Raw genomic sequence first — 72,089 nt, forward strand, 5'->3', positions numbered from 1 at the left:
AGTGAGTAGTAGAGAGTAGTTGAGAGCGAGTAGTAGAGAATGAGTAGTGGAGAGTGAGCAGTAGAGAGTAGTAGAGAGTGAGTAGCACAGAGTGAGTAGTACAGAGTGAGTAGTAGAGAGTAGTAGAGAGTGAGTAGTAGAGGGTAGTAGAGTGAGTAGTAGAGAGTAGTAGATTGAGTAGTAGAGAGTGAGTAGTAGAGAGAGAGAGTAGTAGAGAGTGAGTAGTAGAGTAGTAGAGAGTGAGTGGTAGAGAGTAGGAGAGAGTAGTAGAGTGATTAGTAGAGAATAGTAGAGAGTGAGTAGTAGAGGAAGTAGTAGAGAGTAGTAGAGTAGTAGAGAGTGAGTAGTAGAGAGTGAGTAGCAAAGAGAGTAGTAGAGAGTAGTAGAGAGTGAGTAGTAGAGAGTGAGTAGTAGAGAGCGACTAGTCGAGAGTGAGTAGTAGACAGTGAATAGTAGAGAGTGAGTAGTAGAGAGAGAGTAGTAGAGAGTGAGTAGTAGAGAGTAGTAGAGTGAGTAGTAGAGAGTGAGTAGTAGAGAGAAGTAGAGAGAGAGTAGTAGAGAGTGAGTAGTAGAGAGAGAGTAGTATAGTAGTAGAGAGTGTGTGGTAGAGAGCAGCAGAGAGTAGTAGAGTGAGTAGTAGAGAGTAGAAGAGAGTGAGTAGTAGAGAGTGAATAGTAGAGAGTAGTAGTAGAGAGTAGTAGAGAGAGAGAGTAGTAGAGAGTGTAGTAGAGAGTGAGTAGTAGAGAGTAGTAGCGAGTGAGTAGTAGAGAGTAGTAGAGAGTGAGTAGTAGAGTAGTAGAGAGTGAGTGGTAGAGAGTAGTAGAAAGTAATAGAGTGAGTAGTAGAGAGTGAGTAGTAGAGAGTGAATAGTAGAGAGTAGTAGAGAGTGAGTAGTAGAGAGAGTAGTATTAGACAGCGAGTAGTAGAGAGTAGTACAGCATGAGTAGTAGAGCGTGAGTAGTAGAGAGGGAGTAGTAGAGAGTAGTAGCGAGTGAGTAGTAGAGAGTGAGTAGTAGAGTAGTAGAGAGTAGTTGAGATTGAGTAGTAGAGAGTGAGTAGTAGAGAGTAGTAGAGTAGTAGAGAGTAGTTGAGAGTGAGTACTAGAGAGTGAGTATTAGAGAGAGTAGTAGAGAGTCAGTAGTAGAGTAGTAGAGAGTAGTCAGTCGGTTGCAGTCAGTGTCAGTCAGTGTCAGTCAGTCAGTGTCAGTCAGTCAGTCAGTGTCAGTCAATCAGTGTCAGTCAGGGTCAGTCAATCAGTGTCAGTCAGTCAGTGTCAGTCAATCAGTGTCAGTGTCAATCAGTGGCAGTCAGTGTCAGTCAGTCAGTCAGTGTCAGACAGTCAGTGTCAGTCAATCAGTGTCAGCCAATCGGTGTCAGTCAGTGTCAATCAGTCAGTGTCAGTCAGTCAGTGTCAGTCAGTCATTGTCAGCTAGAGCAGCTCTGCTGACCTGGTTCTCTGGCTCTGAAGCAGCTCTGCTGACCTGGTTCTCTCTCTCTAAAGCAGCTCTGCTGACCTGGTTTCTCTGGCTCTACAGCAGGTCTGCTGACCTGGTTCTCTGGCTCTAGAGCAGCTCCGCTGACCCAGTTCTATGGCTCTGAAGCAGTTCTGCTGACATGGTTCTCTGGCTCTAGAGTAGCTCTGCTGATCTGGTTCTCTCCCTCTAAAGCAGCTCTACTGGTCTGGTTTCTCTGGCTCTGCAGCAGCTCTGCAGGCCTATTTCTCTGGCTCTAGAGCAGCTCTGTTGACCTGGTTCTTAGGCTCTAGAGCAGCTCTACTGACTGGAGTTCTCTGGCTCTAAAGCAGCTCTGCTGACCTGGTTCTATGGCTCTAAAGCAGCTCTGCTGATTTGGTTCTCTGGCTCTAGAGTAGCTCTGCTGACCTGGTTCTCTGGCTCTAAAGCAGCTCTGCTAACCTGGTTCTCTGGCTCTAAAGCAGCTCTGCTGGCCTGGTTCTCTGGCTCTAAAGCAGCTCCGCTGACCTGGTTCTCTCCCTCTGAAGCAGCTCTGCTGACCTGGTTTCTCTGACTCTACAGCAGCTCTGCTGACCTGGTTCTCTGGCTCTAGAGCAGCTCTGCTGACCTAGTTCTTAGGCTCTAGAGCAGCTCTGCTGACCTGGTTTCTCTGGCTCTACAGCAGCTCTGCTGACCTAGTTCTCTGGCTCTAGAGTAGCTCCGCTGATCTGGTTCTCTCCCTCTAAAGCAGCTCTACTGGTCTGGTTTCTCTGGCTCTGCAGCAGCTCTGCAGGCCTATTTCTCTGGCTCTAGAGCAGCTCTGTTGACCTGGTTCTTAGGCTCTAGAGCAGCTCTACTGACTGGGGTTCTCTGGCTCTAAAGCAGCTCTGCTGACCTGGTTCTATGGCTCTAAAGCAGCTCTGCTGATTTGGTTCTCTGGCTCTAGAGTAGCTCTGCTGACCTGGTTCTCTGGCTCTAAAGCAGCTCTGCTAACCTGGTTCTCTGGCTCTAAAGCAGCTCTGCTGGCCTGGTTCTCTGGCTCTAAAGCAGCTCCGCTGACCTGGTTCTCTCCCTCTGAAGCAGCTCTGCTGACCTGGTTTCTCTGACTCTACAGCAGCTCTGCTGACCTGGTTCTCTGGCTCTAGAGCAGCTCTGCTGACCTAGTTCTTAGGCTCTAGAGCAGCTCTGCTGACCTGGTTCTCTGGCTCTACAGCAGCTCTGCTGACCTGGTTTTCTGCACTCACAATGCACGCACCCGACTTCACGAAAATATATTTAAAAATAATATAAGTACAAATATATTATTTTGATGAATATCTTACATAATCTCTTGCCTTAATATGTATATTAAAGACACATACATATCATTTTGGAACATAATTTTTTTTTGCGGGAGTCGCACACCCAGCACGCCCCAGCACGTATATGATGTCACGCGGGACCCGCAACCGCGCAAACATATTAAAATAAAAAATGAAAACAAGAAAATTAATCAATATTTCAGTTTTAATTAACAAAAAAAATTTTTGTGCAATTTTCAGAAAAATATATAATGTTATTTCATGAATAAAATATTTATAAATAAACAGTTAAAAAACTGTAGAAAATCAGTACAAAAAATAGATATAACTACTATCACACTTAAAAGTTAGCATTTAAAAAACCTTTCAAATTCACTGAAAAAAACATAGGTTTCAGAGACGTTATAGTTAGAAATTAGCATTTAAAAAACCTTAGAAATTCACAGAAAAAAACATAGGTTTCAGGGGTGTTATAGTTAGCTGCCCATTTCACTCATACAAAACCATAGAAATTCCTCCATTATAGTTAGTTCTGCTAACTATAACTCACGCGCCCGCTATGCACTGCTGATGATGTCACATATTGCATCATTCATGACATGCTCAGTGACATCACTGATGACCTTTCATCACTCACTGTAAAATACAGAGTACCATATTTGAAACCATTGACACACCACTACCAGTTACTACATACCCACTCACTGATTCCTAAGTCTACACACACAACTACCCATTCAACAACAGAATAATTTATACATGCAGTCACTCACTAATAGAACACTATCAAATGCACTTATACACATATAAAGACATTGACACATCAGCAGTCATCTTAGTCGGTTATGCAGTCATCCTACTCACTCATGAAAAAAATTAATCACACTTATATTTACTCACTTACACAATTATCCAACAACACCTCATTTATTCAAACACATAGTAACTCATCGTTAATATATTAAAAAAGCACCATTACAATTATACACTCATTTATATAGTTACTCTCACAATCACTGACTCTTACACATACTTATTTATATACACCAACTCTCACATACAATGCCTTTTATTTTTTTATTTTGTTGAAGATGTACAACTAAAACATATATTCGCTCACCAACACACAAATAAATACACTCAGTCACCCAAACAACTGTTTCCACATGCACTCTTAAACCCATACACCTAGTCAATCAACCCTTCACACATCTATGCATAGAGTTACACACACCCCATCCAACCACACACAAACTCAGTGTCCTATACAAATACTCACCCAACTAATCAATAACTAATATACACACTCATGTGGTTAGTGACCAACTGATGCAGCATGTTATACAACAGAAACAGTGCTGCACACATTCACATAGTTTAGTTACTAATCCATGTATTAAGTGAGACGCTTTTAATTACTCACTTAAAAAGTGTTGGAAGGCGGACCCCGAGGAGTCGGTGAGACCACCAAGGGGGGGCCCTCGCACTGCACGAAGTAGCCGAGCGCTGCCGAGAAGTCTCCTGAGAGATCCTTCTCCTATCACGTACTAGCACAGTAACACCACCACACCGGACTCAAGGAGGTTGTCTCAAGACAAGCAATTCTTTATCATCAATAAAAGGTTACGAGTTCAATATTTACATGAAGGGATCGAGGGATCCACCAAAAGTCTCAATGTCTCTTTAGAAGGGTAGGGGTAGCGGGACAGTCTTTGGCAGGAATGTGGTACGGGGGTACCTGGGGCCCAGTTCGTATCCTCAAGCTGGAGGACCTCCGATCTCGGAGGGGTCGAGCCGCGACGGCGTCAGCAGGGCTCTGGCGTACAGTTCGTGGAGAGCCGCGATTCAATCAGCAGGGCTCTCAAGATGGTTTCTGCTCAGCTCGAGCCGCGACGTCGTCAGCAGGGCTCCGAGGAAGGTCTCAGCGAGGTGGGGCCGCGACGGCGTCTGCAGGGCTCCGATGTTCCAGGTGGTTCAGGAAAGGTTCACAAGAGGGAGCCGCGACGCAGTCAGCAGGGCTCGTGATGGTTCCGACAAGAGTTCTTCTCCGTAGGGTCAGCCGCGATTCGATCAGCAGGGCTCTCGACTCCGGGATACAACTGCCGAGCTGTGGTGGGGTCGCCCCAGATATAGGTCTGGAGCCCTTTGATGTCCGGACCCTTGCGCCCGAGGGGGCGGAGTGGCCGGGTGGAGGTGGCCAGACGCCCAGCAGGAGAGGCGCCAGGCCCATGGGAGTTTGCAGGGCGATCACACCTCGAGAGGGGAGGACAGTTGGGGGTCCCAACGAGACCGTCCTCCGCCGGGGGCGATGAATGGTTCCTGCGGCACCCCCTGGCCAGTCCGTGGTGCCTCGATGTCGGGGCTTCGCTGGGGTCGAGGCCGGGTTGAGCGGGGTCGCGCCGGCTGGTGTACGGGGTGACGTAGATGCCAACAAGATGGCGGAGCCCTGAGGAGCATGCGACCACGTGCAGTTCCAGGTGAAGGGCCTTGGAGCAGTTCAGACGGGTGGCCCGTGAAGGCCGGGGCGGGGAACGGCCACAGTCCAGGGGGGTTAAGGACCACGCCACGAGGCCGGGTCCAACAGGCGTCCCCCCCAGCCGAAGGCATGGAGAGTCACCCATCTCCTTGGGGATTCTCCTCGTCAAGGCGGAAGAAGCGGGACAGGCCGTCGGCGTTGGCGTGGTCATTGCCGGGCCGGTGTTCGACGTCAAAGTCCATCCCTTGTAGCGAGATGGACCATCGCAGCAGTTTGGGGTTCTCGCCCCGCATTCGCATTAACCATTGCAAGGGCCGGTGGTCGGTCTGGACCCGGAAGTGGGCGCCAAAGAGGTAGGGCCGGAGCTTCTTGAGGGCCCACACCACAGCGAAGGCCTCGCGCTCAATAGTGCTCCAGCGTTGCTCCCGGGGCAGTAGTCGCCGGCTGATGAAGGCCACTGGTCGGTCGAGCCCCTTTTCGTCAGTTTGGGAGAGAACGGCCCCGATCCCATACTCGGAGGCGTCCGTCTGTACCACGAACTCCTTCTGGTATTCCGGGGCCTGCAGCACCGGAGCAGTACACATGGCTGTTTTGAGGGTGTCGAAGGCTGTTTGGCAGCGGGGTGTCCAGTGTACCTTCTTGGGCTGCTTTTTGGACGTTAACTCTGTGAGGGGGCCGACAATGCTCCCATCGTCCCGGATAAACCGTCGGTAGTATCCGGTGAGGCCCAGGAAGGCCCGGACAGCGGTCTGGGTAGTGGGGGGTTCCCAGGTCTGGATGGCATCTATCTTTGCTTGGAGGGGGGCCACCTGCCCGCTCCCCACTTGATGGCCCAGGTAGGTCACGGATCCGTGGCCGATTTGGCATTTGCTGGCCTTGATTGTGAGCCCGGCCCGCTGGAGGGCGGCCAGGACGGCCTTTAGGTGGAGGAGGTGCTCGGCCCAGTGGTTGCTGTACACGGCAATGTCATCTAAGTAGGCCGCGCTGAAGGCCTCAAGCCCGGCCAAAACTTTGTTCACCAGTCGCTGGAAGGTGGCCGGGGCGTTCTTCATTCCGAAGGGCATCACCCGAAAGTGGTAATGCCCATCCGGAGTCGAAAAGGCGGATCTTTCTTGGGCGCCGGGGGTGAGCTGGATTTGCCAGTACCCGGCGGTGAGGTCCAGCGTGCTCAGGTAGCGAGCGGCCCCTAGGCGGTCGATGAGTTCGTCGGCCCGGGGTATCGGGTGTGCGTCTGTCTTGGTTACTACATTCAGGGCTCGGTAGTCCACGCAGAATCGCAACTCCGGGGGGTGGCCGGGAGCTGCGGCCTTGGGCACCAGGACGACAGGGCTGGCCCACGGGCTGTCGGAAGGCTCGATGACCCCCAGGGCCAGCATCTTCTCTACTTCGGCCTGGATGCAGGCCCGCACTCGGTCAGGCACCCGGTAGGCTCTGTGTCGTATGGGGGGGTTCTCCCCGGTGTCGACGTCGTGGACGCACCAGTGGGTCACCCCCGGGGTGAGAGAGAAGAGGGCTGCGTAGTCCCGCAGTAATCGCTGGCAGTCGTTGCGCTGTTCCGGGGTCAGGGACGAGGCGAGTTGGACCCCTTCGATCGATCCATCGTGAAGGTCGGATTGCAAGAGGTCGGGCAGGGGCTCGGAGTCGTCCTCGCCCCCCTCGTCGGTCGCCAGCAGCAGGCTCAGTTCGGTCCGGGCGAAGTGGGGTTTTAGCCTGTTAGCATGTAGGACCCGGAGGGGGTTCCGGGGGGACTCCAGATCGACCAAGTAGGTGACGGGACTTTTCTTCTCCACCACCTTGAAGGGCCCGGTCCACTTGTCCTGGAGGGCGCCGGGTTCGACCGGGGCCATGACCCATACTTTCTGACCTGGCTCGAATTCTACAGTAGAAGTGTTGCGATCGTACCACCGCTTCATGTCCTCCTGGCTGGCCTCGAGGTTGGCTTCGGCGAGGGCTCGGAACTTGCGGGTCTGGTTTCGGAGGGTCAGGAGGTATCGGTAGACGTCAGGAGGGGCGCCTCGGGGCTTCATCTCCCAGCCCTCCTTGACCAGACTGAGCGGTCCGCGGACCGGGTGTCCATACAATAGTTCAAACGGGCTGAACCCCAGGGACTTCTGCGGGACCTCCCGATAGGCGAACAGGAGGCAGGGCAGCAGGACATCCCATTTCCTCCTGAGTGGTTCTTCCAGGCCCTGGATCATCCCTTTCAATGTTCGGTTGAACCGCTCAACCAGTCCGTTCCCCTGAGGGTGATATGGGGTCGTGAACTTGTATGTGACCCCGCACTGTTGCCACAGGGACCGCATGTACCTGGAGATAAAGTTCGTGCCGCGGTCGCTCACCACTTCGCTGGGGAATCCCACTCGGGAGAAGATCCCCATCAAGGCCCGGCCTACCACAGGGGCCGTTATGGTTCTGAGCGGGACCGCCTCCGGGTACCTGGTGGCGTGGTCCACGAGGACCAGGATGAAGCGGTGGCCCAGGGCGGTTTGGGGGTCCAGGGGTCCCACAATGTCGATTCCGACCCGTTCAAACGGGGTGCTGACGGCGGGAAAGGGCTGGAGGGGGGCCTTGACCCGACCCCCCGTCTTTCCGCTGGCTTGGCAGGTCTGGCAGGACCGGCAGTGGTTGTCCACATCTCTCCGCATCCGGGGCCAGTAGAAGTGGGTCACCAGACGACTGTACGTTTTGTCTTGCCCCAAGTGTCCGGCGAGGGGCACATCATGGGCCAGGTTGAGAAGAAACTCCCGGAAGCGGAGGGGGACCACCAACACGCGGCTGGCCCCGAGTTCTGCTACTTTCTGTTCGCTGTACAACAGGCCCTCGGCCCAGTAGATCCAGTGGGTGCCGGTCTGGTCACCGTTGGCTTGCGCGGTCGCCTGCTGCCGGACCCCTTCGAGAGAGGGACAGGACTGTTGCTCTTGCTGGAACTGCTCTCGGGTGGGGCCCCCTTCGTGTTGCCATTGCGTCAGCCCTGGTAGGGCGCTCGGAGAAGTCATCTCTTCGGGGGAGGATTCGCTGGACCCAGGGTCGGTGTCTGCCTCCTCCTCGCTGCTGGCGGGAGGGGGTGTGAGCCCCTCGGGTCGGGCGGTCCCGGAGGTCGAGGATGAGCGGGGGGCCTGGGCGGTCATGGACCGGGTGATGGCGCAGGCCCAATCAGCCAGTCCCAACATTCGGAGGTGCTCTCGTCGTTCTACTTGAGCCCAGGGGGAACTCTCCAAGTCGTTCCCCAGGAGGCAGTCGACCGGGGCGTCGTCGCGCACTGTCACCTTCAGCAGGCCCGTCACCCCTCCCCACTCGAAGGGGACCAGGGCCATCTGGCATAGGCTTTCACTGTTGTCGGCCGTCCGGACAGGGCACAGCACATTCGGTAGAATCTGTTCAGGGGTCACCAGGTGGCAGCGGACAGCGGTGATACTGGCGCCGGTGTCGCGAAGGGCTTCGGCCCGTTGTCCGTTGACCGTGACCTGCTGCCGGTAATTCTGGGTGTTGGTTGGGATGGGGGTGCAGGGTACCATCTCCCGGCTACCCAGGCAGACCAGGGACATGGCTGCCGGCTCCCACTCAGTGTTTTCTTGGTCGAGGGCCTCTTCTTCCTCTTCTCCTCCCCCCAAGGCGGCGGCTGTCAGCTGCCGGGGCGGGGGCCCGCCGGCCCCGTTTCTTCGGTTCAGAGGGCAGGCCGGGTCGCTGGCAAAGTGTCCGGTTTGTTGGCAGCCATAGCAGGTCACTGGTGGCCGTGGTCCGGGTCGGGCCGGGCCCACCCTTCGTGCTAGGCTCGGGGAGAGATGTGGCTGCGGTGGCCCTCGAGGGGGGCTCCTGGGGGCCCCAGCGGGAGGGTCTCGGTTCCTGTTCGGCCCTCCCCCCCCACCGCGCTGGCGTGGGGGTCCGTTGGGGTTCCTCTGGTACTCCCCCATTGAGCTCCGGGGGACCCGGGAGTTGACCCATCGATCGGCCTCGACGGCCAGTTTCCGCGGGTCGGTCATTTTGCTGTCGAGGAGGTGCTGTCTCAGCTCCACGAAGCAATTGTTGGAAAGATGTTCCCACACGATGAGGTCGACCAGCTGCCCGTAGGTGGTTACTTTGCTGCCTTTGATCCACCCTTCTAGGGCCCGACTAAAAAAGTCCACATATTCCACCCATGTGGTACCCGGGATTTTCTTGCAGTCTCGGAACCGCTGGCGGTACATCTCCGCTGTTAGCCCGTAGCGGGTGAGCAGGGCCTCCTTCATGTGATCGTAGGAGGTCATCACTTCCTCCGGTAGCTGGAGCAGCGTGTCCCGCCCTTCACTCAGGAATCGCCCCCACAGGCCTGCGCCCCAGTCTTTTCGGGGCACTCGATGGGAGGTCATGGCCACCTCATAGGCCTTGAACCATTGTTGGATATCGTCATTCTTGTAATACTCCTTGACGACCTCCTTCGGGATATGTACTTTGGCCTCGGCAGGCGGTAGAGTGTCTCTCGTACTGGGGGTGTTGGTCCCTCCGTTCTTGGCCTTGATCTCGAGCTCCTTGAGGCTGCGCTCGTGCTCAAGGGTGAGCTTCTTTTCCTCCAACTCCCGGTGTCGTCTCTTCTCCTCTATCTCTTCTTGAAGGCGTAGCTGCTCGAGGGCCAGTTTCTTTTCTGCCAGCTGGAGTTCGCCGTCCAGTCGCAGTCGGGCGAGCTCTAGCTCGTGGCTCCGGACCTTTTCCCGCTCTCGTATTTCTTCTTCGGAGAGGCCGGTTTCTAGGCTCTTTCGTCCTCTGGTTGCCGGGGTCAGTGCGGTTGCTGTGGTCTCCGTCAGGGGCAAGGGCCCTTCTTCCTGGGAGGGGCCTGCCCCGGCCTCCAGCCATGTCCTCAGAGCTTTCTGCATCTCTTCCTTGGTACCGAGGCTGGTGGTTGCAAGGCCTTTGTCTCTGCAGAACTGTTTTAATTCTTTGTGCGTATATTCTTCCAGCCGTTCGGGCTGGAACTCCATTGTCGCGTTGTTTTCCTGGCTGCTCATGATGCTATTCGTTTGGATGGGTAGCTAGTGGGTACTGGCTGGTACGTACTGCGTTCGGCTCGGATCCCGTCGCTGGCCACCAAATGTTGGAAGGCGGACCCCGAGGAGTCGGTGAGACCACCAAGGGGGGGCCCTCGCACTGCACGAAGTAGCCGAGCGCTGCCGAGAAGTCTCCTGAGAGATCCTTCTCCTATCACGTACTAGCACAGTAACACCACCACACCGGACTCAAGGAGGTTGTCTCAAGACAAGCAATTCTTTATCATCAATAAAAGGTTACGAGTTCAATATTTACATGAAGGGATCGAGGGATCCACCAAAAGTCTCAATGTCTCTTTAGAAGGGTAGGGGTAGTGGGACAGTCTTTGGCAGGAATGTGGTACGGGGGTACCTGGGGCCCAGTTCGTATCCTCAAGCTGGAGGACCTCCGATCTCGGAGGGGTCGCGCCGCGACGGCGTCAGCAGGGCTCTGGCGTACAGTTCGTGGAGAGCCGCGATTCAATCAGCAGGGCTCTCAAGATGGTTTCTGCTCAGCTCGAGCCGCGACGTCGTCAGCAGGGCTCCGAGGAAGGTCTCAGCGAGGTGGGGCCGCGACGGCGTCTGCAGGGCTCCGATGTTCCAGGTGGTTCAGGAAAGGTTCACAAGAGGGAGCCGCGACGCAGTCAGCAGGGCTCGTGATGGTTCCGACAAGAGTTCTTCTCCGTAGGGTCAGCCGCGATTCGATCAGCAGGGCTCTCGACTCCGGGATACAACTGCCGAGCTGTGGTGGGGTCGCCCCAGATATAGGTCTGGAGCCCTTTGATGTCCGGACCCTTGCGCCCGAGGGGGTGGAGTGGCCGGGTGGAGGTGGCCAGACGCCCAGCAGGAGAGGCGCCAGGCCCATGGGAGTTTGCAGGGCGATCACACCTCGAGAGGGGAGGACAGTTGGGGGTCCCAACGAGACCGTCCTCCGCCGGGGGCGATGAATGGTTCCTGCGGCACCCCCTGGCCAGTCCGTGGTGCCTCGATGTCGGGGCTTCGCTGGGGTCGAGGCCGGGTTGAGCGGGGTCGCGCCGGCTGGTGTACGGGGTGACGTAGATGCCAACAAGATGGCGGAGCCCTGAGGAGCATGCGACCACGTGCAGTTCCAGGTGAAGGGCCTTGGAGCAGTTCAGACGGGTGGCCCGTGAAGGCCGGGGCGGGGAACGGCCACAGTCCAGGGGGGTTAAGGACCACGCCACGAGGCCGGGTCCAACAAAAAGACAGTCAGACAGCTACTAAATCCTCCATCCAGACAGTTATATATCCATTCAATCTTCAATACAGATTGGTATATATACAATACATATTTAAATTTCAAACTAAACCACATTCAGTGGATGATGTCATCAGTGATGTCATTTGAGATGTCATCAGTGATGTCATCAGTGATGTCACTTACCATGTCACGAATGATGCAATATGTGACATCATCAGCAGTGCATTGCGGGCGCGTGAGTTATAGTTAGCAGAACTAACTATAACGGAGGAATTTCTATGGTTTTGTATGAGTGAAATGGGCAGTTAACTATAACACCCCTGAAACCTATGTTTTTTTCTGTGAATATATATATATTCACTTAAAAAACCATAGGTTTCACACATGTTATAGTTAGCTGGACATTTCACTCGTAAAAAAACAATGAAATTCCCCCGTTATAGGTACTGCAGGCAACTATAACTCACGCGACCGCAATCCTCTGCTGATGACGTCAGATAATACATCACTGTATTTAGACACTTATTTTCCCATGTCTTCTTCTATTAATCTTTAGCTATACATATATTACAAATATTTATTTTTCAGAAAGACACATATGTCATCAGTGATGTAATATCTGACGTCATCAGCAGAGGATTGCGGTCGCGTGAGTTATAGTTGCCTGCAGTAACTATAACGGGGGAATTTCATTGTTTTTTTACGAGTGAAATGTCCAGCTAACTATAACATGTGTGAAACCTATGGTTTTTTAAGTGAATTTGCAAGGTTTTTTAAATGCTAATTCGTAACTATAACGTGTGTGAAACCTATGGTTTTTTCAGTGAATTTGTACGTTTTTTGAAAAGCTAAGTTATGTATTTATTTTTTTTATTTTTTTCAGGTTTTACACCGTGCGCGCACCGTGCGCGCTCTGTGGGCACTCGGTGCGCTTTGCACACCGAGCGCCCACGGTTCGCAGTGTGCGCAGGGTGCGCGCACCTTGCGATTTAAAAAAAAATAAAAAATTGTTTTTTTCTCTCTTGGGGGTACTTCTGTGACCCCGTGACCAAGGCTAGGCGGTCAGGAACTGTCCACTCTGCCCCCTTTTCACGTTCTCCACCTTTGTTTTTCACCCCCTCAGACTGCGAGAGACAGAATGGCGGCCGACACTTCCTGGTTTCGACCGATTTTAATGTTGCAAAGAGGAACTAAGAATGTTTTAAATGTCTAAACATCATGTGCAGAATAGATACATCTGGTATTTGCATTCTGGGAGTAGTAGTACTTTAGTAACATTATTAAACAGGAAAAGTATAGTAAGAAAAAAAAGATGAGAAACATGGTGTCCTCCTGTATATGAATTAGAAAGAAGTAATACTTGTTAGGTATGTATTGGGAAGTGTTTGTCAATGTGGTTTTCAACTTATTTGACCGGTTTGCATATACTTCGATGCTGAAATATGTGTTTTGTGCTTGCACATAGCTATGTATACGGTCAGACTTTTGAGTTTACTCAAAAATGCAGAGAGGTATATATTTTAGGAAAGATGGATTGAAGTTGTACATCTATTAAGAAATCACATTTATGTTTACATGGTGATCTAGGTTCGGTAAGGCGGATAAAAATTTCCTGTCTATGGTGAGGGTAGTATTTTCCTTTAAACATGTTTTTAATAAATTGAGAAGGACTACTAGTGCATAATGTCTCAAGAGGTCTTGTGCAAGCTTCATTTTGAGTGTAACTTTTGTTTGACATATGCTGAATATATGTTTTCGATGCAGAAGACGTATTTGAGAAACGATGTAAGTATGCCATTCGCAAAAGGTTTTGTGCTTTGAAAAATTTCAAAATGTTGTTTTCCATTTTAGAAACTTTCTGATGCATGTGTACGATCAGTAACAAAGCAATGTATGTTTCTCGAGAGCCATGTATGCAATTATTTATCAAGTGTGATACCTAGATTTCACTCACACATAGATCAGAAAACAAGCATTATACAGTAAAACAGGTAGTTTGATACTGACAGAAGGAGATAACCAACGAGTCAGAGATATAGTGACAACTGTTATGTATCTAACAGCAATGAAGGCACTTTCTCAGTCAGTCAGGCAGTATTCAGGTACTCATGCAATCAACCAGCCACTACTCAGGAAGTCATCAAATCAGTGATTCACTATCCAAGGAGTTATTCAATTACCAAGACACTACACATGTACTCTTTCTATCAGGTAGGCATAAATTATGTTGTCATTGAACTATGCAGGCACTACCTACACATTCATCTAATCACCTAGGTACTAACTATTGACTTATGCAATTAACAAGACTGTAACTATGCAATCATTATAACATTTGCGCAGAACCTATGCAGCCATCTAAACACCCACTTACAATCCATTCAGTCATTGAAATACTGAGGCACACCATGCGCTGATGAAACACTCAGGATATACTCATGCACTCATGTATTTACCATTGTAGTAAACCTATCACCCATTCAGTACCTATGCAGTCATTTAATTACTGAGCCAATAGTGTTATACTAATACAGTCACCACAGCAGTATACTTACTTTCATCCAGTCTCTCAAACTTTAACAATGGAATCATACAGTTTATGTTAGCAGTAGCAGTAGTGGCAAAGACTTAGAGAATCATCATAGTAACAGCCATGTCTTAAGTTTTTTTCTGAAACTGCGTTAATTTTTCAGCAGTCTCAGTTCCCTGGTCATGGAGTTCCAATGCTTTGGGACCCGTTATGAGAAGGATCTTTCTCCCCATCGTAACTCCTTTATCCTCAACGTTGTCATGAGGTGGTCTGAAGAGGACCTGGGTGTCCTCTTAGGCATGTATGGGGAGATGAGGGTACTAAGCAGGGCTGGGCGCATGCCATTTATAGCTTTGTGAGCCAGGCAGAGGGATGCAAATTTGATCCTGGTTTGGACGGGCAGCCAGTGAAGATGTTTCAGAGAAGCTTTCATTGACTCCTGTCTAGGTATTTTTAGAGGTAACCTAGCTGCCAAATTTTGTGCAACCTTCAATCTGTTAACAACATATTTTGGGGAACCCAGGTACAGGGAGTTTCCGTAGTCAAGGCGTGAAACCACCAGGGCCTGGACCACGGTTCTCCTTGCCTGTTCTGGGATAAGTGCTATGATCTTACAAATCATTCGGAGTATACCAAAGCAGGTTGCTGCTAGTTTTTTTTTACTTGAGTTTCCATTGGTAGGTTGTGATCCAACCACATACCCAAATTCGTTATTGAAGGTTTGGGGACGGGAGGTGTACCCCAGTCTTCTGGCCAGCTACTCCTGGCCCAGTGTTGTTTCCTAGGCATCAGTTCTGGTTTATCACCATTCAGCTTTAGACTAAAGCTGACCATCCAGTTGGCTACTTTTTCCATGCATGGTACCAGTTAGGGTTGGTTCGAGTTAGGTTCCTCAGCCACTGAAACTAGGAGTTGTGTGTCGTCTGCATATGACACGATTGACAGCCCAAATTCCTGAATAATTTCCACTAAAGGGTGCATGTATATATTAAACAGTGTGGGGCTGAGCAGTGAGCCCTGCGGGACTCCACATGGAGCCGGCAGCATGTCTGATAGGTTGGTAGATTTCATTATCTGAAGGATCTATCGCTTAGAAAGGAAAAAAAGCCATTGAAGTGCTTTATTCTGGATACCAACCTCCCTCAGCCAATGTATCATGGTGGGGTGGTCCACGGTGACACTCAGACACTAGTCAAGCACTCATGTAATTAGCCAGGCACTACTGATGCACTTCTTCAATTCTCCAGGCACTACCCATGTAGTTAGTGAAGCATCCGGGCACTACCTGTTCAGTCAACCAAAAAGAAATGGGACAGCATCCAATTGCTGAAACACCATTCATCCACTCATGTGCTATGCATGGTCTTAAACAATCATGTATGCATTATCCATGCACTGCATAAATCACCTACATACTATGTTGCACTCATTTATTCATCCTAACAGTATCTATGCATGTATTGAATTATTGAAGAATTAGTCACGCACTTGGCAAATCATTCAGGCTGTACTCATGCACTAATCCAAATACCCAGATACTAGTGGTATACTCATGCAAACACGCAGGTAGTAAGTATGCAGATTTTGAATGACCCTTGGAGTTATGACATAGTCAGGGAATCATCTAGGCACTATTTGTATCCTCAGGTAATCACCAAGGCACTACCTATGCACTCATTCAATCATTCAGGGAGTATTGATGTATTCAACCACAAACCCATGTATTTACACGTTTTACTGAGGAATATGTAGTTTTTAGACAATATGTGTGATAGGTTTACTACAATGGTACCCTCTTCGTAATTACATGAGTGCATGAGTAGAGCCTGAGTGCTAGTGCACCCGTGTGCCTCAGTATTTCAATGACTGCATGGGCTGTAAGTGGGTGTTTAGATGGCTGCATAGGTTCTGGGCTAATGTTATAATGATTGCATAGTTACAGCATTGTAAATTTAGTCTTACATTTAATAAAGTGTAGAAGAAGGAGAGATGCAGTGAAACAGAAAGAACGAGTTGAGAGAGTAGTTGATAAGGCCTTTTCTTTGAAGAGGAAGCTTTTCATTTTGATTCTAAATAGAATGAGGACTCTTGACAAAATAGTGTTGTGCGTGAGGAGACAAAACCAGAAGAACAGATTAGTCAATAGAAGTAACTGTTGAACAGTTTTTAGTGGAGAATGGATACATACTTCTTGTACAGAGCCTTTCTTCAGTGAAGAAAACTATCTCTAGGATAACAAATTAGTTCATGCTATTGATTAAAGAGGACGATGTTATGAAATGAAGAATGGTAGTCCTATAGCAAAAGGGGTGATGGTGCCAAAAATGTAGAAGAAGTAATTGCAGAAGAGGAATAAGGAAGGCGTAGTTAGGGTACTGTATACAAATTAAATTTCAGTAGTGTTTCTAGTATTAGAAAGCAATCCATTGAAATATTAAGAAAATTCCTACGTATCTTTCCAAGGCGAAGTTTAAAACACAAAATAAGTTATACCACTCAACTATGCAACTTTATGTAGGAGGCTGATTTATGTTGAACTCCTGCTTTATGTTTAGGAGAAATGAATAGAATACTTTTGCATAGCAGTGTGGCATATGTAGAAAAGGTTAGTGGTGATGTGCAGTTTTGTTTCTTTGGTCCTGAGCAGGATGCTAGGGAAAACAAAGAGTTGTTAAGAGGAGTTGCAGAACAAGGCACATATATTACAGTTGATAGTTTTAAAAAAGAGATTACAAAATTTAACACAGTGCTGGCTAAAAAAACAGAGTATGTTTGTATATGTTGTCGGTGCACACTAGAAATTTTATACACAGACTTTTGACTTATATTTAAAAAATGAAAAAGTAAATTATGATAACTGGCAAAAGTTACCTGTGTATTTATTTCTAGAGGGATGGTTTGACTTGTTTATAAGGCAAGTTATATGTAAGTAGTGTTATAATAAATTAGAAGTTAATAAAATGAACAACACATAGAGATTAGATACCCATTTTGTAAGATAATAAAATGGCTGCTAATGTACAAAAACTATAAATGGCCCAAAACAAAAAATCAACATTTATTATTCTTTGCAGCATTGCGAAGGGACATTATGGACTGCTCTCCAGCAATCACTACAACTCCACAATCCATGCAGATTGATGCCATCGGGGAAAACTGTTGAGCCAAATCTTGAAGTTGAGCTTGGACTTTTGAATGGAATCTCTGCTTCGGTGTTGTTGTGCTGCTATTGAAGTTGAGGGTTCTTCAGCTTTGTGTTGCCTTCTTTCTGCTCACTATGAACTCCTCTTATAAAATGTGCAAAAAAAAATAAAAGGGTGAAAAAATGACCATGTATGATTCTTGGCAGCATTGCGAATAGCTGTAACACACTGCTCACCAGCTGTCATAACAACACTACAGTCCATGCAATATGTAGCCATTCTTGAACACACTGGAGCCATATCTGTTGTAGTAGTCTGTACCTTTAAAAGGACTTTGTGGCCTGGAATTGTTGCTGCTGTCACTTATCTAGATGGTCCTCTGGTTTCCTTCTGCTTGATCGGCAGTTGGAGACATTGAACGTTTTCCCACATTAGTCCAAAAAAAGTCTTCAGCCAAAATCTACCACCTGCTTACAATAAACGTCTGGAAAAGAAGATTCAAGAAGGAGGAGTGGGTGTATACATCCGATTCATTTTACTGAACAGTATATTATCCAATGATATGCCTTACTTTTCCCCTCATGTGATGTTTTCAGACTGTGAATTGCACTAGTTTGGCAACCGTTTTTAATTCGCCATGAGTTTGGGTAACATTGGGTAGTTTGATGGGTGTTTTGTAGTTATGTTCTATTTGTGAGTTCAGATGTTGAGTTATTTTTTTAAACTGTTCTCTTGTTTATTAATCTGTTGTTAAAATAAAGTTAGATCAATATGTTACTAAAGAGCTAGACTCAAACTTCGTGTAAAATATGTCTATATATCTGTTTTTCACTTTGTCATTTGGATTTGTGAGTACTGTTGTCATTGCGACCTCTGGTGTTGCTGTGAAGAAGGAAAATGCATTTTTGATTTAGTTATTTCGACAGATGAATACAAGGAGGAAGTTCAATTAGTATCTGTTAGAATTGGGAATCTCTAGTTGGCACAGGTATGCACTTGCGACAAGCAGGGACTCTCAATTCCAAGTCAGAGTAAGGGGATCACCCTTTCAAATAACCCCTGCTCACCCTTTAGGTAGTGTGGCGCAAGCAGTCAAGACTATTCTCAGAGCGTCATAGGTTAAGCATTTGTGAACACATACAGTAATACAATGACACACCACAAATGGACACCAGTCAAGGTTGTATCAAAAATAGGTTTCTTTTAGTCAATTATGCTTCTTTTCAGGCTCGGTACGGTTCGTACCTAGATGTGCGACTCATTGGCATTAAAAACAAGGAAAGTACGAGTCAAACAATCGTGGCGGACTCCGGGGTCCGTGACGTGCACGTGGTGGTGCGAACAGAACAAAGTACCTTAAGTTCGTGGGGTCCGCGACGGACAGTGCGGGACAAGTTGATGGGTCCGGGTCGTAAGTTCGGCAGCGTATTCAGATGCTGGTCGGGTCGCGGTGTTGGGATTCAGCGTTGATACGGGACCTTCAGGGATACGTGCGGGTGGCCCGGATCACCTTGCAGACTCCGTGGCGTTCGGCGTTCGAGCCGTACCTTTGGTGCGGATAGGCGGCGACACTTCTCTGTGCCGTACAGCGTACGGGGAGGATCGGTGCGATGCGGCGTCTCGGCTCTGAGTACAGCACGGGCAGTACGTTAGCAGCGTACGGACCGTACCTGCGGGACAGCGAAGCTTGTTTTCAGCGTACAGGGTTCGGAAGCCAGGGCTGTACGTCTCGAATCGGCGGGGAAGGTTAGGTGCGATGCAGGCCGGGAGGGATACGGCACGTACTAACGCTTTTGGATCAGCGTAGACGCACGGTGCCGGGCGGCAAAGACACAGCTTCGCGGCGGATGGGGTATTAGTTGTACTGGGGCCAAATCCAGCGGGAAACAAGCAAGAATTGTCCAGGCAGCTCAGTTTTGGAAGGCAGATGAGTCCAATGGTCCTGGGACTCAGTTCAGGGGGCAAGCTCTTCTTCCAAGCCCTTGGAGATAGTTGAAAACAAAGTGCAAAGTCTCTTTCAGTCTTTTCCTCTCCTTTCTCAGCAAGGCACCAACTGCAGGCCAATCCCCCAGGTCAGGGAAAGTTACTCCTCCTTCAGCTTCTTCCAGGTCCTTCTAGTCAGGCAGAGTTTCTTCGTGGTTCAATCAGGATCTGATTTCTTAGGAGCAGGGCTCCTACATTCATACCAAGTTTCTTTTGTCTTTACAGGCCAGGGGGGCCTTTGCATAATCCCAGTCCAGTTCTTTTCAGTGAGGAGCACTTTGTTGTTGGGACTCTGGCTTCTTCTTTCAGCAGGCAGGGCAGAGACATCAGACGCTCCCCAGGGGGCGGAGCCAGCATTGTGGTGGCAGAGCACTGCCCTATTTAGAGTCAAGGTGCACTCCTCCCACCCATCCTGGTGTAATCTCTCTATTCACCACCTGGTAGCCCCAGCCTGTCTCCTGGAACTTCCCAGCCCTGTCACTCAAGCTACACACAAAGAAGACAGCCCCTCCCAGCAGAGGTGGACTGAGATGGTTAGGCACGCAACGGCTAACTTTCTAAAAGTAGCATTTGCAAACCCAGGATATTAAAATAACCTTTGCTAAAAGATGTATTTTATTATTCTGAGTTCAGGCATACTAAACACAAATTTCTACCATGCTTCCTGAGCCTGCTAGGATTATAGAGTGTTATAATCTAGCAGCCCATTCTGGCCTATGGAGAGCAGGTAGCCTTACAATAGTGAAAAACTAAAATGGCTGTAATTCACTACTAGGACATGCCACACACTTCAGGGCATGTCCTACCTTATCCTTACAATGCACCCTGCCCTAGGGCCTACCATAGGGGTGACTAACATGAAGGTAAGGGAAGGTTTAGGGACTGGCAATTGGGGACACTTGCCCAGTCAGCATGACAGTACCAGACCTGACCAATGGCAGACCTTAGACACATTTTACCCAGCTGCTTCTGTGGGTGGCACAACCAGTGCTGCAAGCCCACTAGCAGCATTTGGATATACAAGCCCTTGGCACCCCTGGTGCACTCTACTAGAGACTGATAGTAAACCAAATAAGGCAAACATGGAAGTCAATTCACATAATACATTTTACCATAGGGAGAGCATATGCACCTTAGCACTGATCAGCAGTGGTAAGGTGCCCAGAGTCATAAAACAGCCAACACCAGGTCAGAAAAAATACAGGAGGAAGGCAAAAAGTTTAGGGATGACCCTGCAAAAAGGGCCTAGTCCAACAGTATCTTACTAAATAGCTACACTGAAACCTTCTGTAAAATATGTATATATATATATATGTGTTTTACACTTTGTTAAAAATGCCCGGTATTGACAGTCTGTCCTTGGTAATGGCACTCATAGAATCATACAAGCACTACCAGTGCAATCATCAGACTTCCTTTCTTCATCACTCTGCAAACGCGCCTCCTGGCATAGTACTAGTTGGTGGATGAAGTCTCCTTGGCTATTGAGGGTATTTGGGCGTCAAGTATCTCTCTTGTTACCTCCAGCAAGATCCACACAGTCAGATTGCTAAGAGGTCTTTGGAGGCCACACCCCCTTTCTGCACCACTCTGTAAACACATCTCCTGGCTTACTACTGGTTGGGGAATAAAATTGTCTTGGATGCTAAAAGAAACACAAGGAGATGATGGACGGAGCACTGAAACTTTTCAGACACTCACCACCAGTCACAGATCTGGGTTGAATCCATTATCATTTGTTAGCTCATTTCGCCACCTCAGTGCAGACCCAGCTTTATGTAAATCAGTCTTGACCCTGTGCCTCATGGGAACAGTCCAGCCTGAACTGCCAAGCCAGGTCTTCCCTGAACCGGAAAGGACCTTGGGGACCAAGAAGCCCTCCTGGTACTTTCTATAAGTCCTACTCAGCGTGATTTCTGAGAGCTGGTCCGAGGCCCAGCCCCCTTTCCACACCATTGCTACTTAACAAACCATGAAAAGTCACTGAAAAATTAAAAGGTTACAGGTAAGTTATAGTTAGGAATTAGCATTAAAACAACCTTAGAAATTCAATGAAAAAAACAAAGGTTACAAGGCTGTTGTAGTTAGGAAATAGGATTAAAAAACCTTAGATATTCACTGGAAAAAACAAAGGTTACAGGGACCCTATATTTAGGCTCATATTTCACTCACACAAAACCAGGGAAATTCAGCAGTTATAGTAAGCTGAGCTTACTATAACTTGTGCCCTCACAGTGCCCTGATTATGACCTCACATATTACATCACTCATGACATGGTCAGTGACATCACTGATGACATCTCAAATGACATAACTGATGACATCAGTGATGACATCATCTACAGAATCTCTGACGCAGCCAATCACACCCCATGTAACCTTTCATATACCCACTCCAACTTTCCCACTACTATTGTCGAAACGATTGGCACACAAATACCAGTACTTACATACCCAATAACTGATTGATAGGTCTACACACACATCCACTCACTCGCTCATACAGCCACTCATGCACCCACTTACTCACTGATACAGTCACTGACATATCTACTCATACACCCATACAGCCACTCACAAGCTGTCAGATACTCTTAGAGCTACTCACACACCCACAGAGCCCATCACACAGCTACCTACTCTCCTATACAGTTATACACACACTAACTCACATATTCATACAGATACTAACACATACTTACTCACCTATACAGTCACTGAAACAGGAGCACATACTCACCCATACAGCCACTCTCACAAATTCTCACTCACACATACAGTCGCCTATATACTCCAGCACTAACTTATACTGTCTTTCACATATGCAGTTACTCACCCATATACAACTGACACATCCATTCACTCACTGACACAGCCATACACAACTCACTCACCCATACAGCCCCTCTCAGACACACCCATACAGCCAGTAATTCACCCACTCACTCATCCCTGCAAGGAGTAACACACACCTTCACCCACCCACAGAGACACTCATACACCCACACAGGTACTCAGACAACCCATCAATAACCCATATAGGCACTCATGTACCTACTCACGAACCCATGCAGCTACTTACTCACCAACTGACAGACTGATACAGACAGTCACACAGATTAGTCAGTCTTCCATACATTCACTGAGACAGGCATAATCACTCCCTTCTACAGTCAGTCACGCATCCACGAAATCATCCATACAGGCTCTCATACATGCACAGATTCATCAATACACCTTGGTGTATATATATTTAACATTCATACACTTTTTAGAAACACTCACAGTCACCAGATGATGTCATCAGAGATGTCATTTGAGATACCATCAGTGACGACATGAGTGATCTCACTGACCATGTCATGAGTGATGTAATATGTGTGGTCATAAGCAGTGCATTGTGGGGAAGCAAGTTATAGTTAGATCAGCTAGCTTAGCTAGTTAGGGGAGAGGAGTTGGTCTAACAGCTAGGGTGGTCGACCTTGAATCTGGGGAACTGGGTTCGAGTCTCGGCAATGACGCTGAACATCCTGGGCCCGATTCACAGAACTAACTTAAGACAAAATCCTAAACTTACTACTTTTGGTATTCACAGAAGGCATTTAGTAGTAGTAAAGTTAGGATTTTGTCTTAAGTCTGTCTTAAGTCTGTCTTAAGTCTGTCCTAAGTTTGTCTTAAGTTTGTCTTAAGTCTGTCTTAAGTCTGTCCTAAGTTTGTCTTAAGTTTGTCTTAAGTCTGTCTTAAGTCTGTCTTAAGTCTGTCTTAAGTCTGTCCTAATTTTGTCTTAAGTTTGTCTTAAGTCTGTCTTAAGTCTGTCCTACTACTTTTGGTATTCACAGAAGGCATTTAGTAGTAGTAAAGTTAGGATTTTGTCTTAAGACAAACTTAGGACAGACTTAAGACAGACTTAAGACAAAATCCTAACTTTACTACTACTAAATGCCTTCTGTGAATACCAAAAGTAGTAAGTTTAGGATTTTGTCTTAAGTTAGTTCTATGAATCGGACCCCCTGTGATTCTGGGTAAATAACTTAATCTCCCCATGCCTAATAATAGAATTAATGTGTCCTCATGTAATGCAACTGGTGCTATGGAAAGTGCTCTGATACCTGATTCGGGTCAAGTTTGCGCTATATAAAACTCAGTAAAAAAATAAAAAATAACTATAAATGCTGAATTTCTCTGGTTTTGTACGAGTGTAATATCAGCCTAACTATAACAACCCTGTAACCTTTGTTTTTTTCAGTGAATATTAAAGGTTTGTTAAATCCTATGTCCTAACTATAACATAAACGCCAACCCTTCTTACAGTGGGAAAAAGATTGTGCCGAGCCCAAATCCGTTTTCAACATGGTTTATTCAATCTAATTCATATGGCAAACAAAGCCTGACGCGTTTCGGAACAGCCGTTCATTTCTCACGGCTTGGTTTGACATTTGTTTTTACCCATAACATATAGTGGGGAAAAGTGTAAACAATAAAAAAGGACTACAACGTTACCTTAAATTTGAAGCAAAAACTGCATCCATTTTAGAGTGGTATATTCATAAATGAAAACACGGTGTTATAGTAGAGTAAATGAACAAAATTTCAAATCAAGTGGAAATATCTATTAATAAATTCATCATTATCCACACTATATACATTTAGGACCCATCCACGTTGACGAACCCTAAAATATCGAGGTTATTAATATCTCAAATATGCAGATTTGACAGAAATAATAAAGCAATTTTGCCCCAGTGGGCCATGATAATTCACAATAACTCGATGTACCCCAGTGTATAGGCATGAGTGAGTCTCATATTGTCCAATCCAGCCCCAGTGGGCAAACTCTACATATCAACACCCATTGCTTAATCTTCACATTTGATACCCTCTATAGTCGCTCCTTTGCATTCCTTCATAACAAGGTATTAACTCCGTCTCCTGTAAAAATAAAAAAAAAGTGCACTGATCAGTGAAGATCTAATTAAATCTATAAAATACAAACATCCTTCCTAAGAGGCATACACCCGGAATTTCATAAAAAACAGCTCAGTAATGTTGGAAGTTTTTCAACATTTAACCTAAATGTACAGATAACTCTTCATCTTTGTTTATACCCTCAGGGTACTTGGTTTCATATTTTACAATCATTTTAGATTCTAGACGCCGCAGTTCACAAATCCTGTTTCCCCCCTCTCTCAGACACAGGAATTCTGTTTAGGGCACAGTATCTCAATAAACTAGCATTTTTGTTATGACAATTTTTAAAATGTTCGAGCAATGGGATATTGCCTATCCTCCTTGGAGCTTGCCCACGTATGCTCCAAGATGTGCCTTTTCACCTGATGAATGGTGCTGCCAATATATATCAGAGGGCAGGGGCAGATTAAGGCATATACACAGAAATCCGATTTACATCTTAGATGTTTTAAAATTGTAAATGGTTTCTGGGATTTTGATAACTTTATCTGCTAACAGTTAGTACTGTTTCGGCACGCCTTACATGATTTGCAAGTATAGAAACCTTGCGCTTTCATTTGTGAATTCGCAACTGTTCATAATGTGCTTTTATACAACATATCTTTTAGCGCAGTACATCTTCGAAATGTAATCTTGGGATTTTCGCCTACACATTTAGCTAAAGTTTCATCCATACCCAATACATCGCAGAATTTCTTTAGAAATGTTCTCACTTCTCCGGCTTGGTTGCTAAACTCTGATGGACATATATATATATATATATATATATATATATATATATATATATATATATATATATATATATGTATGTATTGTAACGAAAAAGTTCCAATGAAGCGCACGCCCAGCTATTGCCACAAAGTGCTGGTTTTTTAGTCAGAAAGGTAACGCATTTCGACAGCAACATTGTCTTGATCACACAATGACTAACCAAACTGAGTGCATTACATAGCCATGTGTAGACATAAACAAGAGATTCCAAATGGTGTACAAGAATCACATTCAAGCACCGGCGCCATCTTTTAACATCTTACAATGCAAAAAAATCAATGCAAATATTGGCCTGGAATATCACGGCAAAGACATATGAAAAATCCCAGTCATATAATTGCTGGTCGATCATAGGGCACTTAAATTGAAAAGTTTCAACACAGTTCAGCAGTATCATATACAGCGAAAAACTTTCATATGCTGGCAGAGGTATACATTGAAATATTTTCATATGCTGGAAAAGGTAAATATATACAGGCCCTAGTGGCAAAAACCCAGGTTATGTGCAGATGCCCAACAAGACAGTAGATGGCACTGCCTTATGCAGGTCAAAAGCATTCATTCTCCAAGTTGCAAAAGATCATGGAATACACATGGGAAAGCAAATTGAAAAATGGGGTGAGAAAGTGCAACGTAAAAGAAAACACCACCAACTCCCAATGTAATAAATTGTTGTTGAAAAACATAATATAAAAAAAACTTTAAAATAATATATCTTATCTCCAAGATGTGCATGCCCGAAGTCAGGGAAGAAAAGGGTAGGAAGCCCATGTAAAAGTGTCCGTCCGCTGACGGTGGGCCCCTTCCTTTCCTCCTGTGCAAAAAACAGAATAACTATACATTAAAATTATGTGGAACATTTCTATATAAAATCACAAATACACCTGCTAAAATACGGATATCTACTGGAAGAGGAGAAACAATGAGAATACACTATAACAGGTCATCCATCATGCAGGTGTGTACCAAGTTCCTCATCCAAGTTGTGCCCACCAGGTACTTGGTCTCGAGTTCAAGTATGCATTTGGACTCTCATTTGCAGTGCTTAAGTACCCTGTTCCCCCCCTAGGGCTGATATGTACTTGTTCCATGGCGAAATGGCTCAAGAGTGAACTGTTGGAAAGATGGTATTCTTGGAAATGCCTGGCAATGGGGTAATTTGGGTCCTTTTTAATGATGGCACACATGTGTACTAAGGCCCTCTTCTTAGCCATGGAGGTTGTACAGCCCACACACCTGTGTTTACAGGGGCATTCAAGTACATAGATGACAAAAGTGGAGCTGCATGTAAGGAGTTATTCTTTTGGTCTTATTCCTTCCTGGTATGTTAAATACTTTTTTCATGTAGCTAATGCTGCAGGCTTTACAATGGCCGCAGTGGAAAAAACCTTGTAAGTTGTGCTTAACTGGGGTAGGATTGATTGATATCTCACTATGGACAAGGATATCTCTCAGGCTACGACTGCTCCTGTATGTGACCCTGGCTCTATGATCAATGGTATGACCTATGATGGGATCACTGATAAGAATATCCCAGTGGCATGCCAAGATTCTATGTATTTGTTGTGAATTGCTGTTGGTTGTATTGTATGTCATATTTACCCTTTTTTCATTCATCTTATAGTTTTAGTATCATTAGTGGTTTCTCTGAGAGTTTCGGCTCCTTTGACCATGCTGGCCTTAGAAATGGCCTGTTTGAGAACAAACTCAGGGTAACCTTGAGCTCTGAATCTGGAAATCATTTTCTCTAGTTCAATGGTGTATGCATCAGAGGTGCTAGTTTATTTTTGCCCTCAGCAGTTCACCGTAGGGAATACTCCACTTAAGGTTGTCTGGGTGACTGCTGAGGGCATGAAGAAGACTGTTGCCAGCAGTTGTTTTGCGGAAGACGCTGGTTTGTAGAGTACCATTGTGTGCTTCAACTTTAACATCCAGAAACTCAATGCTGTCCCTACTCATATTGTAAGACAGTTTGATGTTATAATCATTGTCATTCAGTTTGTTAATGAATGTGATGGCTTCCTCCTCCATTCTGTTCCAGATTATAAGCAAATCGTCTATGTATTGTAGCCATAGGACCACCTTCGAGGAATCAGAACACATATCTGTACTGTTTTGAATCTCTTCCTCCCATAATCCAAGGGATAAGTTGGCAAAACTGGGAGCAAAACATGTACCCATAGCTGTTCCAAGCACCCGTGCCATTGAACATAAAGATGTTGTTGTGAACGCATAACCACATCATATCTAGCAGCATGTTAGTGTGTTCAAGATAACCTATGTGTTTATTCTTGAGAAAACGAAAGCAGGCTTCAATGCCTTGATTGTGTTCGATTATGGTGTACAAGGAGTTTACATCAAGGGTGACAAGAAGGAAACTTTCTTTCCAAGTGGTACCTTCCAGTTTGGAAAGAAAGTCCTTGGTATCCCTGACATGTTCTCTAAGGAAATGGTCAACATACTTGGACACATACTCCAATACACTGCCTTTAGAGGATACAATCGGTCTGCAAAAGGAATTAAAGGGTCTTTATGTATTTTCAGTAAAAGATACAAAATAGGTATTTTGGGGTAGTCTTTTTTCAGGAAGCAGAACTCTTCCCATGTGAGGATCCCTTTGTGTTCCCATTCAGTGAGCTTGTTCCAAGTCGTAAGTATGACAGTAATTTCAGAGAGAATCTATGATTGTTTAGCTGCCTGAGAGCTTCCATGATATACATTTCTCTACTCATAAGGACAATGTTCCCACCCTTGTTAGCTGGCCGAATGACAATGTTTGTGTCTTCTGCTAAAGATTTGATGATCTGTTTCTGTTTATGGGCAGATTGTGTGATAGCGAACCCTTAGTCCAATTGTAATGTTTAAATATGAGAAGTGCTTTCGTGACCACTGTTCATTGACTCAAATTCAAACATTGCCATTAAATCTGTCTTTCTGTTAAATTTGGTGTACATCTGTTTAGCGGTTTGGGCTGTAGCTGTGGCTAAAGTTCCTATAGAAAATTAATGAGAAAAATGCATTTTAGGATCCCACTTTTTCCCTTTTGCCCAAACTAGTTAAAAAATAGCACTTTTTTGGAAAGTTACGAGTAGATTCATCAAACAGTGCTAAAGTTATAAGCACACCATCCTGCTCCAGCAACGAAGAAGGCACACACTCAAGGATGTTAGAATAGGTTTTCTTTTCTTTATTATTACGGGTCTCCTTCGACCCCGCAGCTAAAGAGAGAAGAAAGGTTGGTAAGGCTGTAGACACAAAACTAAAACTACCAGTCTGTTTACCATGTTAAATGCTTTCCATCTCACAATTGAAACTGACAAAAGAGTAGTTTTGATGGCGTCTCGATATCGGTGAACAAGACTGGTGGCAGACGAAATGCGTTCAATGGTGGCCTGACACCAATAAATCTTTAAGCAACCACACAGAGCGTCGTCATCCTTTGCTGTAAAGGATTAGTGAAATAATTTTTGACCTTTCTTGTTGGGTCCAAAGAGATGACGCGCCCTTCGTTAACCCCTTCAGCGCGCCGCGGATTACCGCGCTGTGCTGAAGGTTCCGTGCGTGGGCGGGGCCATGACGGAGCGGTTCCGTCATGCGCACAGCACGACCGACGCGCATGACGGAACCGCTCCGTCATACGCATCGAAGGGGTTAAGGACTGTGGCGGCAAGCAACAAGATCACATGTGAAGGAATATAGATAGATAGATAGATAGATAGATAGATAGATAGATAGATAGATAGATAGATAGATAGATAGAGAGATAGATAGATAGATAGATAGATAGATAGATAGATAGATAGATAGATAGATAGATAGATAGATAGATAGATAGATAGATAGATAGATAGATAGATAGATAGATAGATAGATAGATAGATAGATAGATAACACACTCCAAAGCCCGTCTCTTGTAGGAACAGGTGCCGGCACACACAAGCTACACCAAACTTTCGCTTTATTCATTGGCAGTCAGAACGCATTTTGGTCACGCCAAATGGTGTTGCTCAGACAGACACACCACCATCATTGTTCTGATTTATACGTATTACATGGGATTAGTGTACTGACAGATATAAATAACATACTATATTCAACCAGAATTCATGTCACCATTAAAGTCCAAAATGCAAAATAAAACATTTTATAAATAGAAATTATGCAATACATCTTATTTTGTTGCCTCGTTCAGCCCTGTAGCAAATACATCTGCATACTGTTATTTCATCACAATGCCCAATTGCCACGTACTGACAAAAATCATTCAAAAAAGATTTAATCCCATTATTGCGTTTAACTGAATGTCAGAAGGGCAATATTTTATCAGCATGGAATGACATATGGGGTCCATTATTGACACAAGCAATGTATTTTCCTAGAGGGAATTTTATTCCTTTTCTATACTTGTCTTTTTACAGTGCTGTGTATGCTCATGATCTTATCACTTTAATGCCAATATGGGTTATACCTTGCTGGACATCAATTTGGGTGTACATAGAAACTAATTTGCACAGCTGTTTCTCTTCTCTGTAATGTCAGATGGGCTGAAATTGAAAGAAATTCAAGCCTTGATGTTGGTATTGGTGGTGGTATTGTTATTGGCAGTGTTATTGGTATGTGGGGAGGTGGTATTGGATTGGTGGTGGTGGTATTGGTGGTGGTGGTATTGGTGGTGTTGGTGGTATTGCTGGTGGTGGTATTGGTGTTGGTATTTGTGGTGGTATTGTTATTGGCAGTGTTATTGGTATATGGGGAGGTAGTATTGGATTGGTGGTGGTGGTATTGGTGGTAATGGTGGTAGAGGTTTTGGTGGTGGTGGAGGTGGTGGTATTGATGGTGGTACTAGTGGTGGTGGTGGTGGTATTGGTTTCGGTATTGATGATGGTGGTATTGGGGGTATTGGGGGGTGTGGGGGTATTGGTAGTGGTATTGGTGGCGGGATTGGTGGCTGGGTATTGGTGGTGGTGGTAGTGGTATTGGTGGTGGTGGTAGTGAGATTGATGGTGTGGTGGAGGAATTGGTGGTGGTGGAGGTGGTGTTATTGGTGGTGGTGGTATTGGTGTTGGTGGTGGTATTGGTGGTTGTGGTCTTGGTGGTGCTATTGGTGGTGGTATCTGTGTTGGTGGTTTGGTGGAGATATTGGTGGTGGTATTGGTGGTTATAGTGGTGGTGGTATTGGTCCTGGTGGTGGAATTGGTGGTGGTGGTATTGGTTGTTGTGGTGGTGGTGGTATTAGTGGTTATGGTGGCATTGGTGGTGGTGGTATTGGTGGTGGTGTTGGTGGAGGTGGTGGTATTGGTGGTGGTGGTATTGGTGGTGGTGGTGGTATTGGTGGTGGCGGTATTGGTGGTGTTGCTGGTATTGGTGGTGTTGCTGGTATTGGTGGTGGATGCATTGGTGGTGGTAGTGGTGGTGCTGATAGTATTGGTGGTGGTGCTGGTATTGGAGGTGGTCATATTGGTAGTTTTGTGGTGGTATTTGTGGTGGTGCTGGTATTGGTGTTGGTAGTGGCATTGGTATTAGTGCTGGTATTGGTGTTGATGGTGGTGGTTTTGGTGGTGGTATTACTGGCGGTGGTATTAGTTGTAGTGGTAGTATTGGGGAAGGTGGTATTGGTGGTGATGGTGGTATTGGTGGTGGTGGTATTAGTAGTGGTGGGAATAATGGTGGGTGTGGTTTTGGTGGTGCTGGTGGTATTGGTGCTGGTGGTATTGGTGGTGGTATTGGTTGTGGTGGTATCGGTGGTGGTGATATTTGTGGTGGTGGTATTGGTGGTGGTATTGTTATCGGCTGTGTTATTGGAATTTGGGGAGGTGTTATTGGATTGGTGGCAGTGGTATTGCTGGTGGTGGTTTAGGTGGTGATGGTGCTATTGGTGGTGGTATTGGTGGTGTTGGTATTGGTGGTGCTATTGGTAGTGGTGCTATTGGTGGTGGTGGTACTGATGGTGGTGGAGGTATTGGTGGTGGTGGTGGTGGTGGTATTGGTGGTGGTATTGGTGGTGGTGTTATTGGTAGTGCTATTGCTGGTGGTATTGCTGGTGGTGGTATTAGTGGGGGAGCTGGTATTGGTGGTGGTGGTATTGGTGGTGATGGTGGCATTGGTAGTGGTGGTATTGGTGGTGTTGGTATTGGTGGTGCTATTGGTAGTGGTGGTATTGGTATTGATGGTGCTGGTGGTATTGGTGGTGGTGGTAGTGGTGGTGGTATTGGTGGTGGTACTGTTATTGGCAGTGTTATTGGCATATGGGGAGGTGGTATTGGATTGGTGGTGGTGGTATTGCTGGTGGTCGTATTGGTGGTAGAGGGAGGTTTTGGTGGTGGTGGAGGTGGTGGTATTGATGGTGGTACTGGTGGTGGTATTGATGATGGTGGTATTGGTGGTTGTGGGGGTATTGGTGGTGGTATTGGTGGCGGGATTGGTGGCTGAGTATTGGTGGTCGTGGTGGTGGTATTGGTGGTCGTGGTGGTGGTATTGGTGGTGCTGTTAGTGGGATTTATGGTGTGATGCTGGTGGAGGTGGTGGTATTGGTGGTATTGGTGTTGGTGGTGGTATTGGTGGTTGTGGTATTGGTTGTGCTATTGGCGGTGGTATATGTGTTGGTGGTATGGTGGAGATATTGGTGGTGGTATTGGTGGTGGTGGTGGTATTAGTACTGGTGGTGGTATTGGTTGTTTTGGTGGTGGTGGTATTGGTGGTGGTATTGGTGGTTGTGGTGGCATTGGTGGTGGTGGTATTGGTCATGGTGTTGGTGGAGGTGGTGGTATTGGTTGTGGTGGTATTGGTGGTGGTGGTGGTATTGGTGGTGGCGGTATTGGTGGTGTTTCTGGTATTGGTGGTGTTGCTGGTACTGGTGGTGGATGTATTGGTGGTGGTAGTGGTGGTGCTGATAGTATTGGTGGTGGTACAGGTATTGGAGGTGGTCATATTGGTAGTTTTGTGGTGGTATTTGTGGTGGTGCTGGTGTTGGTGTTGGTGGTGGCATTGATATTAGTGGTGTTGGTGGTGATGGTGGTGGTATTGGTGGTTGTATTAGTGTCGGTGGTATTAGTTGTAGTGGTAGTATTGGGGGAGGTGGTATTGGTGGTGATGGTGGTATTTGTGGTGGTGGTATTGGTGGGAATAGTGGTGGGTGTGGTTTTGGTGGTGCTGGTGGTATTGGTGGTGGTGGTAGTATTAGTGGTAGTGGTGGTGGTGGTATTGGTGGTATTATTGGTGGTGGTGGGATTGTTGTTGGTGGTGGCATTGGTGTTAGAGGGTTTGGTGGTGGTGGATGTGGTGGTATTGCTGCTGGTGGTGGTTTTGGAGGTGGTGGTATTGGTGGTGATATTGGTGGCAGTATTGGTGGTGTGGTGGTATTGGTTGTGTGGTGGTGGTATTGGTGGTGGTGGTATTTGTGGTGGTACTGGTGGTGGTATTGGTGGTGTTGGTATTGGTGGTGGGTTATTGGTGGTGGTGGTATTGGTGGTGGTGGTATTGGTGGTATAGGTGGTGGTGGTGGAATTGGTGGTGGTGGTATTGGTGGTGGTTTTGGTATCGGTGGTGTTATTGGTAATGGGGTTGGTATTGGTATTGGTACTGGTCATGGTGGAATTGTCATTGGTGACTGTGGTGTTGGTTGTGGTGATGGTATTGGTGGTGGTATTGGCGGTGGTGGTATTAGTGGTGGAGATTGTATTAGTGTTGGAATTGGTGGCGGTATTGGTGATGGTATTGGTGGTGGTGGTATCGGTGGTCGTAGTATTGGTGGTATTGGTGGTGGTGGTATTGGTGGCTGTGGTGGTTGTGATATTGTGGTAGTGGTGTTCATGGTGGTGGTGGTATTGGTGGAAGAGATTTTGGTGGTGATGGAGGTGGTGGTATTGATGGTGGTACTGGTGGTGGTGGTGGTATTGGTGGCGGTATTGATGATGGTGGTTTTCGTGGCTGTGGTAGTGGTGGTATTGGTGGTGGTATTGGTGGCAGGATTGGTGGCTGGGTATTGGTGGTGGTGGTGGTATTGGTGGTGGAGGTAGTGGGATTGGTGGTGTGGTGGTGGTATTGGTGGTGGTGGAGGTGGTGGGATTGGTGGTGCTATTGGTGGTGGTATCTGTGGTGGTAGTATTGGTGGTGATATTGGTGGTGGTATTGGTGGTTGTGGTGGTGGTATTGGTACTGGTGGTGGAATTGGTGGTGGTGGTATTGGTTGTTTTGGTGGTGGTGGTATTGGTGGTAGTGTTATTGGTGGTGGTATTGGTGGCTGTGGTGGCATTGGTGGTGGTGGTGGTATTGGTGGTGGTGTTGGTGGAGGTGGGGGTATTGATGGTGGTGGTATTGGTGATTGTGGTGGTATTGGTGGTGTTGCTGGTATTGGTGGTGTTGCTGTTATTGGATGTATTGGTGGTGGTAGTGGTGGTGCTGGTATTGGAGGTCGTCATATTGGTAGTTTTGTGGTGGTATTTATGGTGGTGCTGGTATTGGTGTAGGTAGTGGCATTGGTTTTAGTGGTGCTATTGCTGGTGATGGTGGTGGTATTGGTGGTGGTATGAGTGGCAGTGGCATTAGTTTTAGTGGTAGTATTGGTGGAGGTGGTATTGGTGGTGGTGGTGGTATGGGTGGTTTTATTGGTGGTGTTGGTATTGATGGTGCTATTGGTAGTGGTGGCATTGGTGGTGGTAGTAGCAGTGGTGGTGGTATTTTTGGTATTAGTGGTGGTGGTATTGGTGGTGGAGGTTGTATTAGTGGTGGAATTGATGGTGGTATTGGTGAGGGTATTAGTGGGGATTGTGCTATTGGTAGTGGTGGTGATATTGGTGGTGATATTGGTGGTGGTGGTATAGGTGGTACTGGTGGTGGTGGTAATGGTGGTGGTGGTATTGGTGGTGGTGGTGGTATTAGTGGTAGTGTTATTGGTAGTGCTTTTGCTGGTGGTATTGCTGGTGGTGGTCTTAGTGGTGGAGGTTGAGGTGGTATTGGTAGTGGTGGTATTGGTGTTGATGGTGGTATTGGTGGTGGTATTGGTGGTGAAGGGGGTAGTGGTGGGTGTGGTATTGGTGGTGCTGGCGTTATTGGTGGTGGTGGTATTGGTGGTGGTGGTATTGGTGGTGGTGATATTTGTGGTGGTGGTATTGGTGGTGGTGGTATTGGTGGTATTGTTATTGGCGTTGTTATTGGTATTTGGGGTGGTGGTATTTGATTGGTGGTGGTGGTATTGGTGGTGGTGGTGGTGGGGGTATTGGTGGTGGTATTGGTGGTAGTGGTGGTATTGGTGGTTGTGGTGGTATTTGTACTGGTGGTACTGATGGTGGTGGTGGTATTGATTGTGGTGGCTGTATTGGTGGTGGTATTGGTGGTGGTATTGGTTGTGGTGGTATTGGTGGATATTGGGGGTGGTAGTGGTATTGATAGTGGTGGTTGTATTAGTGGTGGTGAAGGTGGTGGTATGGATGGTGGTGGTGGTATTGGTGGTAGTGGCGTTGGTGGTGGTGGTATTGGTGGTGGTATCCGTGGTGGTGGTGTTGGTGGTCGTATTGGTGGTGGTGATATTGGTGGTTGTGGTGGTATTGGTGGTGGTATTGGTGGGATTGTTGTTCGTGGTGGTATTGGTGTTAGAGGTCTTGATGGTGGTGGATGTGGTGGTATTGCTGGTGCTGGTTTAAGTTGTATTGGTGGTGATATTGGTGGTGGTATTGGTGGTGGTGGTGGTGGTATTGGTTTTGTGGTGGTGGTATTGGTGGTGGCTTTATTGGTGGTGGTGGTATTGGTGGTGGTATTGGTATTTGTGGTGGTGGCGATGTTGGTGGTGGTACTGGTGGTGGTGGTATTGTTGGTATTGTTGGTGGTGGTATTTGTGGTGGTATTGGTGGTATAGATGGTGGTGGTATTAGTGGTAGTGGTGGTGGTGGTATTGGTGGTATTATTGGTGGTGGTGGGATTGTTGTTGGTGGTGGCATTGGTGTTAGAGGGTTTGGTGGTGGTGGATGTGGTGGTATTGCTGCTGGTGGTGGTTTTGGAGGTGGTGGTATTGGTGGTGATATTGGTGGCAGTATTGGTGGTGTGGTGGTATTGGTTGTGTGGTGGTGGTATTGGTGGTGGTGGTATTTGTGGTGGTACTGGTGGTGGTATTGGTGGTGTTGGTATTGGTGGTGGGTTATTGGTGGTGGTGGTATTGGTGGTGGTGGTATTGGTGGTATAGGTGGTGGTGGTGGAATTGGTGGTGGTGGTATTGGTGGTGGTTTTGGTATCGGTGGTGTTATTGGTAATGGGGTTGGTATTGGTATTGGTACTGGTCATGGTGGAATTGTCATTGGTGACTGTGGTGTTGGTTGTGGTGATGGTATTGGTGGTGGTATTGGCGGTGGTGGTATTAGTGGTGGAGATTGTATTAGTGTTGGAATTGGTGGCGGTATTGGTGATGGTATTGGTGGTGGTGGTATCGGTGGTCGTAGTATTGGTGGTATTGGTGGTGGTGGTATTGGTGGCTGTGGTGGTTGTGATATTGTGGTAGTGGTGTTCATGGTGGTGGTGGTATTGGTGGAAGAGATTTTGGTGGTGATGGAGGTGGTGGTATTGATGGTGGTACTGGTGGTGGTGGTGGTATTGGTGGCGGTATTGATGATGGTGGTTTTCGTGGCTGTGGTAGTGGTGGTATTGGTGGTGGTATTGGTGGCAGGATTGGTGGCTGGGTATTGGTGGTGGTGGTGGTATTGGTGGTGGAGGTAGTGGGATTGGTGGTGTGGTGGTGGTATTGGTGGTGGTGGAGGTGGTGGGATTGGTGGTGCTATTGGTGGTGGTATCTGTGGTGGTAGTATTGGTGGTGATATTGGTGGTGGTATTGGTGGTTGTGGTGGTGGTATTGGTACTGGTGGTGGAATTGGTGGTGGTGGTATTGGTTGTTTTGGTGGTGGTGGTATTGGTGGTAGTGTTATTGGTGGTGGTATTGGTGGCTGTGGTGGCATTGGTGGTGGTGGTGGTATTGGTGGTGGTGTTGGTGGAGGTGGGGGTATTGATGGTGGTGGTATTGGTGATTGTGGTGGTATTGGTGGTGTTGCTGGTATTGGTGGTGTTGCTGTTATTGGATGTATTGGTGGTGGTAGTGGTGGTGCTGGTATTGGAGGTCGTCATATTGGTAGTTTTGTGGTGGTATTTATGGTGGTGCTGGTATTGGTGTAGGTAGTGGCATTGGTTTTAGTGGTGCTATTGCTGGTGATGGTGGTGGTATTGGTGGTGGTATGAGTGGCAGTGGCATTAGTTTTAGTGGTAGTATTGGTGGAGGTGGTATTGGTGGTGGTGGTGGTATGGGTGGTTTTATTGGTGGTGTTGGTATTGATGGTGCTATTGGTAGTGGTGGCATTGGTGGTGGTAGTAGCAGTGGTGGTGGTATTTTTGGTATTAGTGGTGGTGGTATTGGTGGTGGAGGTTGTATTAGTGGTGGAATTGATGGTGGTATTGGTGAGGGTATTAGTGGGGATTGTGCTATTGGTAGTGGTGGTGATATTGGTGGTGATATTGGTGGTGGTGGTATAGGTGGTACTGGTGGTGGTGGTAATGGTGGTGGTGGTATTGGTGGTGGTGGTGGTATTAGTGGTAGTGTTATTGGTAGTGCTTTTGCTGGTGGTATTGCTGGTGGTGGTCTTAGTGGTGGAGGTTGAGGTGGTATTGGTAGTGGTGGTATTGGTGTTGATGGTGGTATTGGTGGTGGTATTGGTGGTGAAGGGGGTAGTGGTGGGTGTGGTATTGGTGGTGCTGGCGTTATTGGTGGTGGTGGTATTGGTGGTGGTGGTATTGGTGGTGGTGATATTTGTGGTGGTGGTATTGGTGGTGGTGGTATTGGTGGTATTGTTATTGGCGTTGTTATTGGTATTTGGGGTGGTGGTATTTGATTGGTGGTGGTGGTATTGGTGGTGGTGGTGGTGGGGGTATTGGTGGTGGTATTGGTGGTAGTGGTGGTATTGGTGGTTGTGGTGGTATTTGTACTGGTGGTACTGATGGTGGTGGTGGTATTGATTGTGGTGGCTGTATTGGTGGTGGTATTGGTGGTGGTATTGGTTGTGGTGGTATTGGTGGATATTGGGGGTGGTAGTGGTATTGATAGTGGTGGTTGTATTAGTGGTGGTGAAGGTGGTGGTATGGATGGTGGTGGTGGTATTGGTGGTAGTGGCGTTGGTGGTGGTGGTATTGGTGGTGGTATCCGTGGTGGTGGTGTTGGTGGTCGTATTGGTGGTGGTGATATTGGTGGTTGTGGTGGTATTGGTGGTGGTATTGGTGGGATTGTTGTTCGTGGTGGTATTGGTGTTAGAGGTCTTGATGGTGGTGGATGTGGTGGTATTGCTGGTGCTGGTTTAAGTTGTATTGGTGGTGATATTGGTGGTGGTATTGGTGGTGGTGGTGGTGGTATTGGTTTTGTGGTGGTGGTATTGGTGGTGGCTTTATTGGTGGTGGTGGTATTGGTGGTGGTATTGGTATTTGTGGTGGTGGCGATGTTGGTGGTGGTACTGGTGGTGGTGGTATTGTTGGTATTGTTGGTGGTGGTATTTGTGGTGGTATTGGTGGTATAGATGGTGGTGGTATTAGTGGCGATATTGGTGGTGGTATTGGTGGTTGTGATTGTTGAGGTATTGGTAGTGCTATTGGTGGTGGTATTGGTGGTGGTCGTATTGGTTGTTGTGGTGGTGGGGTATTGGTGGTGGTGGTATTGGTGGTGGTGGTGATTGTGGTGGTATTGGTGGTATAGGTGGTGGTGGTGGTATTGGTAGTGGTGGTGGTATTGGTGTTGGTGGTATTAGTGGTGAGATTGGTGGTAGTATTGGTGGTTGCGGTGGAAGTGGTATTGGTACTGGTATTTGTGGTGGTATTGGTTGTTGTGGTGGTGGTGGTACTGGTGTAGGTATTGGTGGTGGGGTATTGGTGGTGGTGGTATTGGTGGTGGTAATTGTGGTGGTATTGGTGGTATAGGTGGTGATAGTATTGGTGGTGATATTGGTGGGGATATTGGAGGTTGTGGTGGTGGTGGTATTGGTACTGGTATTGGTGGTGGTATTGGTGGTGGTGGTATTGGTTGTTGTTGTGGTGGTGGTTTTGGTGGTGGTGGTATTGGTGGTGGTGGTATTGGTGGTGGTTTTGGTGGTGGTATTGGTGGTGGTATTGGGGTTGGTATTGGTAATGGTCATGGTGGAATTGGTATTGGTGGTGGTGGATTTGATGGTGGTGATGGCATTGGTGGTGGGATTGGTGGTGATAGTATTGGTAGTGGTATTGGTGGTGGTAGTATTGGTGGTGCTGGTGGTATTGGTGTTGGTGGAGGTATTGGCAGTGGTGGTGGTATTGGTGGTGGTAGTATTGGTAGTGGTATTGGTTGTGGTGGCATTGGAGGTGGTATTGTTGGTGGTGGTATTTGTGGTAATGGTGGTGGTGGTATTTGTGGTGGTGGTTGTATTCGTAATAGAATTGGTGGTGGTATTGGTGGTAGTGGTATTGGTGATGGTATTGGTGGTGATCGTGGTATTGGTAGTTGTGGTGGTATTGGTGGTGGTATTGGTGGTGGTTGTATTGGTGGTACTGCTGGTGGTGGTAATGGTGGTGGTGGTGGTGGTATTGGTATTGGTGGTGATATTGGTGGTTGTGGTGGTGGTATTTATACTGGTATTGGTGGTGGTGGTATTGGTTGTTGTGGTGGTGGTATTGGTGGTGGTGGTATTGGTGGTGATGTTGGTGGTGGTGGTATTGGTGGGGGTGGGGGTTTTGGTGGTGGCGGTATTGTTGGTGTTGCTGGTATTGATGGTGTTGCTGGTATTGGTGGTGGATGTATTGTTGGTGGTAGTGGTGGTGGTGGTAGTATTGGTGGTGGTATTGGAGGTGGTGATAATATTAGTTTTGCGGTGGAAGTATTGGTGGTGGTGGTGGTATTGGAGGTGGTGATATTATCAGTTTTGTGGTGGTATTGTTGATGGTGCTGGTATTGGTATTGGTGTTGGTGGTGGCATTGGTATTAGTGGTGGTATTGGTGGGGTCGTATTAGTTGTGGTGGTGGTATTGGTGGTGGTGGTATTGGTGGTAGTGGAGGTATTGGTGGTGGTGGTATTGGCGGAGGTGCATTGGTAATGGTATTGGTTGTGGTGGCTTAGGTGGTGGTATTTACGGTGGTAGCGGTGGTAATTTTGGTATTGGTGGTGATGGTATTGAGTTCTCGGCACATTGCTGTGAGGGTATTTAGGCCTTGTCTCTGGGAGCCTACTTTTCTGATTGTCTGGTTATTTTTATCTATCTTTTCACTATCTGTATTTTCTCTATTCATTCTTTTCATTATTTATTTTCTACTCTTTTCTTTTTGTTAGATTTTTGTTCCCTACACGGTTTATATTACTTGTATTTATATGCACATATTTATTTGATCGGTGTTGGAATTGGCCCTTTTTGCAGGGTCATCCCTAAACTTTTTGCCTTCCTCCTGTATTTTTTCTGACCTGGTGTTGGCTGTTTTATGGCTCTGGGCACCTTACCACTGCTGACCAGTGCTAAGGTGCATATGCTCTACCTATGGTAAAATGTATTATGTGAATTGACTTCCATGTTTGGCTTATTTGGTTTACTATCAGTCCCTAGTATAGTGCACCAGGGGTGCCAAGGGCTTGTATATCCAAATGCTGCTAGTGGGCTTGCAGCACTGGTTGTGCCACCCACAGAAGCAGCTGAGTAAAATGTGTCTAAGGTCTGCCACTGCAGAACCTACATGCAGTCTGGTACTGTCATGCTGACTGGGCAAGTGTCCCCACTTGCCAGTCCCTAAACCTTCCCTTACCTTCATGTTAATCACCCCTATGGTAGGCCCTAGGGCAGGGTGCATTGTAAGGATAAGGTAGGACATGCCCTGAGGTGTGTGGCATGTCCTAATAGTGAATTACAGCCATTTTCGTGTTTCACTATTGTAAGGCTACCTGCTCTCCATAGGCCAGAATGGGCTGCTAGATTATAACACTCTATAATCCTAGCAGGCTCAGGAAGCATGGTAGAAATTCGTGTTTAGTATGCCTGAACTCAGAATAATAAAATACATCTTTTAGTAAAGTTTATTTTAATATCCTGTGTTTGCAAATGCTACTTTTAGAAAGTTAGCATTTGCTTGCTTAACCATTTCAGTCCGCCTCTGGAGGGGAGGGCTATCTTCTTTGTGTGTAGCTTGAGTGACAGGGCTGGGAAGTTCCAGGAGACAGGCTGGGGCTGCCAGGTGGTGAATAGAAAGATTACACCAGGATGGGTGGGAGGAGTGCACCTTGACTCTGAATAGGACAGTGCTCTGCCTCCACAATGCTGGCTCCACCCCCTGGGGAGCGTCTGATGTCTCTGCCCTGCCTGCTGAAAGAAGAAGCCAGAGTCTCCACAACAAATTTACACACAAAATTATGCAAAGGCCCCCCTGGCCTGCAAAGACAAAAGAAACTGGGTATAAATGTAGGAGCCCTACTCCTAAGAAATCAGATCCTGATTGAACCACGAAGGAACTCTGCCTGACTAGAAGGACCGGGAAGAAGCTGAAGGAGGAGTAACTTTCCCTGACCTGGGGGATTGGCCTGTCAGTTGGTGCCTTGCTGAGAAAGGAGAAGAAAAGACTGAAAGAGACTTTGTACTTTGTTTTTCATCTGTCTCCAAGGGCTTGGAAGAAAGCTTGCCCCCTGAACTTAGTCCCAGGACCATTGGACTCATCTGCCTTCAAAAACTGAGTTGACTGGACAATTGTTGCTTGTTTCCCACTGGATTTGGCCCCAGTATGCCTCGTACTACATCCGCCACGAAGCCGTGTCTTTTCCACCCGGCACCGTGTGTCTACGCTGAACCAAAAGCGTTAGTACGCACCGTATCCCTCCTGGCTGCATTGCACCTAACCTTCCCCGTCGATTCGAGATGTACATCCCTGGCCGCTGAACCCTGTACGCCGGACTCAAGCTTCGCTGTCCCGCAGGTACGGTCCGTACGCTGCCAACGTACTGCACCGTGCCGTACTCAGCGCCGAGAAGCCGCAGTACGCTGATCATCCCCGTACGCTGTACGGCGCCGAGAAGTGTCGCCGCTGATCCGCACCGAAGGTACGGCCCGAACGCTGACGCCACGGACTCTGCAAGCTGATCCGGATCATCCGCCCGTACCCCTGAAGGTCCCGTACCAACGCCACGTCCCGACGCCGCGACCGGACCAGACCGAGTACGCTGCCGAACTACGGCCTGGACCCATCAACTTGTCCCGCACTGTCCGTCAGGGACCCCACGAACTAAAGGTACTTTGTTCTGTTCGCACCGCAGTGTGCACGTCCCGGACCCCGGAGTCCGCACCGATGGTTTGACTCGTACTTTCTTTGTTTTTAATGCGGACGAGTCGTAAACCCAGGTACGAACCGTACAAAGCCTGAAAAGAAGCAGAATTGAGAAAAAGAAGCCTATTTTTGCATTTTAAGCCTTTTTGCACGAACATTGAACTTTGAAATAATACTGTAGCCATTTCTAAACGTTATTCTGGTCTTGTGCTAAGCCTTATATAAAGAATCCTATTTTTGATACAACCTTGACTGGTGTCCATTTGTGGTGTGTCATTGTATTACTGTATGTGTTCACAAATGCTTAACCTATGACGCCCTGAGAATAGTCTTGACTGCTTGCGCCACATTACCTAAAGGGTGAGCAGGGGTTATTTGAAAGGGTGATCCCCTTATCCCAACTTAGAATTGAGAGTCCCTGCTTGTCACGAGTGCATACCTGTGCCAACCAGAGATCCCCATTTCTAACAATCGGAAATAGTAGAGGTTATTCTTTTTGGAAACTATATCACGATAGAGTTAGGGGCTACTATACCTTAGATTTTTAAGTTTGCAATATGGATAGTGTTAGAATGGGGAACCCCTGGTTGGCACAGGTAGGTACTTGTGACAAGCAGCGGTCCCTTCTTCTATTCAGGGCAAGAGAATTACCCCTTCAGAACAACCCCTGCTCACCCTATAGGTAGTGTGGCGCGAGCAGTCAGGGCTAAAATTCAGGGCGCTAAGTCAGTTAAGCATTTATGACGGCACACAGTAAATCACAACGATCCCCCACAAATGGACGCCAGGCATAAGTTGTGTCAAAAATACGTATACTTTATGTAAAAGTTTCTCTACTATGCAGGCTTAGTACAAGACCATAAATAACGGTTGCGAACTGGGAGCCACAAGATGATAATTAGTCTTTTCTTTGATCGCTTCGTGGTGATCTTTTCGAGTTTGTCCGGTCACGGTGATGCGCAGGGCACCCTAGGCACAGTGAGGCGGGGAAATCAGAACGTTGCGGACCCCGAGTCCGAGAGAGGGTTCACTGTACCTGGGAGCGTGCGATGTGTTGGACGAGTCTTCGGTGGTGGGGTGCAGGTTCTGCACCTCGAGGGACTCCGGATCTAGAACCAGCGGGCGGCTTTCGGTGGACAGGCGCGGCCCAGGTCCTCTGACACAGACGGTGCGAGAGGTCACTTCAGGGGGCGGCACGGTCTGACTCTTCATGGAGGCGAAGCGGGGCGGCCGGGTACGTGCGACGTACGGGCAGCCGTCTGAGGCTTGAATTCGCGTTCCAAGTAGAAATCCGGCGGGAGGGCGAGGGGGCACCAAGCACGCTCCAGAAGCAGGCAGGTGACAGGGAAGCGGGGCGGCCAGACCCGATGGGTCAAGAGCGACTCAGGTAGAGCGGGGCTCTTGGCGAGTGGAGGCGGCCAGGCTTCTGGGTGTCACGGCCCTTGGAGGGGGTGAAGGTGCGCCGAGCACTCCGGCGGGAGAAAGCACACGGCTCGATTCTCAGACGAGCGGAGACACGGTGAACCCACTGGTCCTGGGGTTCAGTTCAGGGGGCAAGCTCGGTCAAGCCCTTGGAGATTGCTGTGAACACAAGTCTTTGAGTCAATAAATAAAGCAAGTCTTTTGCAGGTTTCTTCTCTCCTTTGGCAGTGAGGCAACCACTGCAGGCAAGTCCTCCAGACTTAGGAACAGCGTTTCCTCCTTCAGCTTCAGGTTCCTCCTTCTCAGGCAGAGCGTTCTTCTTGGTCACAAGCGGGATCTGATTTCTTAGGAGCAGGGCTCCTACATTTATACTCAGTTTCTTTTGTCTTTACAGGCCAGGGGGGCTTTGCATAATCCTAGTCCAGTTCTTTTCAGTGAGGAGCACTTTGTTACTGAGACTCTGGCTTCTTCTTTCAGCAGGCAGGGCAGAGACATCAGACGCTCCCCAGGGGGTGGAGCCAGCATTGTGGAGGCAGAGCACTGTCCCATTCAGAGTCAAGGTGCACTCCTCCCACCCATCCTGGTGTAATCTTCCTACTCACCACCTGGTAGCCCCAGCCTGTCTCCTGGAACTTCCCAGCCCTGTCACTCAAGCTACACACAAGAAGATAGCCCTCCCCTCCAGAGGCGGACTGAAATGGTTAAGCAAGAAAATGCTAACTTTCTAAAAGTAGCATTTGCAAACACAGGATATTAAAATAAACTTTACTAAAAGATGTATTTTATTATTCTGAGTTCAGGCATACTAAACACAAATCTCTACCAAGCTTCTTGAGCCAGCCAGGATTATAGAGTGTTATAATCTAGCAGCCCATTCTGGCCTATGGAGAGCAGGTAGCCTTACAATAGTGAACAACTAAAATGGCTGTAATTCACTATTAGGACATGCCACACACCTCAGAGCATGTCCTACCTTATCCTTACAATGCACCCTGCCCTAGGGCCTACCATAGGGGTGACTAACATGAAGGTAAGGGAAGGTTTAGGGACTGGCGAGTGGGGACACTTGCCCAGTCAGCATGACGGTACCAGACTGCACGCAGGTTCTGCAATGGCAGACCTTAGACATATTTTACCCGGTCTGCTTCTGTGGGTGGCACAACCAGTGCTGCAAGCCCACTAGCAGCATTCGGATATACAAGGCCTTGGCACACCTGGTGCACTCTACTAGGGACTGATAGTAAACCAAATAAGCCAAACATGGAAGTCAATTCACATAATATATTTTACCATAGGGAGCACTTGCCCCGTGGCACTGGATGGCAGTGTCACAGGGCACTGAGCAGCTAACACCAGCACAAAAAATACATTGAGGCACAAACAAAAATGGAAGGGTGACCCACGCCAATGGTGCCAGGTCTAACACATGTCCCCTCCAGCTGAAATGTGGGGAGAACTACCCTACCCCAGGGAGTTCTCATCACTAAGGCGGAAAAATCTGGAAAGACCATCAGCGTTGGCGTGGTCTGTACCGGGGCGATGTTCCACCGTGAAATCCATCCCCTGTAGGGAAATGGACCACCTCAACAGCTTAGGATTCTCACCACTCATCTGCATCAACCATCTGAGGGGCCTGTGGTCTGTTTGAACCCGGAAGTGAGACCCAAACAAGTAGGGTCTTAGCTTCTTCAATGCCCAGACCACAGCAAATGCTTCTCGCTCAATCGCACTCCACTTTTGTTCCCGGGGAAGTAACCTTCTACTAATAAAGGCTACGGGTTGGTCAAAGCCCTCCTCAGTGATCTGTGAGAGAACAGCCCCTACACCATGCTCTGACGCATCTGTCTGCACAAGGAACTCTTTGGAGAAGTCAGGAGCCAAGAGCACGGGCGCCGTGCACATGGCAGTTTTCAGGGTGTCAAAGGCTTTCTGACAGGTGTCAGTCCATATCACTTTTCTGGGCTGCTTTTTCGAAGTCAGCTCTGTCAAGGGGGCAACGATGCTGCCATACTCCTTGACAAACCTCCTGTAGTACCCGGTGAGTCCTAAAAAGGCCCTCACCTCCGTGTGGGTCTTTGGGGGCTCCCAAGCCAGGATGGTTTCTATCTTGGGTTGTAGGGGCGCCACCTGGCCGCTCCCTACTTGGTGTCCCATGTACACCACGGAACCCTGCCCGATCTGACACTTGCTTGCCTTGATCGTGAGGCCTGCCTTGGGCAGGGCCATCAACACTTCCCAGAGATGTCGCAGGTGTTCTTCCCATGTGCCGCTGAACACTGCGATGTCATCCAGGTATGCTGCGCTGAACTCGGACAGCCCAGCCAACACCTGGTTGACCAACCTCTGGAAGGTGGCAGGGTTATTCTTCATCCCAAATGGCATGCCACGGAACTGGAAATGCCCATCTGGTGTGGAGAATGCGGACCTCTCTTTGGCCCCATCAGTTAAGGCGATCTGCCAATACCCAGACGTTAGATCAAACGTGCTGAGGTACCGTGCAGCCCCTAACCGATCAATGAGCTCATCAGCTCTAGAGATGGGGTGCGCGTCAGTCTTCGTGACCGAATTGAGTCCTCTGTAGTCCACACAGAACCGGAGTTCGGGTGTGGCACCCGGCGAGGCAGCCTTTGGGACCAAGACCACTGGGCTGGCCCAAGGACTGCTGGAGGACTCAACCACCCCAAGAGCAAGCATCTTTGAGACCTCCTCTTTGATGCAGGCTCTGACCCTGTCAGTTACCCTGTAAGCCTTGTGCTTCACAGGTAAGCTGTCTCCTGTATCCACATCATGGACGCACCAATCTGTGATACCAGGAACCAGGGAGAACAGGTCAGGAAACTGCCCCAGCAGGTGGCGGCAGTCATCCTGTTGCTCAGGGGTCAGGGTGGGTGAGAGGTTAACTCCATCCACTGACCCGTCTCGCTCTGAGGCTACCAGGAGGTCAGGAAGAGGCTCAGACTCCTCCTCCGTCCCATCATCTGTGGCCAAGAGCATGCCCACTTCGGACCTCTCCAAGTGGGGCTTCAGTCGATTGACATGGAGGACCCTCAAGGGGTTCCTCGGAGACTGCAAGTCCACCAAGTAGGTGACAGAACTCTTGCGCTCCACAATCTCAAAGGGTCCTGTCCACTTGTCCTGGAGTGCACAAGGCTCCACAGGGGCCAGGACCCACACTTTTTGACCAGGTTGAAGCTCAACCAGAGTGGCATTCTGGTCGTACCACCGCTTCATTTCCTCCTGGCTGGCTTCCAGGTTTGCCTCAGCAAGTTGCCTGAAACGCCTAGTCTGGTTCCGAAAAGCCAGCATGTAACTGTATACATTCTGGGGAGGATTCCTGGGAGATTGCTCCCAGCCTTCCTTGACCAGACTAAGAGGTCCTCGTACTGGGTGGCCATACAAAAGCTTAAAGGGGCTGAACCCCAGAGACTTTTGTGGCACCTCACGGTACGCAAAGAGAAGGCATGGTAAGAGGATGTCCCACTTACGCCTCATGGGTTCCTCGAGACCCATAATCATGCCCTTTAGGGTTCGGTTGAAGCGCTCAACCAACCCGTTTCCTTGGGGATGGTAAGGGGTGGTGAACTTGTACGTCACACCACACTCTTGCCAAAGAGAGTTCATATATTTCGATATGAAATTGGTCCCCCTGTCAGACACCACCTCTAGAGGGACCTACTCGTGAGAAAATTACCATCAGTGCTCGTCCCACCACGTGGGCCGTCACTGTCCTCAGAGGGATGGCTTCAGGATACCGGGTGGCATGGTCCACCAAGACCAGGATGAACCTGTTGCCCATGGCTGTCTTGGGGTCCTGTGGCCCCACAATGTCAATCCCCACTCGCTGGAATGGGGTACTGACCACAGGGAAAGGTTGGAGTGGAGCCTTCAGCTTCCTTCCACTCTTACCACTTGCCTGGCAAGTCTGGCATGTCCTGCAGTGAGTGTCAGAACTCCTGCGCATTTGAGGCCAATAAAAGTGGGTGACAAGCCTCTCGAAGGTCATGTCCTGCCCCAAATGCCCTGCTAACGGAACGTCGTGAGCCAGCCCCAGTAGGAAGGCTCTGAACTTCTGGGGTACCACCAGCGCACGGGCTGACCCAGGTTCAGCAACCTTAGGCTCTGAGTACAGGAGGTCGTTCTCCCAGTAGATAAAGTGAGTACCGGACTGATCACCATTGGCCTGGGCTGCAGCCTGCTGTCGCATACCCACTAGAGAGGGGCACTCTTTCTGCTCCCTGCAGAATTCCTCCCTGGTGGGGCCTCCTTCTTGCTGCCAATGGGTCAGCTCAGGCAGGTCCCCCAGTTCGGCTATCTGTTGCCCGGTAGGCTCCAGGGCATACCCCTCAGGGTCTGCTTCCTCCTGGGCCGTGGGAACTTCAGGAGCCGGATTCCCGTGCCTCCTGTGCCCTCTCCCTAAGGCCGGTTCCTGGGCGTCTCCCTCTGACTCCAGGGTCCCTTCAACACCCCTACTGGCTGCCATCGACCGGGTGGTCACGCACGCCCAATCAGGTAAACCCACCATCCTCAGGTGAGTTGTCTTCTACACCTTTTCCCAAGGGGAGCTCTCCAAATCGTTACCTAGGAGACAATCAACAGGCATGGCCTCTCTCACAGCCACTTGCAGAGTACCAGAGACCCCCCCCACTCAAAGGGAACCTGAGCCATTGGACACTGACTCTCTGTGTTGTCGGCATTGACAACACGGCAGAATGCGTGTGGGACAACCTGCTCTTGAGACACCAGGTGTTGCTTGACAGCAGTCACACTGGCTCCTGTATCTCTAAGAGCCCCCACCCTTCGGCCATTTAGGGTCACCCACTGCCCATACTTTTGAGTACTGGGGGGTAGTTGGGCCTCAGCGACCATCTCACTGTCTCCTAATGAGACTAGGGTCATCTGTACGGGAACCCCCTCCCCGTGGACATCTACCTCCCTCCCAAAGGCTACACTAGCCACCTGCTTGGGGGGTGGAGCACCAGAGGGTGCTGGTTTACCATACAGGGGGCACTTGGGATCCATGGAATAGTGCCCCAGGTTGTTACACTTGTAACATCTGGGGGGCCCTCTTTGAGCAGGGTTACCTGTAGGGGCCCCGGTCTGCTTCGGGGGTGGGGGTGGCTGAGAACCTTTCCCTTGGTTCCCTTGGGAATTACTTTGGGGCCCTCTGTAGAACTCCCTCTGTTTACCCTTGTCCCCCCACTCTTCTGCTGGGGACCCTGACCACCTTTGGCGGGGACTCCCACGGGACCCTTGTGGACCCTGGTGCTGATCCAGCGGTCCGCCTCCTCAGCAAGCTTCCTAGGGTTAATCAGCTTGCTATCGATCAGGTGCTGGCGTAGCTCAGGAAAACAGTTATCAGACAAGTGCTCCCATGCAATTAAATCAAACAGCCCTTGGTAATCATTCACTTTGCTACCCTTCACCCAACCATCTAGCGCTCTGGAACACAAAGTCACATATTCTACATAAGTGGTACTAGGTTTCTTGGTGCAATCCCTAAATCTCTGCCTGTACAATTCAGGAGTTAACCCATACCTTGCCATCAGAGCTTCCTTCATGTGTGGATAGGATGTTTTGACATCAGAGGGGAGATCCAGCAGCGTGTCCCGCCCCTCACTCAGGAACCTTCCCCACAACCCCGCTCCCCAATCTTTCTCAGGGACCCGGTGGGAGGACATGGCTACTTCATAGGCCCTGAACCATTGCCCAATATCATCCTGCTTATAATACTCTCTTACTACATCTTTAGGAATATGCACCCTTGACTCTGTTAAATTGCTGCCACCAGAGGGAGAGTGGTTTAAACTCTTGGCCTTGATATCCAACTCCCTCATTTTTACCTCATGCTCCATGGCCAACCTTTGTCTTTCCATCTCCATTTGACGTTTTGCCATCTCCACCTCATGTGCGCGTGCAGCACTCCTGTCGGCCATCTCCTCTGGCGACAGGCCTCTCCCAGGCTCAGGAACACCTTCTGGGGGTATCACCTCTCTTGCATTCTCTGGGAACTTTGATTCGTGCCAGGCCCTCAGCGCCTTTATGTACTGATCCTTGTTGGTTAATCCACTTTGTTTAATTCTGTACTTGGAGAGGTATCCTTTCAAGACTTCATTAGTGCACTTTCTCAGTGCCTCTTGTTCCCAATCTATGTCATCAATCCCAGAGAGTATGGAGGACGCTCAACCTCCACTGGCTGAGCTAGGCATGGTTTCTTCAAGTGGAGATTCTTCAGCAAAACAAAATTCAACCTCTGGCTGCTTTATAGGTCTGCTCTACGTGGTGATCAATAATTCACTGTATGTAAATCATAAATGCAAATTCGAAATCCTCATGCTGCCACCAATGTTAGAATGGGGAACCCCTGGTTGGCACAGGTAGGTACTTGTGATAAGCAGCGGTCCCTTCATCTATTCAGGGCAAGAGAATTACCCCTTCAGAACAACCCCTGCTCACCCTATAGGTAGTGTGGCGCGAGCAGTCAGGGCTAAACTTCAGGGCGCTAAGTCAGTTAAGCATTTATGATGACACACAGTAAATCACAACGATCCCCCACAAATGGACGCCAGGCATGAGTTGTATCAAAAATACGTATACTTTATGTAAAAGTTTCTCTACTATGCAGGCTTAGTACAAGACCATAAATAACGGTTGCGAACTGGGAGCCACAAGATGATAATTAGGCACTTAGCCTTTTCTTTGATCGCTTCGTGGTGATCTTTTCGAGTTTGTCCGGTCACGGTGATGCGCAGGGCACCCTAGGCACAGTGAGGCGGGGAAATCAGAACGTTGCGGACCCCGAGTCCGAGAGAGGGTTCACTGTACCTGGGAGCGTGCGATGTGTTGGACGAGTCTTCGGTGGTGGAGTGCAGGTTCTGCACCTCGAGAGACTCCGGATCTAGAACCAGCGGGCGGCTTTCAGTGGACAGGCGCGGCCCAGGGCCTCTGACACGGACGGTGCGAGAGGTCACTTCAGGGGGCGGCGCGGTCTGACTCTTCGTGGAGGCGAAGGGGGGCGGCCGGGTACGTGCGACGTACGGGCAGCCGTCTGAGGCTTGAATTCGCGTTCCAAGTAGAAATCCGGCGGGAGGGTGAGGGGGCACCAAACACTCTCCAGTAGCAGGCAGGTGACAGGAAAGCGGGGCGGCCAGACCCGATGGGTCAAGAGCGACTCAGGTAGAGCGGGGCTCTCGGCGAGTGGAGGCGGCCAGGCTTCTGGGTGTCACGGCCCTTGGAGGGGGTGAAGGGGCGCCAAGCACTCCGGCGGGAGAAAGCACACGGCTCGATTCTCAGACAAGCTGAGACACGGTGAACCCACTGGTCCTGGGGTTCAGTTCAGGGGGCAAGCTCGGTCAAGCCCTTGGAGATTGCTGTGAACACAAGTCTTTGAGTCAATAAATAAGGCAAGTCTTTTGCAGGTTTCTTCTCTCTTTTGGCAGCGAGGCAACCACTGCAGGCAAGTCCTCCAGACTTAGGAACAGCGTTTCCTCCTTCAGCTTCAGGTTCCTCCTCCTCAGGCAGAGCGTTCTTCTTGGTCACAAGCGGGATCTGATTTCTTAGGAGCAGGGCTCCTACATTTATACTCAGTTTCTTTTGTCTTTACAGGCCAGGGGGGCTTTGCATAATCCTAGTCCAGTTCTTTTCAGTGAGGAGCACTTTGTTATTGAGACTCTGGCTTCTTCTTTCAGCAGGCAGGGCAGAGACATCAGACGCTCCCCAGGGGGTGGAGCCAGCATTGTGGAGGCAGAGCACTGTCCCATTCAGAGTCAAGGTGCACTCCTCCCACCCATCCTAGTGTAATATTCCTACTCACCACCTGGTAGCCCCAGCTTGTCTCCTGGAACTTCCCAGCCCTGTCACTCAAGCTACACACAAGAAGATAGCCCTCCCCTCCAGAGGCGGACTGAAATGGTTAAGCAAGAAAATGCTAACTTTCTAAAAGTAGCATTTGCAAACACAGGATATTAAAATAAACTTTACTAAAAGATGTATTTTATTATTCTGAGTTCAGGCATACTAAACACGAATCTCTACCACGCTTCCTGAGCCTGCCAGGATTATAGAGTGTTATAATCTAGCAGCCCATTCTGGCCTATGGAGAGCAGGTAGCCTTACAATAGTGAAACACGAAAATGGCTGTAATTCACTATTAGGACATGCCACACACCTCAGGGCATGTCCTACCTTATCCTTACAATGCACCCTGCCCTAGGGCCTACCATAGGGGTGACTAACATGAAGGTAAGGGAAGGTTTAGGGACTGGCGAGTGGGGACACTTGCCCAGTCAGCATGACGGTACCAGACTGCATGCAGGTTCTGCAATGGCAGACCTTAGACATATTTTACCCCGCTGCTTCTGTGGGTGGCACAACCAGTTCTGCAAGCCCACTAGCAGCATTCGGATATACAAGCCCTTGGCACACCTGGTGCACTCTACTGGGGACTGATAGTAAACCAAATAAGCCAAACATGGAAGTCAATTCACATAATATATTTTACCATAGGGAGCACTTGCCCCGTGGCACTGGATGGCAGTGTCACAGGGCCCTGAGCAGCTAACACCAGCACAAAAAATTCATTGAGGCACAAACAAAAATGGAAGGGTGACCCACGCCAATGGTGCCAGGTCTAACACGTGTCCCCTCCAGCTGAAATGTGGGGAGAACTACCCTACCCCAGGGAGTTCTCATCACTAAGGCGGAAAAATCTGGAAAGACCATCAGCGTTGGCGTGGTCTGTACCGGGGCGATGTTCCACCGTGAAATCCATCCCCTGTAGGGAAATGGACCACCTCAACAGCTTAGGATTCTCACCCCTCATCTGCATCAACCATCTGAGGGGCCTGTGGTCTGTTTGAACCTGGAAGTGAGACCCAAACAAGTAGGGTCTTAGCTTCTTCAATGCCCAGACCACAGCAAATGCTTCTCGCTCAATCGCACTCCACTTTTGTTCCCGGGGAAGTAACCTTCTACTAATAAAGGCTACGGGTTGGTCAAAGCCCTCCTCAGTGATCTGTGAGAGAACAGCCCCTACACCATGCTCTGACGCATCTGTCTGCACAAGGAACTCTTTGGAGAAGTCAGGAGCCAAGAGCACGGGCACCGTGCACATGGCAGTTTCAGGGTGTCAAAGGCCTTCTGACAGGTGTCAGTCCATATCACTTTTCTGGGCTGCTTTTTCGAAGTCAGCTCTGTCAAGGGGGCAACGATGCTGCCATACCCCTTGACAAACCTCCTGTAGTAACCGGTGAGTCCTAAAAAGGCCCTCACCTCCGTGTGGGTCTTTGGGGGCTCCCAAGCCAGGATGGTTTCTATCTTGGGTTGTAGGGGCGCCACCTGGCCGCTCCCTACTTGGTGTCCAAAGTACACCACGGAACCCTGCCCGATCTGACACTTGCTTGCCTTGATCGTGAGGTCTGCCTTGCGCAGGGCCATCAACACTTCCCAGAGATGTCGCAGGTGTTCTTCCCATGTGCCCTTGAACACTTCGATGTCATCCAGGTTTTCTGCGCTGAACTTGGACAGCCCAGCCAACACCTGGTTGACCAACCTCTGGAAGGTGGCAGGGGTATTCTTCATCCCAAATGGCATGACACAGAACTGGAAATGCCCATCTGGTGTGGAGAATGGGGACCTCTCTTTGGCCCCATCAGTTAAGGCGATCTGCCAGTACCCAGACGTTAGATCAAACGTGCTGAGGTACCGTGCAGCCCCTAACCGATCGATGAGCTCATCAGCTCTGGGGATGGGGTGCGCGTCAGTCTTCGTGACCGAATTGAGTCCTCTGTAGTCCACACAGAACCGGAGTTCGGGTGTGGCACCCGGCGAGGCAGCCTTTGGGACCAAGACCACTGGGCTGGCCCAAGGACTGCTGGAGGACTCAACCACCCCAAGAGCAAGCATCTTTGAGACCTCCTCTTTGATGCAGGCTCTGACCCTGTCAGTTACCCTGTAAGCCTTGTGCTTCACAGGTAAGCTGTCTCCTGTATCCACATCATGGACGCACCAATCTGTGATACCAGGAACCAGGGAGAACAGGTCAGGAAACTGCCCCAGCAGGTGGCGGCAGTCATCCTGTTGCTCAGTGGTCAGGGTGGGTGAGAGGTTAACTCCATCCACTGACCCGTCTCGCTCTGAGGCTACCAGGAGGTCAGGAAGAGGCTCAGACGACTCCTCCGTCCCATCATCTGTGGCCAAGAGCATGCCCACTTCGGACCTCTCCAAGTGGGGCTTCAGTCGATTGACATGGAGGACCCTCAAGGGGTTCCTCGGAGACTGCAAGTCCACCAAGTAGGTGACAGAACTCTTGCGCTCCACAATCTCAAAGGGTCCTGTCCACTTGTCCTGGAGTGCACAAGGCTCCACAGGGGCCAGGACCCACACTTTTTGACCAGGTTGAAGCTCAACCAGAGTGGCATTCTGGTCGTACCACCGCTTCATTTCCTCCTGGCTGGCCTTCAGGTTTGCCTCAGCAAGTTGCCTGAAACGCCTAGTCTGGTTCCGAAAAGCCATCATGTAACTGTATACATTCTGGGGAGGTTTACTGGGAGATTGCTCCCAGCCTTCCTTGACCAGACTAAGAGGTCCTCGTACTGGGTGGCCATACAAAAGCTCAAAGGGGCTGAACCCCAGAGACTTTTGTGGCACCTCACGGTACGCAAAGAGAAGGCATGGTAAGAGGACGTCCCACTTACGCCTCATGGGTTCCTCGAGACCCATAATCATGCCCTTTAGGGTTCGGTTGAAGCGCTCAACCAACCCGTTTCCTTGGGGATGGTAAGGGGTGGTGAACTTGTACGTCACACCACACTCTTGCCAAAGGGAGTTCATATATTTCGATATGAAATTGGTCCCCCTGTCAGACACCACCTCTAGAGGGAATCCTACTCGTGGAGTGGCCGGGTGGAGGTGGCCAGACGCCCAGCAGGAGAGGCGCCAGGCCCATGGGAGTTTGCAGGGCGATCACACCTCGAGAGGGGAGGACAGTTGGGGGTCCCAACGAGACCGTCCTCCGCCGGGGGCGATGAATGGTTCCTGCGGCACCCCCTGGCCAGTCCGTGGTGCCTCGATGTCGGGGCTTCGCTGGGGTCGAGGCCGGGTTGAGCGGGGTCGCGCCGGCTGGTGTACGGGGTGACGTAGATGCCAACAAGATGGCGGAGCCCTGAGGAGCATGCGACCACGTGCAGTTCCAGGTGAAGGGCCTTGGAGCAGTTCAGACGGGTGGCCCGTGAAGGCCGGGGCGGGGAACGGCCACAGTCCAGGGGGGTTAAGGACCACGCCACGAGGCCGGGTCCAACAAAAAGACAGTCAGACAGCTACTAAATCCTCCATCCAGACAGTTATATATCCATTCAATCTTCAATACAGATTGGTATATATACAATACATATTTAAATTTCAAACTAAACCACATTCAGTGGATGATGTCATCAGTGATGTCATTTGAGATGTCATCAGTGATGTCATCAGTGATGTCACTTACCATGTCACGAATGATGCAATATGTGACATCATCAGCAGTGCATTGCGGGCGCGTGAGTTATAGTTAGCAGAACTAACTATAACGGAGGAATTTCTATGGTTTTGTATGAGTGAAATGGGCAGTTAACTATAACACCCCTGAAACCTATGTTTTTTTCTGTGAATATATATATATTCACTTAAAAAACCATAGGTTTCACACATGTTATAGTTAGCTGGACATTTCACTCGTAAAAAAACAATGAAATTCCCCCGTTATAGGTACTGCAGGCAACTATAACTCACGCGACCGCAATCCTCTGCTGATGACGTCAGATAATACATCACTGTATTTAGACACTTATTTTCCCATGTCTTCTTCTATTAATCTTTAGCTATACATATATTACAAATATTTATTTTTCAGAAAGACACATATGTCATCAGTGATGTAATATCTGACGTCATCAGCAGAGGATTGCGGTCGCGTGAGTTATAGTTGCCTGCAGTAACTATAACGGGGGAATTTCATTGTTTTTTTACGAGTGAAATGTCCAGCTAACTATAACATGTGTGAAACCTATGGTTTTTTAAGTGAATTTGCAAGGTTTTTTAAATGCTAATTCGTAACTATAACGTGTGTGAAACCTATGGTTTTTTCAGTGAATTTGTACGTTTTTTGAAAAGCTAAGTTATGTATTTATTTTTTTTATTTTTTTCAGGTTTTACACCGTGCGCGCACCGTGCGCGCTCTGTGGGCACTCGGTGCGCTTTGCACACCGAGCGCCCACGGTTCGCAGTGTGCGCAGGGTGCGCGCACCTTGCGATTAAAAAAAAAATAAAAAATTGTTTTTTTCTCTCTTGGGGGTACTTCTGTGACCCCGTGACCAAGGCTAGGCGGTCAGGAACTGTCCACTCTGCCCCCTTTTCACGTTCTCCACCTTTGTTTTTCACCCCCTCAGACTGCGAGAGACAGAATGGCGGCCGACACTTCCTGGTTTCGACCGATTTTAATGTTTACCGACATCTAACAACCAATCAGAATTGCGCTCGCGCACGGCAGGGTGCGCGCACAGTGCGCACGTATAGATATTGATATGCTTTTAAATGCTATTTTCTCAGGAAATACTGAACAGATTTACACCAGACCTGCAAAAGGCACTTTCTTGACCTTATGGCTACCTCTCTGCCAAATTTCAAGTAATAGTTATAGTTAGGACCGTGTTTCCATAGGAAATCCGCAACATTCTATTTGGAATAACTTTGGCGTCGGTTGACGAATCCTCGCGAATTTTTCAAAACTAATGGGGCGCTACGCTCCGCTCCTACCCTGAAAGTTTCGGGGTGATTCGTCAAGCGGGGGCTGAGAAAAAAGGGGGCCCCAAAACGCGTTTTCCCCATGCATTTTTCCATAGGACCTTTAGTCCGAGCTACAGCCCGAACGGCTGAACAGAATTATGTGAAATTTGGCAGAGAGGTAGTCCTCAGGTCAGGGATGTGCCTTTTGCAGGTCTTGTGTAAATCTGTTCAGTATTTCCTGAGAAAATAGCATTTAAATCAATATATACATCTGTGGGCGCGCTCCGTGCGCTTACCGTAAGCTTACCCTACGCGCACGGTGCGTGCGTGAGCGCGATTCTGATTGGTTGTTAGATCAAAGTAAACATTCGAATCGGTCAAAATCAGGAAGTGTCGGCCGCCATTTTGTCTCTCGCAGTCTGAGGGGGTGTAAAACAAAGGTGGATAACGTGAAAAGGGGGCAGGCTGGACAGTTCCTGACCCCCTAGCCTTTGTCAGGGGGTCTCAGAAGGACCTCCAAGGGCAAAAAATTAATTTAATGTTTTTTTAAAAAAAAATCGCCGAATGCGCGCAGCGTACGCGCACGGCGTTAACGGAGAAATTCCGCGAAATTCGCGTATTTAAGCGTACCGTGCGCGCACGGCAAAAAAATATTTTCAAAAAGGAAAGCTTAAAAAAAAATAAAAAAATTGTGAGGTAAGGTTGGCTCTTAAAAGAGCCGTTGGGTTCATAGAGGGATGGAGGAAAGAAAGAATGGGAATATTATGAGCGTCTACAAACGTGCTGATCTACCTTATTGTTAATAAGTGGAACACTGGTCTCCCCAAAAACAATAAGACCAGAACACGTTATACACCTCATTACAACCCTCCCAAATCGAGGGTTAACGTCCAGAGGAGCAGAAGAAGGTGTTGCTCCCACCTCAGAGGAAGGGCTCAGCTGAGCTGCCGATGATGTACTCGGCTGAGCTTCTGAGGCTGGGCTCTGGTGACTTACTGAAGAGTTTTCTCCAGTATGTCGAGCAAAGGTCCTGGGATGTTTATCCCTAAGGTGTCTCATCATAGAGTGATTTCCAAAGGAATACTTTTTCCTAGGATTTCCTCTTGATAAAACACGGTCACAAAGTGTGCAAGTGACCAGTGGAGCATTGACCTTTTTCTCCCCCTCTGGAAAAGTAAAATACTCCCATACAAAATAATTCTTCTGTTTCCTCCTTCTCTGGATGATGGTGGTGCTGCTAGCCTCACTCTCAGAAGAGGTCTGCTGTTCGGCCATTGTATCCCAAAGACAATTCAGCTCCTGCTCCTAGAGAATCACAAGCAGTAATGAGGGGAATGGGTGTGGTGTGGGAAGTTTCTGGAACTGAAAGTAGTTTCAACCAATGAAAAGTGTTCTTTCAAGCAGTAATGAGGAGAATGGGTGTGGTGTGGGAAGTTTCTGGAACTGAAAGTAATTTCAACCAATGAAAAGTGTTCTTTGTGGATCACATGACCTACCGTGCGCGCTCCGTAAGCTTACGGTACGCGCTCGTAAACAAGTACGCATGCACAAACGTGACGCTTACGGAGCGCGTACGTAAGATGCACTCACGCATGCGCATTACACGCCCCTGCGTAACCGCGACGTTGCTTCCGCGTGTACGCGTACGTCACGTACGTATCACGTAAGCGCGCTGTACTTATGACGTGCGGAGCGCGTAGCGTCAGCTTAACGTACGCGTATCCTATTACGTACGCGCACCGTACTTATGACGTACGGAGCGCGTACCGTCAGCTTACCGTACGCGCACGGAAAAAAATGCATAAAAAAAACCTTTCCATAATGCAGGATATAGTACATATATTATTTTATACATAGGTTTACAAAAAATCTCCCAAAAAAATTTGCATTTAAAAAACCGTACAAATTCACTGAAAAAACCATGGGTTTCACACACGTTATAGTTAGGAATTAGCATTTAAAAAACCTTGCAAATTCACTGAAAAAACCATAGGTTTCACACATGTTATAGTTAGCTGTACATTTCACTCGTAAAAAACCAATGAAATTCCCCCGTTATAGTTAGTGCAGGCAACTATAACTCACGTGACCGCAATCCTCTGTTGATGCTAATACTGTATCTTTAGCTATACATATATTACAAATATTTATTTTTCATAAAGACACATATGTCATCAGTGATGTAATATTTGACATCATCAGCAGAGGATTGCGGTCGCGTGAGTTATAGTTGCCTGCACTAACTATAACGGGGGAATTTCATTGTTTTTTTACGAGTGAAATGTACAGCTAACTATAACATGTGTGAAACCTATGGTTTTTTCAGTGAATTTGCAAGGTTTTTTAAATGCTAATTCCTAACTATAATGTGTGTGAAACCCATGTTTTTTTCAGTGAATATATATATTTATATATATATATATATATATATATTTCATTGGCTGCTGTCAGCATGAAAGTGAATAAAATTAGGTAGTGTGTTGGATGGCTAAGGAAAAAGTCTCATTAATGGCTGTTGTTTAAATAAAGAAATGTAATACAGACTTTGATATGCTTGACCTGCTGTATCGCATTTGGAAATAGCATGTTCCTTCTGGAATGTGCTGTGAACATTTGACCTACTGCTTCCACTGGGTTGCTCGGTACACTGAGCTAAGACTTTATTAGGGTGAAGGGTGTTAAAAAGACAGAACATTTTTTTAAATGTTTAGGATTGATGACACAATGTAAGTAATGGCAAGTTTTAATTTCCAACTCAGGACTATATAATAAACTGTTATGTAGTATTTACATTTCAGAAAAATGAAGCTAATTCATTTAAAAATGAACATAAGAAATGAAGATTTATATGGGAGTTTGATTAAAAGAAGTGTCACAGTTATGAGAAAAAATATATGAGATGAACTGTATTTCTTAGAGGGTATGTGTTTAAGAGGGTAGCGGTGAATGTTGTGGGAAGTAAGAGAAAAATGAATTAGTGCCTCTTTATTACATTGTGTATTTTATAGAATAATAACAGTATATTCCTTTGGAAAGTTGCAAAGAGGAACTAAGAATGTTTTAAATGTCTAAACATCATGTGCAGAATAGATACATCTGGTATTTGCATTCTGGGAGTAGTAGTACTTTAGTAACATTATTAAACAGGAAAAGTATAGTAAGAAAAAAAAGATGAGAAACATGGTGTCCTCCTGTATATGAATTAGAAAGAAGTAATACTTGTTAGGTATGTATTGGGAAGTGTTTGTCAATGTGGTTTTCAACTTATTTGACCGGTTTGCATATACTTCGATGCTGAAATATGTGTTTTGTGCTTGCACATAGCTATGTATACGGTCAGACTTTTGAGTTTACTCAAAAATGCAGAGAGGTATATATTTTAGGAAAGATGGATTGAAGTTGTACATCTATTAAGAAATCACATTTATGTTTACATGGTGATCTAGGTTCGGTAAGGCGGATAAAAATTTCCTGTCTATGGTGAGGGTAGTATTTTCCTTTAAACATGTTTTTAATAAATTGAGAAGGACTACTAGTGCATAATGTCTCAAGAGGTCTTGTGCAAGCTTCATTTTGAGTGTAACTTTTGTTTGACATATGCTGAATATATGTTTTCGATGCAGAAGACGTATTTGAGAAACGATGTAAGTATGCCATTCGCAAAAGGTTTTGTGCTTTGAAAAATTTCAAAATGTTGTTTTCCATTTTAGAAACTTTCTGATGCATGTGTACGATCAGTAACAAAGCAATGTATGTTTCTCGAGAGCCATGTATGCAATTATTTATCAAGTGTGATACCTAGATTTCACTCACACATAGATCAGAAAACAAGCATTATACAGTAAAACAGGTAGTTTGATACTGACAGAAGGAGATAACCAACGAGTCAGAGATATAGTGACAACTGTTATGTATCTAACAGCAATGAAGGCACTTTCTCAGTCAGTCAGGCAGTATTCAGGTACTCATGCAATCAACCAGCCACTACTCAGGAAGTCATCAAATCAGTGATTCACTATCCAAGGAGTTATTCAATTACCAAGACACTACACATGTACTCTTTCTATCAGGTAGGCATAAATTATGTTGTCATTGAACTATGCAGGCACTACCTACACATTCATCTAATCACCTAGGTACTAACTATTGACTTATGCAATTAACAAGACTGTAACTATGCAATCATTATAACATTTGCGCAGAACCTATGCAGCCATCTAAACACCCACTTACAATCCATGCAGTCATTGAAATACTGAGGCACACCATGCGCTGATGAAACACTCAGGATATACTCATGCACTCATGTATTTACCATTGTAGTAAACCTATCACCCATTCAGTACCTATGCAGTCATTTAATTACTGAGCCAATAGTGTTATACTAATACAGTCACCACAGCAGTATACTTACTTTCATCCAGTCTCTCAAACTTTAACAATGGAATCATACAGTTTATGTTAGCAGTAGCAGTAGTGGCAAAGACTTAGAGAATCATCATAGTAACAGCCATGTCTTAAGTTTTTTTCTGAAACTGCGTTAATTTTTCAGCAGTCTCAGTTCCCTGGTCATGGAGTTCCAATGCTTTGGGACCCGTTATGAGAAGGATATTTCTCCCCATCGTAACTCCTTTATCCTCAACGTTGTCATGAGGTGGTCTGAAGAGGACCTGGGTGTCCTCTTAGGCATGTATGGGGAGATGAGGGTACTAAGCAGGGCTGGGCGCATGCCATTTATAGCTTTGTGAGCCAGGCAGAGGGATGCAAATTTGATCCTGGTTTGGACGGGCAGCCAGTGAAGATGTTTCAGAGAAGCTTTCATTGACTCCTGTCTAGGTATTTTTAGAGGTAACCTAGCTGCCAAATTTTGTGCAACCTTCAATCTGTTAACAACATATTTTGGGGAACCCAGGTACAGGGAGTTTCCGTAGTCAAGGCGTGAAACCACCAGGGCCTGGACCACGGTTCTCCTTGCCTGTTCTGGGATAAGTGCTATGATCTTACAAATCATTCGGAGTATACCAAAGCAGGTTGCTGCTAGTTTTTTTTTACTTGAGTTTCCATTGGTAGGTTGTGATCCAACCACATACCCAAATTCGTTATTGAAGGTTTGGGGACGGGAGGTGTACCCCAGTCTTCTGGCCAGCTACTCCTGGCCCAGTGTTGTTTCCTAGGCATCAGTTCTGGTTTATCACCATTCAGCTTTAGACTAAAGCTGACCATCCAGTTGGCTACTTTTTCCATGCATGGTACCAGTTAGGGTTGGTTCGAGTTAGGTTCCTCAGCCACTGAAACTAGGAGTTGTGTGTCGTCTGCATATGACACGATTGACAGCCCAAATTCCTGAATAATTTCCACTAAAGGGTGCATGTATATATTAAACAGTGTGGGGCTGAGCAGTGAGCCCTGCGGGACTCCACATGGAGCCGGCAGCATGTCTGATAGGTTGGTAGATTTCATTATCTGAAGGATCTATCGCTTAGAAAGGAAAAAAAGCCATTGAAGTGCTTTATTCTGGATACCAACCTCCCTCAGCCAATGTATCATGGTGGGGTGGTCCACGGTGACACTCAGACACTAGTCAAGCACTCATGTAATTAGCCAGGCACTACTGATGCACTTCTTCAATTCTCCAGGCACTACCCATGTAGTTAGTGAAGCATCCGGGCACTACCTGTTCAGTCAACCAAAAAGAAATGGGACAGCATCCAATTGCTGAAACACCATTCATCCACTCATGTGCTATGCATGGTCTTAAACAATCATGTATGCATTATCCATGCACTGCATAAATCACCTACATACTATGTTGCACTCATTTATTCATCCTAACAGTATCTATGCATGTATTGAATTATTGAAGAATTAGTCACGCACTTGGCAAATCATTCAGGCTGTACTCATGCACTAATCCAAATACCCAGATACTAGTGGTATACTCATGCAAACACGCAGGTAGTAAGTATGCAGATTTTGAATGACCCTTGGAGTTATGACATAGTCAGGGAATCATCTAGCCACTATTTGTATCCTCAGGTAATCACCAAGGCACTACCTATGCACTCATTCAATCATTCAGGGAGTATTGATGTATTCAACCACAAACCCATGTATTTACACGTTTTACTGAGGAATATGTAGTTTTTAGACAATATGTGTGATAGGTTTACTACAATGGTACCCTCTTCGTAATTACATGAGTGCATGAGTAGAGCCTGAGTGCTAGTGCACCCGTGTGCCTCAGTATTTCAATGACTGCATGGGCTGTAAGTGGGTGTTTAGATGGCTGCATAGGTTCTGGGCTAATGTTATAATGATTGCATAGTTACAGCATTGTAAATTTAGTCTTACATTTAATAAAGTGTAGAAGAAGGAGAGATGCAGTGAAACAGAAAGAACGAGTTGAGAGAGTAGTTGATAAGGCCTTTTCTTTGAAGAGGAAGCTTTTCATTTTGATTCTAAATAGAATGAGGACTCTTGACAAAATAGTGTTGTGCGTGAGGAGACAAAACCAGAAGAACAGATTAGTCAATAGAAGTAACTGTTGAACAGTTTTTAGTGGAGAATGGATACATACTTCTTGTACAGAGCCTTTCTTCAGTGAAGAAAACTATCTCTAGGATAACAAATTAGTTCATGCTATTGATTAAAGAGGACGATGTTATGAAATGAAGAATGGTAGTCCTATAGCAAAAGGGGTGATGGTGCCAAAAATGTAGAAGAAGTAATTGCAGAAGAGGAATAAGGAAGGCGTAGTTAGGGTACTGTATACAAATTAAATTTCAGTAGTGTTTCTAGTATTAGAAAGCAATCCATTGAAATATTAAGAAAATTCCTACGTATCTTTCCAAGGCGAAGTTTAAAACACAAAATAAGTTATACCACTCAACTATGCAACTTTATGTAGGAGGCTGATTTATGTTGAACTCCTGCTTTATGTTTAGGAGAAATGAATAGAATACTTTTGCATAGCAGTGTGGCATATGTAGAAAAGGTTAGTGGTGATGTGCAGTTTTGTTTCTTTGGTCCTGAGCAGGATGCTAGGGAAAACAAAGAGTTGTTAAGAGGAGTTGCAGAACAAGGCACATATATTACAGTTGATAGTTTTAAAAAAGAGATTACAAAATTTAACACAGTGCTGGCTAAAAAAACAGAGTATGTTTGTATATGTTGTCGGTGCACACTAGAAATTTTATACACAGACTTTTGACTTATATTTAAAAAATGAAAAAGTAAATTATGATAACTGGCAAAAGTTACCTGTGTATTTATTTCTAGAGGGATGGTTTGACTTGTTTATAAGGCAAGTTATATGTAAGTAGTGTTATAATAAATTAGAAGTTAATAAAATGAACAACACATAGAGATTAGATACCCATTTTGTAAGATAATAAAATGGCTGCTAATGTACAAAAACTATAAATGGCCCAAAACAAAAAATCAACATTTATTATTCTTTGCAGCATTGCGAAGGGACATTATGGACTGCTCTCCAGCAATCACTACAACTCCACAATCCATGCAGATTGATGCCATCGGGGAAAACTGTTGAGCCAAATCTTGAAGTTGAGCTTGGACTTTTGAATGGAATCTCTGCTTCGGTGTTGTTGTGCTGCTATTGAAGTTGAGGGTTCTTCAGCTTTGTGTTGCCTTCTTTCTGCTCACTATGAACTCCTCTTATAAAATGTGCAAAAAAAAATAAAAGGGTGAAAAAATGACCATGTATGATTCTTGGCAGCATTGCGAATAGCTGTAACACACTGCTCACCAGCTGTCATAACAACACTACAGTCCATGCAATATGTAGCCATTCTTGAACACACTGGAGCCATATCTGTTGTAGTAGTCTGTACCTTTAAAAGGACTTTGTGGCCTGGAATTGTTGCTGCTGTCACTTATCTAGATGGTCCTCTGGTTTCCTTCTGCTTCATCGGCAGTTGGAGACATTGAACGTTTTCCCACATTAGTCCAAAAAAAGTCTTCAGCCAAAATCTACCACCTGCTTACAATAAACGTCTGGAAAAGAAGATTCAAGAAGGAGGAGTGGGTGTATACATCCGATTCATTTTACTGAACAGTATATTATCCAATGATATGCCTTACTTTTCCCCTCATGTGATGTTTTCAGACTGTGAATTGCACTAGTTTGGCAACCGTTTTTAATTCGCCATGAGTTTGGGTAACATTGGGTAGTTTGATGGGTGTTTTGTAGTTATGTTCTATTTGTGAGTTCAGATGTTGAGTTATTTTTTTAAACTGTTCTCTTGTTTATTAATCTGTTGTTAAAATAAAGTTAGATCAATATGTTACTAAAGAGCTAGACTCAAACTTCGTGTAAAATATGTCTATATATCTGTTTTTCACTTTGTCATTTGGATTTGTGAGTACTGTTGTCATTGCGACCTCTGGTGTTGCTGTGAAGAAGGAAAATGCATTTTTGATTTAGTTATTTCGACAGATGAATACAAGGAGGAAGTTCAATTAGTATCTGTTAGAATTGGGAATCTCTAGTTGGCACAGGTATGCACTTGCGACAAGCAGGGACTCTCAATTCCAAGTCAGAGTAAGGGGATCACCCTTTCAAATAACCCCTGCTCACCCTTTAGGTAGTGTGGCGCAAGCAGTCAAGACTATTCTCAGAGCGTCATAGGTTAAGCATTTGTGAACACATACAGTAATACAATGACACACCACAAATGGACACCAGTCAAGGTTGTATCAAAAATAGGTTTCTTTTAGTCAATTATGCTTCTTTTCAGGCTCGGTACGGTTCGTACCTAGATGTGCGACTCATTGGCATTAAAAACAAGGAAAGTACGAGTCAAACAATCGTGGCGGACTCCGGGGTCCGTGACGTGCACGTGGTGGTGCGAACAGAACAAAGTACCTTAAGTTCGTGGGGTCCGCGACGGACAGTGCGGGACAAGTTGATGGGTCCGGGTCGTAAGTTCGGCAGCGTATTCAGATGCTGGTCGGGTCGCGGTGTTGGGATTCAGCGTTGATACGGGACCTTCAGGGATACGTGCGGGTGGCCCGGATCAGCTTGCAGACTCCGTGGCGTTCGGCGTTCGAGCCGTACCTTTGGTGCGGATAGGCGGCGACACTTCTCTGTGCCGTACAGCGTACGGGGAGGATCGGTGCGATGCGGCGTCTCGGCTCTGAGTACAGCACGGGCAGTACGTTAGCAGCGTACGGACCGTACCTGCGGGACAGCGAAGCTTGTTTTCAGCGTACAGGGTTCGGAAGCCAGGGCTGTACGTCTCGAATCGGCGGGGAAGGTTAGGTGCGATGCAGGCCGGGAGGGATACGGCACGTACTAACGCTTTTGGATCAGCGTAGACGCACGGTGCCGGGCGGCAAAGACACAGCTTCGCGGCGGATGGGGTATTAGTCGTACTGGGGCCAAATCCAGCGGGAAACAAGCAAGAATTGTCCAGGCAGCTCAGTTTTGGAAGGCAGATGAGTCCAATGGTCCTGGGACTCAGTTCAGGGGGCAAGCTCTTCTTCCAAGCCCTTGGAGATAGTTGAAAACAAAGTGCAAAGTCTCTTTCAGTCTTTTCCTCTCCTTTCTCAGCAAGGCACCAACTGCAGGCCAATCCCCCAGGTCAGGGAAAGTTACTCCTCCTTCAGCTTCTTCCAGGTCCTTCTAGTCAGGCAGAGTTTCTTCGTGGTTCAATCAGGATCTGATTTCTTAGGAGCAGGGCTCCTACATTCATACCAAGTTTCTTTTGTCTTTACAGGCCAGGGGGGCCTTTGCATAATCCCAGTCCAGTTCTTTTCAGTGAGGAGCACTTTGTTGTTGGGACTCTGGCTTCTTCTTTCAGCAGGCAGGGCAGAGACATCAGACGCTCCCCAGGGGGCGGAGCCAGCATTGTGGTGGCAGAGCACTGCCCTATTTAGAGTCAAGGTGCACTCCTCCCACCCATCCTGGTGTAATCTCTCTATTCACCACCTGGTAGCCCCAGCCTGTCTCCTGGAACTTCCCAGCCCTGTCACTCAAGCTACACACAAAGAAGACAGCCCCTCCCAGCAGAGGTGGACTGAGATGGTTAGGCACGCAACGGCTAACTTTCTAAAAGTAGCATTTGCAAACCCAGGATATTAAAATAACCTTTGCTAAAGGATGTATTTTATTATTCTGAGTTCAGGCATACTAAACACAAATTTCTACCATGCTTCCTGAGCCTGCTAGGATTATAGAGTGTTATAATCTAGCAGCCCATTCTGGCCTATGGAGAGCAGGTAGCCTTACAATAGTGAAAAACTAAAATGGCTGTAATTCACTACTAGGACATGCCACACACTTCAGGGCATGTCCTACCTTATCCTTACAATGCACCCTGCCCTAGGGCCTACCATAGGGGTGACTAACATGAAGGTAAGGGAAGGTTTAGGGACTGGCAATTGGGGACACTTGCCCAGTCAGCATGACAGTACCAGACCTGACCAATGGCAGACCTTAGACACATTTTACCCAGCTGCTTCTGTGGGTGGCACAACCAGTGCTGCAAGCCCACTAGCAGCATTTGGATATACAAGCCCTTGGCACCCCTGGTGCACTCTACTAGAGACTGATAGTAAACCAAATAAGGCAAACATGGAAGTCAATTCACATAATACATTTTACCATAGGGAGAGCATATGCACCTTAGCACTGATCAGCAGTGGTAAGGTGCCCAGAGTCATAAAACAGCCAACACCAGGTCAGAAAAAATACAGGAGGAAGGCAAAAAGTTTAGGGATGACCCTGCAAAAAGGGCCTAGTCCAACAGTATCTTACTAAATAGCTACACTGAAACCTTCTGTAAAATATGTATATATATATATATGTGTTTTACACTTTGTTAAAAATGCCCGGTATTGACAGTCTGTCCTTGGTAATGGCACTCATAGAATCATACAAGCACTACCAGTGCAATCATCAGACTTCCTTTCTTCATCACTCTGCAAACGCGCCTCCTGGCATAGTACTAGTTGGTGGATGAAGTCTCCTTGGCTATTGAGGGTATTTGGGCGTCAAGTATCTCTCTTGTTACCTCCAGCAAGATCCACACAGTCAGATTGCTAAGAGGTCTTTGGAGGCCACACCCCCTTTCTGCACCACTCTGTAAACACATCTCCTGGCTTACTACTGGTTGGGGAATAAAATTGTCTTGGATGCTAAAAGAAACACAAGATGATGGACGGAGCACTGAAACTTTTCAGACACTCACCACCAGTCACAGATCTGGGTTGAATCCATTATCATTTGTTAGCTCATTTCGCCACCTCAGTGCAGACCCAGCTTTATGTAAATCAGTCTTGACCCTGTGCCTCATGGGAACAGTCCAGCCTGAACTGCCAAGCCAGGTCTTCCCTGAACCGGAAAGGACCTTGGGGACCAAGAAGCCCTCCTGGTACTTTCTATAAGTCCTACTCAGCGTGATTTCTGAGAGCTGGTCCGAGGCCCAGCCCCCTTTCCACACCATTGCTACTTAACAAACCATGAAAAGTCACTGAAAAATTAAAAGGTTACAGGTAAGTTATAGTTAGGAATTAGCATTAAAACAACCTTAGAAATTCAATGAAAAAAACAAAGGTTACAAGGCTGTTGTAGTTAGGAAATAGGATTAAAAAACCTTAGATATTCACTGGAAAAAACAAAGGTTACAGGGACCCTATATTTAGGCTCATATTTCACTCACACAAAACCAGGGAAATTCAGCAGTTATAGTAAGCTGAGCTTACTATAACTTGTGCCCTCACAGTGCCCTGATTATGACCTCACATATTACATCACTCATGACATGGTCAGTGACATCACTGATGACATCTCAAATGACATAACTGATGACATCAGTGATGACATCATCTACAGAATCTCTGACGCAGCCAATCACACCCCATGTAACCTTTCATATACCCACTCCAACTTTCCCACTACTATTGTCGAAACGATTGGCACACAAATACCAGTACTTACATACCCAATAACTGATTGATAGGTCTACACACACATCCACTCACTCGCTCATACAGCCACTCATGCACCCACTTACTCACTGATACAGTCACTGACATATCTACTCATACACCCATACAGCCACTCACAAGCTGTCAGATACTCTTAGAGCTACTCACACACCCACAGAGCCCATCACACAGCTACCTACTCTCCTATACAGTTATACACACACTAACTCACATATTCATACAGATACTAACACATACTTACTCACCTATACAGTCACTGAAACAGGAGCACATACTCACCCATACAGCCACTCTCACAAATTCTCACTCACACATACAGTCGCCTATATACTCCAGCACTAACTTATACTGTCTTTCACATATGCAGTTACTCACCCATATACAACTGACACATCCATTCACTCACTGACACAGCCATACACAACTCACTCACCCATACAGCCCCTCTCAGACACACCCATACAGCCAGTAATTCACCCACTCACTCATCCCTGCAAGGAGTAACACACACCTTCACCCACCCACAGAGACACTCATACACCCACACAGGTACTCAGACAACCCATCAATAACCCATATAGGCACTCATGTACCTACTCACGAACCCATGCAGCTACTTACTCACCAACTGACAGACTGATACAGACAGTCACACAGATTAGTCAGTCTTCCATACATTCACTGAGACAGGCATAATCACTCCCTTCTACAGTCAGTCACGCATCCACGAAATCATCCATACAGGCTCTCATACATGCACAGATTCATCAATACACCTTGGTGTATATATATTTAACATTCATACACTTTTTAGAAACACTCACAGTCACCAGATGATGTCATCAGAGATGTCATTTGAGATACCATCAGTGACGACATGAGTGATCTCACTGACCATGTCATGAGTGATGTAATATGTGTGGTCATAAGCAGTGCATTGTGGGGAAGCAAGTTATAGTTAGATCAGCTAGCTTAGCTAGTTAGGGGAGAGGAGTTGGTCTAACAGCTAGGGTGGTCGACCTTGAATCTGGGGAACTGGGTTCGAGTCTCGGCAATGACGCTGAACATCCTGGGCCCGATTCACAGAACTAACTTAAGACAAAATCCTAAACTTACTACTTTTGGTATTCACAGAAGGCATTTAGTAGTAGTAAAGTTAGGATTTTGTCTTAAGTCTGTCTTAAGTCTGTCTTAAGTCTGTCCTAAGTTTGTCTTAAGTTTGTCTTAAGTCTGTCTTAAGTCTGTCCTAAGTTTGTCTTAAGTTTGTCTTAAGTCTGTCTTAAGTCTGTCTTAAGTCTGTCTTAAGTCTGTCCTAATTTTGTCTTAAGTCTGTCTTAAGTCTGTCTTAAGTCTGTCCTACTACTTTTGGTATTCACAGAAGGCATTTAGTAGTAGTAAAGTTAGGATTTTGTCTTAAGACAAACTTAGGACAGACTTAAGACAGACTTAAGACAAAATCCTAACTTTACTACTACTAAATGCCTTCTGTGAATACCAAAAGTAGTAAGTTTAGGATTTTGTCTTAAGTTAGTTCTATGAATCGGACCCCCTGTGATTCTGGGTAAATAACTTAATCTCCCCATGCCTAATAATAGAATTAATGTGTCCTCATGTAATGCAACTGGTGCTATGGAAAGTGCTCTGATACCTGATTCGGGTCAAGTTTGCGCTATATAAAACTCAGTAAAAAAATAAAAAATAACTATAAATGCTGAATTTCTCTGGTTTTGTACGAGTGTAATATCAGCCTAACTATAACAACCCTGTAACCTTTGTTTTTTTCAGTGAATATTAAAGGTTTGTTAAATCCTATGTCCTAACTATAACATAAACGCCAACCCTTCTTACAGTGGGAAAAAGATTGTGCCGAGCCCAAATCCGTTTTCAACATGGTTTATTCAATCTAATTCATATGGCAAACAAAGCCTGACGCGTTTCGGAACAGCCGTTCATTTCTCACGGCTTGGTTTGACATTTGTTTTTACCCATAACATATAGTGGGGAAAAGTGTAAACAATAAAAAAGGACTACAACGTTACCTTAAATTTGAAGCAAAAACTGCATCCATTTTAGAGTGGTATATTCATAAATGAAAACACGGTGTTATAGTAGAGTAAATGAACAAAATTTCAAATCAAGTGGAAATATCTATTAATAAATTCATCATTATCCACACTATATACATTTAGGACCCATCCACGTTGACGAACCCTAAAATATCGAGGTTATTAATATCTCAAATATGCAGATTTGACAGAAATAATAAAGCAATTTTGCCCCAGTGGGCCATGATAATTCACAATAACTCGATGTACCCCAGTGTATAGGCATGAGTGAGTCTCATATTGTCCAATCTAGCCCCAGTGGGCAAACTCTACATATCAACACCCATTGCTTAATCTTCACATTTGATACCCTCTATAGTCGCTCCTTTGCATTCCTTCATAACAAGGTATTAACTCCGTCTCCTGTAAAAATAAAAAAAAAGTGCACTGATCAGTGAAGATCTAATTAAATCTATAAAATACAAACATCCTTCCTAAGAGGCATACACCCGGAATTTCATAAAAAACAGCTCAGTAATGTTGGAAGTTTTTCAACATTTAACCTAAATGTACAGATAACTCTTCATCTTTGTTTATACCCTCAGGGTACTTGGTTTCATATTTTACAATCATTTTAGATTCTAGACTCCGCAGTTCACAAATCCTGTTTCCCCCCTCTCTCAGACACAGGAATTCTGTTTAGGGCACAGTATCTCAATAAACTAGCATTTTTGTTATGACAATTTTTAAAATGTTCGAGCAATGGGATATTGCCTATCCTCCTTGGAGCTTGCCCACGTATGCTCCAAGATGTGCCTTTTCACCTGATGAATGGTGCTGCCAATATATATCAGAGGGCAGGGGCAGATTAAGGCATATACACAGAAATCCGATTTACATCTTAGATGTTTTAAAATTGTAAATGGTTTCTGGGATTTTGATAACTTTATCTGCTAACAGTTAGTACTGTTTCGGCACGCCTTACATGATTTGCAAGTATAGAAACCTTGCGCTTTCATTTGTGAATTCGCAACTGTTCATAATGTGCTTTTATACAACATATCTTTTAGCGCAGTACATCTTCGAAATGTAATCTTGGGATTTTCGCCTACACATTTAGCTAAAGTTTCATCCATACCCAATACATCGCAGAATTTCTTTAGAAATGTTCTCACTTCTCCGGCTTGGTTGCTAAACTCTGATGGACATATATATATATATATATATATATATATATATATATATATATATATATATATATATATATATATATATATATATATATATATATATATATATATATATATATATATATATATATATATATATATATATATATATATATATATATATATGTATGTATTGTAACGAAAAAGTTCCAATGAAGCGCACGCCCAGCTATTGCCACAAAGTGCTGGTTTTTTAGTCAGAAAGGTAACGCATTTCGACAGCAACATTGTCTTGATCACACAATGACTAACCAAACTGAGTGCATTACATAGCCATGTGTAGACATAAACAAGAGATTCCAAATGGTGTACAAGAATCACATTCAAGCACCGGCGCCATCTTTTAACATCTTACAATGCAAAAAAATCAATGCAAATATTGGCCTGGAATATCACGGCAAAGACATATGAAAAATCCCAGTCATATAATTGCTGGTCGATCATAGGGCACTTAAATTGAAAAGTTTCAACACAGTTCAGCAGTATCATATACAGCGAAAAACTTTCATATGCTGGCAGAGGTATACATTGAAATATTTTCATATGCTGGAAAAGGTAAATATATACAGGCCCTAGTGGCAAAAACCCAGGTTATGTGCAGATGCCCAACAAGACAGTAGATGGCACTGCCTTATGCAGGTCAAAAGCATTCATTCTCCAAGTTGCAAAAGATCATGGAATACACATGGGAAAGCAAATTGAAAAATGGGGTGAGAAAGTGCAACGTAAAAGAAAACACCACCAACTCCCAATGTAATAAATTGTTGTTGAAAAACATAATATAAAAAAAACTTTAAAATAATATATCTTATCTCCAAGATGTGCATGCCCGAAGTCAGGGAAGAAAAGGGTAGGAAGCCCATGTAAAAGTGTCCGTCCGCTGACGGTGGGCCCCTTCCTTTCCTCCTGTGCAAAAAACAGAATAACTATACATTAAAATTATGTGGAACATTTCTATATAAAATCACAAATACACCTGCTAAAATACGGATATCTACTGGAAGAGGAGAAACAATGAGAATACACTATAACAGGTCATCCATCATGCAGGTGTGTACCAAGTTCCTCATCCAAGTTGTGCCCACCAGGTACTTGGTCTCGAGTTCAAGTATGCATTTGGACTCTCATTTGCAGTGCTTAAGTACCCTGTTCCCCCCCTAGGGCTGATATGTACTTGTTCCATGGCGAAATGGCTCAAGAGTGAACTGTTGGAAAGATGGTATTCTTGGAAATGCCTGGCAATGGGGTAATTTGGGTCCTTTTTAATGATGGCACACATGTGTACTAAGGCCCTCTTCTTAGCCATGGAGGTTGTACAGCCCACACACCTGTGTTTACAGGGGCATTCAAGTACATAGATGACAAAAGTGGAGCTGCATGTAAGGAGTTATTCTTTTGGTCTTATTCCTTCCTGGTATGTTAAATACTTTTTTCATGTAGCTAATGCTGCAGGCTTTACAATGGCCGCAGTGGAAAAAACCTTGTAAGTTGTGCTTAACTGGGGTAGGATTGATTGATATCTCACTATGGACAAGGATATCTC

The sequence above is a fragment of the Triturus cristatus genome, chromosome 1_2 (assembly GCF_964204655.1).
Source record: "Triturus cristatus chromosome 1_2, aTriCri1.1, whole genome shotgun sequence".
Classification (NCBI taxonomy): domain Eukaryota; kingdom Metazoa; phylum Chordata; class Amphibia; order Caudata; family Salamandridae; genus Triturus; species Triturus cristatus.